Source organism: Physella acuta, unplaced genomic scaffold (genome assembly GCF_028476545.2).
Source record: "Physella acuta isolate Inbredline_101_S28 unplaced genomic scaffold, ASM2847654v3 ptg000605l, whole genome shotgun sequence".
Lineage (NCBI taxonomy): Eukaryota > Metazoa > Mollusca > Gastropoda > Physidae > Physella > Physella acuta.
The window spans coordinates 125,614-197,702 of NW_026732124.1; the positions used below are offsets into that span (position 1 = coordinate 125,614).

Below are 72,089 nucleotides of genomic sequence, written 5' to 3' on the forward strand. Positions count from 1 at the left end.
GTGAACTCAGGGACGTTCCATTGATTTGAACCCGGATTCAAACTTGTCTATTATATTTAAAACGTGTATAATAGAGCAGAAAATGAGTGCTTTACAAATGGGGTATTACGTTCCATTTCAGTTTTTTCAAAAGTTTCATAATTTTATATCATATTATCACTAAGCTTATTCCAATACATTCTCACTTTAATGTGTTTTCTGGAAAAACAAACAAACAAAAAACGATAAGTTTTGTCACAAACTTGTATACTTCTACAAGCTAATTGCACCGAAAGTGCCATCCCTCTTACTGTTTTGAAAGAACATACGAGAACGTTTAGGGAGATCACTCCCGCTTTATTTTAATCGATAATTTCATACCATGTCTAAACAGAACATAAGAGCATTTTCTGAAAGATACTTAGAAAAAAAATAAAGATGTGTTTTTATAATCTCAGATTTCAATTACAACGTTTATCAATCTGAATTTACATATAAAGATTCAAGTTAGTCAATATCAGAGGGGTCATCCATAAATGACGTCACGCTTTTTTGGGCGATTTTTACCTCCCCCCTTCCCTCCGTCACACATCGTCACAAAAAGCCAGACCCCCCCCCCCCTAAAATGAAATCACACATCAGCCTACAACCCCCCCCCCCCCCTCAAAATTACAGTTACATTTTTTTAAAACATCGATATTTTTCCAAAATATTGTCTGAACTCTCTCAACATAGAGTATTTTAATCAATTCCTATTACAAATTTATTAAAAAACATTTTTCTAAAACGCGAAATAATGTCTTAAATTCGTTTTCTAACATTGCTTTTTTATAATGCAAAAGTGTGACGTCCCACCATCTGAACCCCCCCCTCCACTTCATCACACACCGTCACAAAATTACGGACCCCCCCATCCCCCCTACGAGTGTGACGTCATTGTGGATTACCCCAGAAAACAATTTTAATAATTTTAAGTGTTTCACCTCTGTCCTTTTAGTTGCAATTTTTGTCTGTTAGAGAAGCTTTGATTTCGCTATGTTCAAACGGGTAACCGGAGAAGATGCACAACCGAAAACTGCGCACAAAAAAAAGTGCGCAAGAGCATTTTTGTTTTCTTAAATCTAGCATTTATACACATAAACAAAGAATGACCAAATGTACATTTTAGCATAATAAAACAGTTTTCCAGAAAGGAGTATTAGTAAATTACTTTATATTTGCGGATTTTTCAGTTTGTGTTTTTTTTTCCTGTGAATTGTTCAATAGATATGAAAAGCTGGTTCCAAATGGTTCCAAATTTTTCTTGCTAGAAAGCGAATTCTTTAACCAAAATTGAATATTTTATAACATTTGTGTAATAAGTAAAAAATTACTGCCAGTTTCATTAAGGCTAGAAATAGTCAAAGATATAATTACTAATTATATGGTAGTAATTTAGCAAACACTTTTATTTTTAATTTGGATTAGTAGAGTCAGGGTGTTGTGGTGATTGGGGATGTTATATTATTTAATATAAATACAATACTACGCTATACACCATAGATCACTATTGTGTATTTTTATCATGGAAAACAATTGTTCTGACTATTATTGTTTTACTCTCTCTGGCCATTCCGGTAGACTTCAAGGAAAGGTTGAGGACACTTTTTGAAAATATAAGAATTGATAAAATAATTCTAAACTGCTTTTCAACGGTTTATATTCAATACAAAATTATAAAGATGAGTATAATCGATGGTTCCCAAACGGTTTTAATTTATACAAATGTAACTTTAATTTTATCGCCTTCCATAATTAAAAAAAAATATTTAAAAAAAAAAGTAGGATGATTACATAATTTTTTTCTTTTCTATACAGCAGGGATCGGCAACCTTTTGAGACGGAAGAGCCAAAAGTTACAATTTTCAACATTTCCCAGTTTTTAAAGAGCCACATTTTTATTTCAATATTTTATTTTATATTAGGACTAAGTAAATAAATGTGATTTGTTATTTAAAATAAATTGTTCTTATTATGAAATAATATTTATTCCTATAAAACCATAGGCATGTTTCGCTAGAATAATAAACTTAGTTATCAAATAATATAACTATAGGACTATCCCAATATACTTAAGAAGCTGTTAACTTTTTTCTTTCTTTACGGACATCATCGGCTCAGGAGGTATCTGCCGCTAACCAGGTGAGCCTCAAGGCGGCTAACTTCGACTAACTGGCTTGAATATCGGTTTGATAACAATGTATCGGTCGCTTCTGTCCTTTGGTTCTCACCGGGCTTATCTCTCCCCCCCCCCCCCCCCCACTGAACACAGGTTGCTCGTACCCCACCGTCCAGTACCCGGCTCAGCAGTAGGAAGCTAATAGCTAAAATAAATACGTCACTCACGTCAAATTAATGTATACTGACAGACAGAGTAATGCATTAATAACATTCCCAATTTCAAAACATTCGAAAGGGTCGGCACTTGGGCAGTGGCAAGCATGGGATTGTTGCCACCGGACTGTGGGGCTGGGCCTGGTGCCCAAGCTGCTGTCAGCTGTCCGTATACTTTGTACTGCATATATTCTCATGTTCTCTACGTGTTTTAATTCTGTTTAAAGTTGTTTTTCTATGCAATATGATATTTGATATGAGTTTTGAAAATGAAATAATATAACTATTAATATATGTGCAAGGAGCTGGAGAGCCGCATCTTCACAGCAAGGGAGCCGCATGCGGCTCCGAGCCGGGGGTTGCCGACCCCTGCTATACAGACATTTTGACCTTATGTCCCTTTTATCAAGGGATCCAAAATTTTTAGTAAGTAGTTTATCGACTGCACAATTAATATTGTTACTATTCTTTCTATAAGAAATAGTGTTTGAAAAAGCTAAGGGGTTGTATTGTAGAACAAGTTTTACAATTATATTGTGTTTTTAAAAAAAATATAAAATTAAAACTTCAATAATTGCGATAAATCATTTTATTTTGTAATTAATGTCTAATTTAACAGATGACTTTTTTGTGTAGTTAATTCTTTTTTTCACAATTCTTTGCTTCTTTTGATAGCTTAACTTAAAATTGCCTCCCTTGGTTTGAATAGTTTTTACTTTCAGAGTATAGAGGAAGTATTGTAATCGTGCACAAAAATCACATGATATTTTGACAGTTTTCACCGTTTTACACCTGAGTACTTCATCATATACAGAGTATAGGGGACTTATTTTAATCGGGCAAAAATAATAAATCCAGATTCATAAAAATTTCGGCATTTTACGCGTAATTGATTCGGAAAAACTGGACTTTGTAATTCTGTCCGTGTGTGTGAGAATGTATGTATGTATGTGAACACGGTATCTTGAGTACCGTTAGAGCTAGGTTGATGAAATTTCATATATAAGCATTATATCAATTTGTAGATCCGTATTAACTTTTCAGCGATTTCTGGTAACCGGAAGCGGAACTCATTCTATTTTTAGTTTTTACAAAGCCTATGACTTAAGAGCTGTTTCAGATAGTCAGGGGTCTCCAAACTTTTCAACCCGAGGGCCGCATTAACTATCAAATATCAGTTCGGGGGCCAGAGTTTCTTCCAGGCATTTCTTCAGGGTGGCGAAGAACGTCACCCCCCCCCCCCTCCACCCCCAACGAAATATAATTTATGTAGAAATAAGTGCACCCCCCCCTGAAAAAAAGGCTGAAAGAAACACTGTCGGTGACCGACAACACACTCGAGGTCCAAGTTTGTTCTTAAATTGTTCTTCATCTCATTCATTCTTCAAAATGTTTGTACCCACTGATTTGTTGTTCCTAAATTTGAAAGGTACTCTGATGCAAAAGTTTTAATATCAGGAAAGTTTTCCATGGGCAAAAACGTATAGAAACCCACCCGACCTTCTTTGAACTTGTCTCTAAGGAGGTCATTTGCTTGCAATTCAACAGTGCCATACATGTTATATAGGGAAGCCAGTTCTTATGTTATGTTTATGTCTTCATCCACAATTCCAATGAACACAAGAAGTTGAGAGGTGGAACAACTTCTCGGCTACTCATCCCTTGCAATTGAACAATGGCCAAACTTGCAATTTTCGCTATTTGTATAACAATGTTTTCACCAATATCTGAAACACGGCGGGCTATGGTATTTGCACCCAAGGCTACATTTTTAAATTGAATTTTGAATTTTATGGGCAAAGTTCTTCAGCAACCTCCAACAAACATTTTTTTCAGTGGACAAAAAGATCTCCGCGGGCCGGATGAGAGGACCTCGGGGGCCGCATCCGGCCCGCGGGCCGCAGTTTGGAGACCCCTGAGATAGATAAACGAAATTTCACATATAAGTAAAATATCTATTTCTCTTCCTGCTGTCTTGAGTTACTTCTGTTGGTCGGAAGTAGTAATTTGTCTATACAATGCCTATATACTGATAACTATTATTTGCATTAAAAAATGTTTTCTGTAGTTGATGTCATAAATAATAAACTTCATTTCAGTTGCTTTAATAATTTTGTTTGACATATTTTTGCTAGTTTTAGAAAGCTAATGCAAAGTTTAGTTTATCTATCTGAAACAGTACTCAAGTTATAGGCTTTTTAAAAACCAAAAGTAGAATAAGTTCCACTTACGGTTACCGGAAATCGCTGAAAAATGATACAGAACTAAAAATTTGATATAATACTTATATAATTTTTTTATCAACCTAGCTGTAACGGTACTCAAGTTATCGTGTTCCTAGACATTCACACACACACATAGTAGTCACATACACACATACACACAAACACACATACACACATACACACATACACACACATGCGGTCAAAATGGCAAAACTATGTTTTTCCGACTAAGGGAGGTGTAAAACGTCGATTTCAATTTTTTGCACGATTACAATACTTCCTCTATACTTTATATACGAGAAAGTGAAAAATGACAAAATTCTAATGGTATGAGAATATGTCATGTGTCAAGGCTACAGCTAAATTTATAGTTAGTTTATTAATGATAATTTTAGCCTTATGTTGATTATGTATGTTTTTTTTTATAAAGATCCGGCATTGTAAATTTACAGAAAAAGGCTAGATAAACACTACTTTGCAGCTTGAATAGGCACGAACACTTTATAATTTGTCTTAGGGGAATTAACTTGTACAATAATTACAACAATTTTATTCAGGAGATAGCCTCCCCTGATTTGGTTTTACTTCTTTAATCAATATGCACACAACCTACTACAGTTGTTAGATTCTGTCAATGTACAGCTGGACGCTTGAAAAAAAATAAATGTACTATAATTTAATTTAATGTTGGTATTTTTCATTTGAGGACTATTTTTAACTTTCTCGTATACGGAGTATAGAGAAAGTATTGCAATCGTGCAAAATAATCACATGCAATTTTGACAGTTTCCACCGTTTTACTTCTCAGTACTTCATCATAAACGGAGTATAGGGAACTTATTTTAATCGGGTAAAAATTGTAAATCTATATTTATTAAAATTTCGGCGTTTTACGTGTAATCGAGTCGGAAAAAAATGGACTTTGCAATTCTGTCCATGTGTGTGTGTGTGTGTGTGTGTGTGTGTGTGTGTGTGGATATGTGTCTGTAAACACGATAACTTGAGTACCGTTACAGCTAGATTGATGAAATTTCATATATAAGTATTATATCAAATTTGTAGATCCGTACCAGCTTTTCAGCGATTTCCGCTAACCAGAAGTGGAACTTTTACTACTTTGAATTTTTCAAAAGCCTATAACTTGAGTACTATTTCAGATAGATACATGAAGTTTCACATATAAGTAAAAGATCTAATTCTTTACTTTCTTTCAAATTTTGAGTAACTTCCGTTTACAGGAAGTAGTAATTTAGGCTATTTCCGATTTCTCAAAAATACATGTGAATTTAAACATTTATAAAGTACTAATAATATTCCGCACTGTTTATTATACACAGATTTTATGGCGTTTATTTGGTGCGCAACTCTTTTATCTACGCAATTCTATTCTATTTTAAAAAGTGTAATTAAAAATGGATTAAAATATCATGTTTATATCCCGAGGTGCCATCCCCCGTAGTGTTATATAAGAATATTCGAGAAAGTTTAGGTTTATTATTTAAAGTATTTAAGTTTAATGGTATTTTAAGTCACGAATGGCCCGTTAAAAGAAGTGAAAATATTTCAATAATTCGATGTAACATACACATTAAAAAATAATTTATAAAAGAATTTTAGAATATTTTATACATCAGGTAATACGCAATGCACATTTGAAAACATAATTCAAAGTATTTTATTACTTTATTGTAAAAACTAAAAAAACAAACAATTTCTTAAAATTTAGATCCTGCTTTTGTTTGTTACAGAATAAATAGTGTCATAGAAATGTAAACTTTCGAAACTGACGGTCCATGTGGCAGGTGAAGTAGAGTTCACCTCATTCTATGGACTCATCAAATGAAGGGATAGTGAAGTCAGTACTAAACCACTTAACATGAGTAAGGAAATCATCAAAGTTAATTTGAAACGTAGATGGGATCCGAACTCGAGTCTTTAGGGTTAGCAGTCTTAAGCTACTACACCCGACCACGCCGACCCCAGGCAAGAAGTGAATTCGAATTAAAATCTATCACTTGGATTAGCCAATCAGATCCCACTATTGATCCGATGATCTCACACACCCGTTCACCAAGTCGTCATCGATTAGCCATCATCCTGTTGTTGGCGGAGCAATCGATGGTCGTGGTGTATCTAGGTGATTATAGGGTCAACACGAGAGATCACGTGACCCTTTCTATGATGACAGGCCAATAATCTGGTCATCAATTTTATATTATCTCCCTTATAAAAGACACGAAAGTAAGCGATAACTTCCCTTTTATAAACTCCACCCTCATCCCTTATAAAAACATTTTTATCATATGCAAAAATGGAACATTCATTTCATTTTAACTGAAGCTGTTATACATTAAAATGCCTTTAATGGAAAAAAGTGAAATTTGAAATCGGTGTAAAAAACGAATGCTAATACAACAATGCATCAGCAATATATATATATATATATATATATATATATATATATATATATATATATATATATATATATATATATAAATTATATATATATATATATAAAAGATCGTATTGAAAAAGAGGTGCCGTCTGGGGTAGTGCGCCCTTGCATTCAGTACCTTAACTACATCAGTGATTAGTTCCATCGAAATAGTCAAGTTCCTTTTCAAACCTGACGTTCTATGGGGAAAGTGAAGTAGAGTTCACTTGTTACTGTGACCTCGGCATATGAAGGCATAGTGTGGTCATCGAGATGGTGGCTTTTTGTATTACTTGTACCACCTCTTGTTTCTTTTGTCAGGTGCGTTGAACGAACCCCGGGTTCGCTGAACGATAACCCAACCACCTGATCTTCCACCTGACGAGTCGTCTTATAAATCAACATTCGTTACTGTTTATTGTTAAAAGTATCACTTTTTAAAATTTTTCTAGTGTCCGACACATTGTCCAGTATAAACGCTATCAACTTTCGTTACTCTATGTTGTTTAACATTGAGTAACGAAAGTTGATGATGAGTTTCCGATTAGTCCAGTGTTAACTTAATCATCTTTTGTTACTCTATGTTATTTAAAGTATCATTTTTTAGTTTGGTAGCGTCCGACACATTGTATTGGCTATTTTCATATTTAAAATTTTTAGCAAAAAAAGAATTATTTGTGAAAAATCTCAGTTTAAAACAAAACCATAGGTTAGACAGTGTATACATTAAGCAAACATAAATCCACCCTTTTGATAGTAGCCGTTAGCCATTTAAAAACTAATGATTGAGTATGGAGGTCTGGTGTAGTGTAAGCAAACAATGAACACACGAGTAAATATAATGAAGAGATGGGAGATCATCATTCGGTAACATATCATCAATCACAGATAATTAACCCCCCTGACCCGCCCCCCTCTCTACACTGACGACAAAGCTGAGGAGCTATTGTAGAGCATCTAATGGAGTAGGATCGCAGCACACAGATAGAGATAGCTCATCCAGATATAATTGAGGTAAATATATTTTTCTCGTTAATTAGATGAGAAAAAAATTGATTTAATTCTATATTCTATAATATGTTATTTTTATATATTTAAAAATTATATTATTTAATGTTTTCTTAAACATAATGTTCAATATAGGAATGAAACACACTTGAATTCTTATGTCATCAAAAGCGAATTTACATACTAGATTTTCGAAATTAAAATTTAAATGAAATAAAATATTTTATTTTAAAAAGATGTTAATTTAAGTACCCGTTTCCCTAAAAAATCCACTGAAATTATAAAAACTATCTAATTTACTCAGTTAATTACATAGCTAATTTTTTTTTTTCTTAACAATCTGTCAGAGTCATGAAAGGTTTCTTAATAGCTGCAGTGCTTATGTCAGGTAAGAGCATTAAGCTATCATAGTCGGCGTTTCTTTCAGACATTTTTCTCCGGGAGTGGCACATGGGACTTTCTTATGGGGTGGGGGTGGTGGACTTACATTTTTGTGGGGAAGACACTGGATAAAATATATTTAAATAAAAATTAAATCTTTTTTTACTTTTTCGTTTACAGAGTAGGCCTATAGAGAAAGTATAGTAAACGTGCAGAATAATTAACATATATTCTTTTTTTTTTTCCGCCTCAGACACGTAATTTATAGCGTCAGTTGTGTGTTCGCTTTAGTATTACAGTTTTCATCATCGGCTTGTGAGGACTGATACAGATTTACAATAGTAATATTTCTTTCTTACTTGTAGCCTGCTCTCATTCATTTAAGATGGTTTACTTTTACATAGATCTAATATAAAACGTCAAAATATAAAGAGAAAATAAAAATTAAAAACCAACCTGAAACTAAAAATGCAAATGTGTAATTAAATGATGATTCAAGGGATTTTTTTTTCTCGGCGTGGTGGTGGGCTGAGGGGACGGGGACGGGGACGGGGACGGGGGGGGGGGGGGGGGTAGAATTTGGGTTTTTAAATGGAGCTGAAAAAAAATGGGATTACCGAGAATTAAAATTATACAAATTTTAAGCAATCGGAAAAGTTATGTTATTACAACAAGACACATCAAAGCAAACATTCCTCCCTTTCAAACATCTATATCTATAGTCCTCAAACTGTTTATTTTTTTTTTTTTATTAATTCAATTGTTTTAAACATTTAAATCAGTAATAATAATATATTTGATAGATTTTACACAGCATCAAAGACATGAACAATGAACATCAATTGCATATATAATAATCAAAGGGAGAAAATAAAATGGCATAAGAACTAGATTAAAATAAGGTGTGCAAACTAGGTTTCTCTTGACTGCTTAGTTTACTGTGCTGCGGAGTCAAAAGTTCACATTGTAGCCACCCATGGACAGAAATAGAAACGACCGTGGGAGAAGTGTCTCTGTAATAAACATACTGATCTATCATTCCAAAACTTTCCATGACATAAAATTGACCCTTGGCAATGTGGGCACGCTACCTTGAAATATCCGCCAGTCCGGTTGAGTGGGGGGAAGTGTGTGTGTGTGTGTGGGGGGGGGGGGGTGGCGGGGTTGAGGTGTGTATCTCTTTCTACCATTCAGGTTGTGCATTTTAAAAACCTGGGAAACAGAAGAATGTTCTAATGTTAATTTACTTGGGGGCTGATCGAGTAATGTTTGGCTTGAGACTGTCTAAATTAAAATTAATACTTTATTTATTTCTTTCCTGTACATTTCTTTTTTCTCAGTTAAGTAAGAGTTCCCAGTCTATGTCTTAGCTTTGCTTGAAATATTTCTTTTAACTCGATGTCCGTGTATTTTGTGAAAAAATATCTGACTTTGTTCCTAATTTGCCATATAGTCGATCTAAAAATAGCCGTTGCTACAAGTCTGTTTTCGTCTTCTGTTCCTTGTCTAGTCGTGTTAATTAAATTAGGTGTGATTGCTTTATTTGTTGTGGCTGTTTGATTGGTGGTGTTTAATATTTTCGATATATTCTGACAATTTTAACCATTTAACATCTTAGGTATGTAGCGCTAAAATTTACAACCATTTAGAACTTCAAAAATTAATTATTTTATTTTGCTAACTGTCTTTTATTTTATGTATTTTAAATAAAAAAAACTAAAATTTAAGGAATGCGAAAAAAACGATGACACTTTTGGTAAGAATTTTAATATTTGTAATAACATCAATAAAACACAATACAAAATTGTGTATACTCTAATAAGAATTGAGTTACTTTGTTTTTTTTAAGGATTTCAGTAACAAATTTGTAAGTTGTTTCCCTTGGATACTTTAATTTTTAAAGATTTTAATGCAAAACAATACGTTTTCACATTTTCATATGAGAAAAATAGCATCCTCCTTGGGCGTCACCCTTGTGAAATTAAAAAAAAAAGATTTTTTTCGAAGAAACCTCCCAAAGTTTCATGGCGATCGGATAAACGGCGTCAATCCGCAATTGACTTATATTTTTATATTGACTATTCGCAACTTCTTCACTATTACATTTTGTGTCCTTACCCACCCCTAGCCCCACCCCAACCCATGGCGATCGGATGAACGGTGTCAATCCGCAATTGACTTTTATTTTTATATTCCGTATACAGAAAAAAATCGAATCGCACCCTACCGGGGCGCCACCCCTCCGAATTCGACTTTTTTTTTCTCGCAGATACCTCCCCAAGGTTATTCTCAACAACTTTCTACAGTTTCAAGGCCATAGGATGAACGGTGAATGAATAAAAACTAAACAGACACACACATAATTTGCGTTATATATATATATATATATATATATATATATATATATATATATATATTTATACATATATATGATCATTATCATCATAATATTGCAATAAAGATGTTAGGGGCTCTTTATAATCTGGGAAATTTTGTAAATTGTAACTTTTGGCTCTTCCGTCTCAAAAGGTTGCCGACCCCTGGCATAGGAGAAGTATTGTAATCATGCTAATTATCGAAATCGAGATATTGACCTAATCCCGAAGTTTTACACCTTCACGAATCGTATTCAAAAATTAGATTTTATACGTAGGCTTCTATAAACTTTTGATCGATTTTGAGTGTTCGAAAGCATAACTTTTTTTTTAGTTTCTCAAAAACAGTCAGAATTTTAAAATATTGTATTCATAAAACATTTTCGCCTTTACGTGTTTTCTCGAAAAAAACGAACGATTTTTCAACAAAATGTATCTTAAATTTCTTTATTTCGTTTCCATTGGAGTGTCATCACTAGCTTGCTGTTATATGCAATATACGAGAAAGTTGAGGGGAGCTCTTTCTCGTTGTATTAAAGCATTTTTTTTCAGATTTTTTGTTGAGGTATTTATTGTGTGGGATCTTTTATCTGAGAACATTTGTCCTGAGATAATTAGCCCTCAGATAATTTGCCCTAAGATAATTTGTCCTAAGATTTTTTGTTATGTAACCGTCTGAACTAATTAAACGTTGATGTAGTGCACTATGATGTTTTTTTTATTTTTATATATATCCCAACTGTAAAGTGTGAATTGATACGAAACAGTTCCATTAAAATTTTACAATATCGTTACAATGCTACAGTTCCATTAAAACTTTGCATTTTCATTAAAACTACAGTTTCGGTAAAATGTTACAAATTTTATTAAAATGTTACAACTCCATTAAAACTTTACAGTTCCATTAAATTGTTACAATTCCATTAAAAATTTACAGTCCCATACAACTCTTACAGTTACATTAAAATGTCACAGTTCCTTTAAAATGTTACAACGCCATTAACATGTTACAATGCCATGAATTTGTTACAGTTCCATGTAAATGTTACAGTTCCATGAAAATGTCACAGTTCCTTTAAAATGTTACAACGCCATTAACATGTTACAATGCCATGAAAATGTTACCGTTCCATAAAAATGTTATAGTTCCATGAAAATGTTACAGTTCATTGTAAAATGTTACAGTTCCATGTAAAATGTTGCAGTTAAATTAAAATGTTACAATGCCATTAAAAAGTTACCGCTCCATGTAAAATGTTACAGTTCCATGTCAAATGTTGCAGATAAATTAAAATGTTACAATGCCATTAACAAGTTACCGTTCCATGTAAAATGTTACAGTTCCATGAAAATGTTACAGTTCCATGAAAATGTTACAGTTCCATGAAAATGTTACAGTTCCATGAAAATGTTACAGTTCCATGAAAATGTTACAGGTCCATGAAAATTTTACAGTTCCATGAAAATGTTACAGTTCCATGTAAATGTTACAGTTCCATGAAAATGTTAAAGTTCCATGTAAATGTTACAGTTCCATGAAAATGTTACAGTTCCATGAAAATGTTACAGTTCCATGTAAATGTTACAGTTCCATGAAAATGTTACAGTTCCATGTAAATGTTACAGTTCCATGAAAATGTTACAGTTCCATGTAAATGTTACAGTTCCATGTAAATGCTACAGTTCCATGAAAATGTTACAGTTCCATGAAAATGTCACAGTTCAATGAAAATGTTACAGTTCCATGAAAATGTTATAGTTCCATGAAAATGTTACAGTTCCATGTAAAATGTTACAGTTCCATGAAAATGTAACAGTCCCATGAAAATGTTACAATGCCATTAAAAAGTTACCGTTCCATGAAAATGTTACAATGCCATTAAAATGTTACCGTTCCATGAAAATGTTACAATGCCATTAAAATGTTACAGTTCCATGAAAATGTTACAGTTCCATGAAAATGTTACAGTTCCATGAAAATGTTACAGTTCCATGAAAATGTTACAGTTCCATGTAAAATGTTACTGTTCCATGAAAATGTTACAGATCCATGAAAATGTTACAGTTCCATGAAAATGTTACAGTTCCATGTAAAATGTTACAGTTCCATGTAAAATGTTACAATGTCATGTAAATGTTCCAGGTCCCAGCTTATGTCTGGCCACATGTGACGGGGTTACTGGACCTATGACGTTGACAGGATGGACTGGTGCCATCCAGAGTCCAGGTCTGGAACTGGGCATGTACAACGATCACCAGGACTGCGTGTGGGTCATTAATGTGACGTCAGCAGCTCGGGTCAAGCTGACCTTCGTCGATTTCAAGTTACGGGGAAGACGTGTAGGAATGTGTGAGGACTTTATAATGGTAGGTTAGGACTTTATAATGGTAGGTTAGGACTTTATAATGGTAAGCTAGGACTTTATAATAGTAAGGTGAGACTTTATAATGGTAGGTTAGGACTTTATAATGGTAGGTTAGGACTTTATAATGGTAAGTTAGGACTTTATAATGGTAGGTTAGGACTTTATAATGGTAAGCTAAGACTTTATAATGGTAAGCTACGACTTTATAATGTAGGTTTAGACTTTATAATTGTAAGTTAGGACTTTATATTGGTAAGTTAGAACTTTATAATGGTAAATTAGGACCTTATATTGGTGGGTTAGGACTTAATAAGCGTATGTTAGGACTTTATAATGGTAGCTTTTGGCTGTATAAGGGTAAGTTATGACTTCATAGCGTTATGTTAGAGCTTTATTATGGTAGATTAGGACATAATAATTGTAGATTAGGGTTTTATAATAGTAGGTTAGGATTCAATTGTGTTAGGGTTTTTTGAGGTTGTTATTGTAAGTAAGAATTGTCACAATGGTTAGTTAAGACTACACAAATGACAGATAAGGATTTTTTTACTAGTCGTTACGGGCATCACAGAGGAAGGTAGAACTTACTAATGGTAACTGGAATTTGGATGTGTGTTTATACTTGTTGGGGGTGGGCTTGGGAACAGTGTTTGTTTCAGACTTTTTCTCCGTTGGGGGTGGGGCAAAAAAAATGTGTGGGTGTTTGGGGGGGGGGGGGGGGGAGGGAGACTACATTTTATGGGGGGTTGGGCAGGGTGGACACTTGTAAAAGTATATATTTTCAATGCCCAAAGAGATGCCTGAAACACTGCTTGGGAATGACGTTATGTTCGAGGGCACAAAACAATACGAGCAGATTGTATTGATAAATTTTGGCGTTATGGGAACACTCCTAGGTGTGGGCAGGTTCTGACCTAAGGCAGCACACGCTAGGCTCCTTACTGTGTTACACACCTGTACAACAATCTGTGTCTTTAGGTGAACGACACATCCGGCAGCATCTTCCACGACTGTGGCGCCATGGCCACGCCCCGCGACCTTGTGGCTGATGGTCAGTTGATGACCTTGACCTTCCACACCGACGAATCGGGCGCCTCGGTCGGATTCAGAGCGACGTACACAGGTAAGGCCAGGTGTTTTGTTCTTAAGGCGTTAGGGTGGGGCGGATGGGGTAGGGTGGATGGGGTAGGGCGGATGGGGTAGGGTGGATGGGGTAGGGTGGATGGGGTAGGGTGGATGGGGTAGGGTGGATGGGGTAGGGTGGATGGGGTAGGGTGGATGGGGTAGGGTGGATGGGGTAGGGTGGATGGTGTATGGTAGATGGGGTAGGGTGGATGGGGTAGGGTGGATGGGGTAGGGTGATGTGGTAGTTGGCATGTGAACGAGTTTCTCGACACTTGTTTTTGTGAATGTGGGTGTTGTGTTTGTGTGTGAGAGTGAGGTTTATATGAGTGTGAGAGTGAAGTGTTTGTGTGTATTTCTGAGAGAGAAAATCTGCGTGTAAACAACAGATTCCGGACAAAGATTATGCAGGCTACATTAATTTGTCTAGCACTAAACATTTGGGCAAAACAAAATCCCACCCCCCCCAACACTCCCGATACCCACATCAAAGTGCGTAGTAGTATGCAAAGAAAGTCTAAAGCATTCAAGCATTTTGTATGTTAGGATATTAAAAGAAAAAATTTAATCGGTTAATTAAAGAAATATTTAAAAAAAAAAATAACACAAAATAATTTTTAAATTAATTTAAGCTTTTAATTGCTAATATACAGAAATATCCACAGCGTGCTGATTTGAATTTTTTTTTCCAATTTCTAGGACTGTGCGGTGGGGATGTAACAGGAAACACGTCACTGGTGACACCCAACTACCCAGGTGACCCACCCGATGTGACCTGTGAGTGGTCACTAGGTCAGACCAACGTCCTTCATACTCTCGCCCTGGAGGGTCACGACAAAGACAGGCTACCCGCGTGCGGGAGCTCACCTTTCAAGGTCATTTGTTTTGTCCTGATTCAGAACGAGAGTATTATAATATCTTTATAATCATACGCGGGGGATATTTAGGCGAAATTGCTAAACGGCATATAACTTTGACACAAACAGATCTGTAGAGAACAATGACTGAAGCTTTTGTCTAGTGGAGGATGTCTGTCATTCATGAGCGAGACGCCAAGCCAAACTTTATTAAAAGACATAAATATTCTTTCTGCTCGACGTATGCCACGCATTTTAAAAACGTGCTAGTTAGCTTCAATCCTATACAAACAAGAATAAAATAGTTTGAGTAATGTAGATTGAGTACGTTACAAACAACATAAAATGTTTGTCTAATATAGATACAGTCTGCTACAAACAAACACGACGTGCTGTGCAAGAAAACCCATACCTATCGCGACAACATCACCCTGATTTACAGCGGCAACAAAAAACATACGTGGATTGGCAAAGTTATTGTTTCTACAGTCAGTTATCAGAGTGAGTATTAGTCTATTTTACACTAGGTACAAGTATAACAAGTAAAATTACAATGGATGGGTACAAAACAAAACATAAAGAATTTAAGTAGTATATGGATTCTACTATTTTTTTTTCAAATAACGAAATCAAATTTATTGTTACCTCTATAATCGAAACGGGATGTGCGATGTGTCGAATATTTTGAAAGTATAGTGTAGAGCAGGGGTCTCCAAACTACGGCCCGCGGGCCGGATGCGGCCCGCAAAGTCCTCTCATCCGGCACCACGGAGATCTTTTTGTCCAAGGAAAAATCGTTTGTCGGTGATTGCTGTGGAACTTTGCCCAGAAAAATCAAAGACATGTCTGGAAGAAACTGGCCCCCTAACTGAAATTTGATAGTTAATGCGGCCCTCGGACTGAAAAGTTTGGAGATCCCTGGTGTAGAGCGATGATATTCCTCTTTCTACCTGCCCACGTCCATTTTTTATAATATCTCACTTATAGAAGGTGCGGCCTTCTGTGGTCCAGAAACTGACCAGTATCTGGGTAGTGCCATCCACTGGTCCGACACTCTACCGAATGGTGCGGACGTTCAAGAATGCCCAGGAAATGTTTTAGGTTAGCACTGCTTGTTTGATCTCACAAAACTGTTTGTTTTTAAGCTATAGATGACACTTTATGGTTGATCCATGATGTTGAACCATGATGTTGTTTCATGATGTTGTTCCATGATGTTGTCCCATGATGTTGTGCCATGATGTTGTGCCATGATGATTTTTCATGATGCTGATCCAAGATGTTCTTACATAATGTTGTTCCATGATGTTGTTCCATGATGTTGTTCCATGATGTTGTTCCATGATGTTGTCCCATGATGTTGTTCAATGATGTTGTTCCATGATGTTGTTCCATGATGTTGTGCCATGATGATTTTCCATGATGTTGTTCCATGATGTTCTTACATGATGTTGTTCCATGATGTTGTTCCAAGTTGTCCCATGATATTGCCCCATGATGTTGTTATCCATGATGTTGATCTATAATGTTGTTCCATATTGTTGTTGTCCCATGATGTTGTTCCATGATGTTGTCCCATGATGTTGTTCCATGATGTAATCCATACAATGTTCCAGGACGGGCCAGCAGAAAATGCCTGCCTGGAGCCAACAAGGAGGCTGTCTGGACTCGCCCTGACCTCTCCTCGTGTGTCAGCCAAACTTTCGACGCCATCTCAAGACAGACCACAGCTGTAATCAACAACAACAATAAGTGAATATTTCATTTGCTTCATTCATTTACAACAATTAACTAACTGAACACACGAATTGAAACAAAAAGAGCTATTGCACCATCTTGTTATAAAAAAAATCAATAACTACTTGACATAACTAATTAACCACTAATTAATTGACGTCACACATTCAAACCACAAATTAATTCGACCACTAGCTAATTTAAAAAACTAAGAAATCTACTTAAATAATTCGTTTTTAAAAATTATTTTACATCACTAATAATAATTTAATAAAAAAAAATTGCACAAATAATTAAAAATCAATAAATAGTTTAAAAGTACATACTTAATTTTCATCACTAATATACATAAGAAATTAATAAAAAAAATAACCACTAATAATATATCAATTATTAAATTAAAATTCTGAATAAATTACATAACAAATTATTAACAATTACAACATTTCATTCATGGGAAAATTAAGGTTTTAAAAGAGGACATCAGAATCTAACTTAAACTTATCTACTTATTGGAACTAACACACCGTCTGTCACTTACAGCACTGACCTTGACCTACTGATGAACATCACGCGCCATCTTGTCCAGCTCACTGACCTAGTTCTGGAGTCTAACCACACGCCAGTGCCAGGAGACATCCTGGGTGCCGCGAGCCTCCTACAAGACATCACAGAGTCCCTGGACAATGTGCCGGACATCCAACTAGACAAGGCTTTAGACTTTATGCAGGTGTGTATAGGAAAGGTTCAGATAACTGGAAAATTACTCGAGTACAGCGATTTATATTAGAGTGATCTCCCTTTCGCTTAGGGTTAATATTTTGTCACTGGCGAATCATCACATCATCTTTTTCTTTTTGTGCCCAAGAAACATGGGGTCGCTACAGAAAGTTCAATCCACTTTTGTTGGTCTCCGGCAATATTCCTGGCAGTCCCCCATGACAATCCTGCCTCTGCCAGCTGCTTTCCCGTCTATCTTGACCTTTTCTGCTTTCTTTTTCCTTGAAGCGTACAGTTTAGTGCTGTTTCTGAGATATTTACTGTATTAATTCTTAGGACCTGTCCCATCCAGCACCATCCAGCACCATCTTTTTTTTCGATTATTTCGGAAACTACTTTCATTTCTATCTCCTTGTAGTCTATCATTGGAGATGATGTTAGGCCGGTGGATGCCTTTATACTTTGGAGGCATTTCGTTTAGCAAGAGTCCAGTGATCTGCTGGTGGCGGTTGTTACTTGCCATCACTATCCAATACTAACACTATAAATATCAAAATCAATAACAGATTTCAAACAGGCCCCGGGTCAAATCTGTATGAGGTGCCTGAGTTCACCCAGCTCTAATGTGTACATGACTCATGTTAGGGAAATTAAGGCGGCTGGGTATAGCGCAGAGTTTTTTTTTTATACCCCTGTATGCCGAGATAATTGAAATAGAGGAACTCTGCTTCACCTATAAAATGTGTCTTGGGCATGAACAGGAAAAGATGAATTGATAAAAAAATAAAAATATTTTAAAATTAATCTAATCCAGAAAAAACTAAAACCACATTCCTAAATTTGCGTGAAAAAATAATGTGTTTTTATTTTGTTACAGGACTTTATTGCAGTAGTGGACAACATCGTGGATCCAAAGACCGTGGACATACTGGACAACGCCAGGACGGTAGGTTGATCAGTTGCTCTTGTAGGGTACACGAACAGACTACACTTATAACCTAGTCCCTTCAACATAACAATACAACATTCATACATGATGATCTTATCCACACATCATGGCTACAATCACATCGTGGCCACCTTCGTCAACGTCACATATCGCCATTCACACAGTAAGATCACATTTACGCACTATTGATCCACACATAACCCCATCAACACATTAGACACCACATCCACACATCATCGCCACATCCACACATGTCTGCAGCCACACACCTTGGTTCAAACCACACATAATCGCCTCATCAACACAACTTGAGGGGATATGCGCGAAAAAAAATCACAAAATTTCTTGTTTTTCGTCATTATGGGTTTCTTGCACTTTTGGATACTTTGTCCATTTTTGTATAAAGAAAATAATAACTTTAAAGAGAAAAAAAATATTTTATGTGTTTGAATTACGATTTTTATGACCCTATTAATTAAAAAATAATCAATTTTTCCCAATCTTACAAGCTCTCTATGAAAAGTTTTATATCCGTCATTATATTGTATTTGACATCATTGGATAGCTGGATTTCTCATGTATCTAATAAACTTAATTTCCTAAATCTCGGAAACACCCAAAGCTTACAATCGGCTTTGCAGTTTACACAGATATGGTACTTTCCTGACCTAGTTTTCGTTACTTTTGGCTGTTTTTCTCAGTTCGCATGTTTTTAACACCAAAAAGCCTACTACTTTTTTATTTATTAAACAATGCCAACCATATTTTCAGAAGTTGTTCTTCGTGCAAAAATACAACTTTTGTCACGAGGGAATTGTGCTTGCTTTCTTAGAAAAAAAGTATTTGGTAATTAATATGCACATTTTGAAACTTTTGAATACTAAAAAGGGTACGATTTTTTAGACCTTGTAAAATTCTTACTAGTAATTATTTTAAAAAGTTGTCGTGACAAAAGTTTTAATATATATTGAAATATAAGCAGTTTAAATTTGATTGCTATAAGTGCATAAATAAAAAAGCCTTAGTATTTTTAAAAGTACCGAAAAATTCAAAATGGCGGAGGTTTTTTGGGTTTCCATGACAACCAAAAATGTTTTCGACCCCTTTTTTTGCTATTTAATACTTACTTTTATATGCCAAATATGATAAAAGTATTCAAAAGGCTTTAGATCTTAAACTGTAAAAAATAGAAAAAAACATAGCATATCCCCTTGAATAACGTTATAATAAACATACTCTTAGTTTTAACCCTATACATGTCTAATCTGAAACCTAACCACCACCTAAGTTTAATAAAAAGTATAGTTACGCTGGCAAAACGATGGTCTCTAGAGCATGTAAAATAGGGTTCACATGATTCTGTGACCTGGAATATGAAGGGATCGTGTGTTCAGTTATTTGCTCAGAGGCATTTACTTTTCCTAACGAAGGCCATAACCATCAGAGAAGGATAGAAACAAAGGCTCGAGATTATTCTGTGATTATAACACGCTACAATAAACTTTTGATTACTTGGTTTTACAAGCACCAATTAAAAATACTACTATTTCGTGTTCATTTTCAATTAAAAAAGAATAACAATTCCTCTATAGACCTAACAATTATACAAATGAAGTAGAGTACATATGTTTTGGCATATGAAATGATGGTGTGGTTAGCACTATGACCAGCCGCCTTTACTTTTCCCAACGTGGGTCTGTTACCCATCACAGCTGGGTAGATTCAGGGATGACCTACAGGACCAGGTCTGGACCGAGATCCGAACTCGATACCTTCGGGCTAGCAGTCAAACGCTCTACCATTCAACCACGTCGTGTTCATTTTCAATTCCTCAATAAAGATACCATATTATCCGATTACAACAACATTGCGATATTAACCATCACATTTTCTTGCAGGATCTAGTAGAAAATATGGCCAGCAAGGTGATACAAGCAACACAAAATTTTGTGGTCAAGGTGCACCGGAAGTGTCCAGATTTGGCACGACAGCTGTCCAGTCCGGCACCATACATGGATGACAAGATAATTTATTCCAGAACAGCGAGGAACTTAGGTCAGTTCTACCTTCTTAAAATACAATTAACGGTCATCTTTTTTTCTACATGCACTGTGAACATTTATAGTAAAGCTCCCCTTTCAGATCTAAATACCCATAGGACAGGTGAAGTAGAGTGCACGTTTCTTGACATCGGCATAGAATATTAGCGGACCTACAAGTAAAACTATTAAAATTGCGTAGCATCATACATACTTATGAAATATTAATGTAACATATTCAACATTTTGAATAGATACTTTAAAATTGTAATTTCTAAGACTTAAAAGATCATAATTAAATGTATGGTACGAGCCGTGAAGCAAGCAAAACATATTATGTATTACAATTTATAAACTATAAAATGAAAAAGGTGTGGGCGTATAAATAATGTATAAATAATTTATATTAAAAATGTCTTTCAAAATGGTAAATAAAGTATTATTCAAATTAAAAAATAGTTTGAACAAACATTTTTTTTAGTTTCAATACTAGATCAATATATAAGTAATGTTTAAAAGATGTCCTTAATGTAAGAAATACTTATTTTTTTTTCTCAAAGATGCCTAATCACAATTGAGGCATTCTGGTTATGATAAAACAACTTTTAAAAAAATCAAATAAACGATGTATAAAGAAATAACAGGAAATATTAACTTCTGATCACACGACTTATAGGTAATGAAGAAAACTTGTGCATTTTAAAAGATAATAAACCGGGAGTGATCTCCCCTAAACTTTCTCGAATAATCTATATATATAATTCACTTCTGCGAGCCGTTAGAAAACAAGCTGCAAGCGCCTCCTTACAGTCCCCTCTCTTTCTCTTTATCACTATCACTATCACTACCACCCTACCCCACCCCCACATGGTCTGCTGAGCTGTGGTCACGTTAATGTTTACAAACCGTACAGCCAGGTTTAGTGACGGCTATTAGGGGCAGATAATTAAGTTTGAACCGACTTTAAACTTACAGGAGGTAACTAAGAGGAGGCTGCTTTCACGGGGGGGGGGGGGGGGGGTGTAGGGTCGGGGTTAGGGGAAAGGAGGAGGGTTAGTGTTTTAAAGCAAATATTTTCAGTGGCAGCATTGGTACTGTCGAATTCACAAATTATGAATTACTGAAAGTAGAAAATAAATCAACTAAATAGCGGCGTATGATACGCCGCGGGTCGGCCCGTCTTATATAAAACAACAGGGGATGGGAACTCGGGATATAGTTATGATTTTTAATCCATTTTAAATACTTAAACTTTTTAAAATAAAATAGAATCTCATAGAAAAAAGTATTGCACACCAAGCGAACGCCGAATAAAGATGTTCATAATGGTGCGCAATATTATTAGTACTTTATAAATTTAGATGCGATTTTGAGAAATCGGAAATAGCGTAAATTAGTACTTCCCGTCAACGGAAATTGCTCAAAATTTGACAGAACGAAGAGAATTAGATTTTTTACTTACATGTGAAATTTCATTTATCTATCTGAAATAGTACTCAAGTTATAGGCTTTTGACAAATTCAAAGTAGAAAAAGTACCACTTCCGGTTATCGGAAATCGCTCAAAAGTTGATACGGATCTACGATTTTGATAAAATACTTATATATGAAATTTTTTCATCAACCTAGCTGTAACGGTACTCAAGTTATCGTGTTTACACACACACAGACACACAGACACACAGACACACACACACAGACATACGGACAAGATTGCAAAATTATGTTTTTCCGTATCAGTGAGGTGTAAAACGTCGAGATTTGTAAAAATCTCGATTTTTTTTTTGCACGATTACAAGACTTTCTCTATACTACGTATATACGAGAAAGTAAAAAATCAATGTATTGGTCATACAATACCGAGGTTACAAAATGTGTGTTAGTGCTGTCCAGCTTAGCTGGGATAATAAAAAAAAAACAATGTAGCGAACTCTGTAAATTAAATTTGTTGTGCCCAATTAAAACCATTACTTGATAACCAAAAAAAAATCCATTAAATCTTTATAGTGTAAGCACAACTAAACATTTTAAATCATACCTGAGTGTTGTTAGTCTTTCTGTTAGAGCTGTCCCGTTGGGCTGCAACTTAATAGAAATTGTTTTGTGTCCTACTACATCAGCAGCGCTGCCAAATCTTTGGCTTGCAAGATCTTTCTGCTAACAGAAAAATAACATTACTACAATATGTCAGCATAACTTTACACTCTAAATCATACCTGACTGTTTTTAGAGCTATCTCGTTGGGCTGCAACTTGATAGAAATTGTCTTGTGTCCTACTACATCAGCAGCGCTGTCAAATCTTGGGCATGTCAGATCCTGCAACTAAGAGAAAAATAACATTACTACAATATGTCAACATAACTTTACACTTTAAATCATACCTGACTGTTTTTTTTAATCTTTCGGCTGCAACTTGATATAAATTGTCTTGTGTCCTACTACATCAGCAGCGCTGTCAAATCTTGGGCTTGTCAGATCCTGCAACTAAGAGAAAAATAACATTACTACAATATGTCAACATAACTTTACACTATAAATCATACCTGACTGTTGTTTTTAGTCTTTCGGCTGCAACTTGATAGAAATTGTCTTGTGTCCTACTACATCAGCAGCGCTGTCAAATCTTGGGCTGATCAGATCTTTCAGTTAAAGGGGCGGACGAAATAGAGAGCATGTCTTGTTTCTGTTTTTAAAAAAAGCGTGTCATGTTTTGGTTTAAAACTGCAAAAAAAATTATGCATCGTGTTATTATAAATCATTAAGAAACCTTTGTAATTGGTCACTTTATACGGAGACAATTAACTACTTATGCCGGTGTGTAAGCATAGCCAATCACCTCAAATCATACCTGACTGTTTTTTTCAGTCTTTCAGGTAGAGCTGTCCAGTTGGGCTTAACAGACATTTTCTCTTCTTAAAAAAAAGACGAACGGATCATACAATTGAAACAATAAGTAAAGATTTTAGATCATATCTGACTGTTTTTTTTTATTCTCTCGGCTGCAACTTGATAGAAATTGTCTTGTGTCCTACTACATCAGCAGCGCTGTCAAATCTTGGGCTTGTCAGATCCTGCAACTAAGAGAAAAATAACATTACTACAATATGTCAACATAACTTTACACTTTAAATCATACCTGACTGTTTTTTTTTAATCTTTCGGCTGCAACTTGATATAAATTGTCTTGTGTCCTACTACATCAGCAGCGCTGTCAAATCTTGGGCTTGTCAGATCCTGCAACTAAGAGAAAAATAACACTACTACAATATGTCAACATAACTTTACACTTTAAATCATACCTGACTGTTGTTTTTAGTCTTTCGGCTGCAACTTGATAGAAATTGTCTTGTGTCCTACTACATCAGCAGCGCTGTCAAATCTTGGGCTGGTCAGATCTTTCAGTTAAAGGGGCGGACGAAATAGAGAGCATGTCTTGTTTCTGTTTTTAAAAAAAGCGTGTCATGTTTTGGTTTAAAACTGCAAAAAAAAATTATGCATCGTGTTATTATAAATCATTAAGAAACCTTTGTAATTGGTCACTTTATACGGAGACAATTAACTACTTATGCCGGTGTGTAAGCATAGCCAATCACCTCAAATCATACCTGACTGTTTTTTTCAGTCTTTCAGGTAGAGCTGTCCAGTTGGGCTTAACAGACATTTTCTCTTCTTAAAAAAAAGACGAACGGATCATACAATTGAAACAATAAGTAAAGATTTTAGATCATACCTGACTGTTTTTTTTTATTCTCTCGGCTGCAACTTGATAGAAATTGTCTTGTGTCCTACTACATCAGCAGCGCTGTCAAATCTTGGGCTTGTCAGATCCTGCAACTAAGAGAAAAATAACATTACTACAATATGTCAACATAACTTTAAACTTTAACACATACTTGACTTTTTTTGTCTTTCGGCTGCAACTTGATAGAAATTATCTTGTGTCCTACTACATCAGCAGTGCTGTCAAATCTTGGGCTTGTCAGATCCTGCAACTAAGAGAAAAATAAGATTACTACAATATGTCAACATAACTTTACACTTTAAATCATACTTGACTGTTTTTTTAGTGTTTCGGCTGCAACTTGATAGAAATTGTCTTGTGTCCTACTACATCAGCAGCGCTGTCAAATCTTGGGCTTGTCAGATCCTGCAACTAAGAGAAAAATAACATTACTACAATATGTCAACATAACTTTACACTTTAAATCATACCTGATTGTTTTTTTTAGTCTTTCGGCTGCAACTTGATAGAAATTGTCTTGTGTCCTACTACATCAGCAGCGCTGTCAAATCTTGGGTTGTCAGATCCTGCAACTAAGAGAAAAATAACATTACTACAATATGTCAACATAACTTTACACTTTAAATCATACCTGACTGTTTTTTTAGTGTTTCGGCTGCAACTTGATAGAAATTGTCTTGTGTCCTACTACATCAGCAGCGCTGTCAAATCTTGGGCTGGTCAAATCTTTCAGTTAAAGGGGCGGACGAAATAGAGAGCATGTCTTTTTTCTGTTTTTAAAAAAAGCGTGTCATGTTTTGGTTTAAAACTGCAAAAAAAAATTATGCATCGTGTTATTATAAATAATTAAGAAACCTTTGTAATTGGTCACTTTATACGGAGACAAGTAACTACTTATGCCGGATGTTGCTGTTTAATTATATCCACTGTAAGATACTATCTGTAAGATTAAACCGAAACAAAAAGTTTAGTGACTTATTCACTTTTTAAGAAAAAAAAAAGTAACAGAAACTGTAATGTGTAAGCATAGCCAATCACCTCAAATCATACCTGACTGTTTTTTCAGTCTTTCAGGTAGAGCTGTCCAGTTGGGCTTAACAGCCATTTTCTCTTCTTAAAAAAAAAGACGAACGGATCATACAATTGAAACAATAAGTAAAGATTTTAGATCATACCTGACTGTTTTTTTTAGTCTTTCGGCTGCAACTTGATAAAAATTATCTTGTGTCCTACTACATCAGCAGAACTGTCAAATCTTGGACTTGTCAGATCCTGCAACTAAGAGAAAAATAACATTACTACAATATGTCAACATAACTTTACACTTTAAATCATACCTGATTGTTTTTTTTAGTCTTTCGGCTGCAACTTGATATAAATTGTCTTGTGTCCTACTACATCAGCAGCGCTGTCAAATCTTGGGCTTGTCAGATCCTGCAACTAAGAGAAAAATAACATTACTACAATATGTCAACATAACTTTACACTTTAAATCATACCTGACTGTTTTTTTAGTCTTTCGGCTGCAACTTGATAGAAATTATCTTGTGTCCTACTACATCAGCAGCACTGTCAAATCTTGGGCTTGTAAGATCCTGCAACTAAGAGAAAAATAACATTACTACAATATGTCAACATAACTTTACACTTTAAATCATACCTGACTGTTTTTTTTAGTCTTTCGGCTGCAACTTGATATAAATTGTCTTGTGTCCTACTACATCAGCAGCGCTGTCAAATCTTGGGCTTGTCAGATCCTGCAACTAAGAGAAAAATAACATTACTACAATATGTCAACATAACTTTACACTTTAAATCATACCTGACTGTTTTTTTAGTCTTTCGGCTGCAACTTGATAGAAATTATCTTGTGTCCTACTACATCAGCAGCACTGTCAAATCTTGGGCTTGTAAGATCCTGCAACTAAGAGAAAAATAACATTACTACAATATGTCAACATAACTTTACACTTTAAATCATACCTGACTGTTTTTTTAGTCTTTCGGCTGCAACTTGATATAAATTGTCTTGTGTCCTACTACATCAGCAGCGCTGTCAAATCTTGGGCTTGTCAGATCCTGCAACTAAGAGAAAAATAACATTACTACAATATGTCAACATAACTTTACACTTTAAATCATACCTGACTGTTTTTTTAGTCTTTCGGCTGCAACTTGATAGAAATTATCTTGTGTCCTACTACATCAGCAGCACTGTCAAATCTTGGGCTTGTAAGATCCTGCAACTAAGAGAAAAATAACATTACTACAATATGTCAACATAACTTTACACTTTAAATCATACCTGACTGTTTTTTTAGTCTTTCGGCTGCAACTTGATATAAATTGTCGTGTCCTACAACATCAGCAGCGCTGTCAAATCTTGGGCTTGTCAGAACCTGCAACTAAGAGAAAAATAACATTACTACAATATGTCAACATAACTTTACACTTTAAATCATACCTGACTGTTTTTTTAGTGTTTCGGCTGCAACTTGATAGAAATTGTCTTGTGTCCTACTACATCAGCAGCGCTGTCAAATCTTGGGCTTGTCAGATCCTGCAACTAAGACAAAAATAACATTACTACAATATGTCAACATAACTTTACACTTTAAATCATACCTGACTGTTTTTTTTTTAGTCTTTCGGCTGCAACTTGATATAAATTGTCTTGTGTCCTACTACATCAGCAGCGCTGTCAAATCTTGGGCTTGTCAGATCCTGCAACTAAGAGAAAAATAACATTACTACAATATGTCAACATAACTTTACACTTTAAATCATACCTGACTGTTTTTTTTAGTCTTTCGGCTGCAACTTGATATAAATTGTCTTGTGTCCTACTACATCAGCAGCGCTGTCAAATCTTGGGCTTGTCAGATCCTGCAACTAAGAGAAAAATAACATTACTACAATATGTCAACATAACTTTACACTTTAAATCATACCTGACTGTTGTTTTTAGTCTTTCGGCTGCAACTTGATAGAAATTGTCTTGTGTCCTACTACATCAGCAGCGCTGTCAAATCTTGGGCTGGTCAGATCCTGCAACTAAGAGAAAAATAACATTACTACAATATGTCAACATAACTTTACACTTTAAATCATACCTGACTGTGGTTTTTGTGTTTCGGCTGCAACTTGATATAAATTGTCTTGTGTCCTACTACATCAGCAGCGCTGTCAAATCTTGGGCTGGTCAGATCCTGCAACTAAGAGAAAAATAACATTACTACAATATGTCAACATAACTTTACACTTTAAATCATACCTGATTGTTGTTTTTAGTGTTTCGGCTGCAACTTGATAGAAATTGTCTTGTGTCCTACTACATCAGCAGCGCTGTCAAATCTTGGGCTGGTCAGATCATGCAACTAAGAGAAAAATAACATTACTACAATATGTCAACATAACTTTACACTTTAAATCATACCTGACTGTTGTTTTTAGTCTTTCGGCTGCAACTTGATAGAAATTGTCTTGTGTCCTACTACATCAGCAGCGCTGTCAAATCTTGGGCTGGTCAGATCTTTCAGTTAAAGGGGCGGACGAAATAGAGAGCATGTCTTGTTTCTGTTTTTAAAAAAAGCGTGTCATGTTTTGGTTTAAAACTGCAAAAAAAATTATGCATCGTGTTATTATAAATAATTAAGAAACCTTTGTAATTGGTCACTTATACGGAGACAAGTAACTACTTATGCCGGATGTTGCTGTTTAATTATATCCACTGTAAGATACTATCTGTAAGATTAAACCGAAACAAAAAGTTTAGTGACTTATTCACTTTTTAAGAAAAAAAAAGTAACAGAAACTGTAATGTGTAAGCATAGCCAATCACCTCAAATCATACCTGACTGTTTTTTTCAGTCTTTCAGGTAGAGCTGTCCAGTTGGGCTCATTTTCTCTTCTTAAAAAAACAGACGAACGGATCATACAATTGAAACAATAAGTAAAGATTTTAGATCATACCTGACTGTTTTTTTTAGTCTTTCGGCTGCAACTTGATATAAATTGTCTTGTGTCCTACTACATCAGCAGCGCTGTCAAATCTTGGGCTTGTCAGATCCTGCAACTAAGAGAAAAATAACATTACTACAATATGTCAACATAACTTTACACTTTAAATCATACCTGACTGTTGTTTTTAGTCTTTCGGCTGCAACTTGATAGAAATTGTCTTGTGTCCTACTACATCAGCAGCGCTGTCAAATCTTGGGCTGGTCAGATCTTTCAGTTAAAGGGGCGGACGAAATAGAGAGCATGTCTAGTTTCTGTTTTTAAAAAAAAAATTATGCGTCTTGTCTTATAGAGACATTTAAAAATTTTCGGCATTGGACACTTAAATCTATGAGTGTCCAAACGGAGACCTTAGGTCGAAACAGTTACACGGTGTTCTATAGCCCTATTAAAAATCTCATCTAATGTCATTAATTTACTTGTCCATTGCAGATATTGTTATCAGTGTCCCATCTGACCGTGACGTCATCCAGTCCACTAGCCTGTCCAGCAGCATCGAGGTACCAAGAGAAAACCTCGTCACTTCCGGTAAGGTTTCTTGTCTTACGAGTTATCGGCCAACCAAGGTAGTCGTTTACATTTTCTGTGAGGTTTGGAGGAAACGGCGAGGAAAGGTGGTATTAACATGAGCAACGGAGATGCTGTGAAAGTATCAATACCTTAACAGCGCCTCATTACCTAAACAGTGCACCATTACCTAAACAGCGCATACATATGTAAAAAGCGCCTCTTTCAGTCGTGTAATCGCAGTAGCTGTAATCTAGTAAATCCATCCCACGGTAGTGCAAATAACATATAAAATGCCTCTAACCATTCTTAAATGTGTATATCTGCCAGGTGTGCTGTGTGTGTATGTGGCCAGATTTTTCAGCATCAACAAAATTTTCTCGCTCACTGAAACACGGGATGAAATGTGAGCAAACCAGGGGAAATAACCCAGGGGAAATAATCCAGGGGAAATAACCCAGGGGAAATAATCCAGGGGAAATAACCCAAGGGAAATAACCAATATTAAATTAACTCTTAAAATCTTTAACAGCTACAACACTTATTACACCGAAAGACGAGTTTTAAGTTTTAAAAATTATAAAATTACCACCGTATTTTTCCGCAGAAAACCGAAAAACAAAAATACCGTGGCGAGTGACGTCCTGACGTTCCATGTTATAGAAGGGGGCTCGCAGAAAAGAGAATTCAGGAAACATCAGGCTGGAGATTCGTTTCAGAGACCAATTGTCCTGACCTTCAGTCTTCCGGTATGTGTTTCTCTGGGGTCAGTTGTGTATCAGCTAGTTATCTAACCAGCAGCACTTATGTAACCAGCAGCACTTATGTAACCAGCAGAAGCTATGTAACCAGTTGGTTATGTAATCAGCTGGTTATGTAACCAGCAGTTATGTAACCAGCTGGTTATGTAACCAGCAGTTATGTAACCAGCTGGTTATGTAACCAGCAGTTATGTAACCAGCTGGCTATGTAACCAGCAGTTATGTAATCAGCAGTTATGTAAACGACAGTTATGTAACCGGCAGCAGTTATGTAACCAGTAGCAGTTATGTAACCGGCAGCAGTTATGTAACCAGCAGCAGTTATGTAATCAGCAGCAGTTATGTAACAAGCAGCGGTTAAGTAACCAGTAACAGTTATGCAACCATCAGATATCGCTGTTTTAACTACACTACATCGCCACCTGTAAAAATTTCCATTTTATCCCCAATTAGATGTATGAATTCACTAATTTTACTTTCGACCTCTCTGCTCGCCTCACAGATATCTGACACTAACAGATCGGGACCTGGCAACAATATGGCGCATGCCGGCGTGGCCTGTGTGTTTCTCAACACATTCTCTAAGTATAGCCGTTTTTTTTTACTCGATTTATTAGTCTATTTTTATTTCAATGAATGTTTAAAAAAAATTAAAATACAATTCTATAGTGTCTATTTAAGAATATTTATATTCATTTTCTACACACAGGGATATTTAAATCATTAAAAAAATGCCATACAATTATAAACTAATACAATTTACATTTTTTTTTGTAGAAAGTAAATCATTCCGCTTAAATTAAAACTAAAAACTGAATTGTTTCCCTTTGACAAACGTTATAATATATTACATGAATTATGTCCCTTAGCTCTGCATCTACACGATGGCCCACCAAGGGCTGTTACCTAACACAGACCAACGGTTCTCACGTTGTTTGCTACTGTTTTCATCTGACCAGCTTTGCCGTCCTGTTTGATGTCTACAATAAGATGGTACAAAAATTTTATTGGTTTTTAACTTCTTTTTTTTTCAGTTTCCTTTAAAACTATACATCGTTTGCTATTACCACAAAAAAAAAAGAAGAAAAAATAAACCGGTAGTGATCTCCCCTAAACTTTCTCGAATATTCTTATATAAAACAACAGGGGATGGTAACTGGGGATATAGTTATGATTTTTAATCCATTTTAAATACTAAAACTTTTAAAAATAGAATAGAATCTCAGTAAAAAACAATTGCGCACCAAGCGAACGCCTAATAAAGGTGTGTATAATAGTGCGCAATATTATTAGTACTTTTAAAATTTACATTAGTTTTTTGAGAAATCGGAAGTAGCGTAAATTACTACTTCCTGTCAACGGAAATTACTCAAAATTTAACAGAAGGTAGAGAATTAGATCTTTTACTTACATGTGAAATTTCATTTATCTATCTGAAATAGTACTCAAGTTATAGGCTTTTGAAAAATTCAAAGTAGGAAAAGTACCACTTCCGGTTATCGGAAATCGCTCAAAAGTTGATACGGATCTACGATTTTGATAAAATACTTATATATGAAATTTCATCAACCTAGCTGTAACGGTACTCAAGTTATCGTGTTTACACACGGACAGACAGACAGACAGACAGACACACACACACACAGACATACGGACAAGATTGCAAAATTATGTTTTTCCGTATCAGTGAGGTGTAAAACGTCGAGATTTGTAAAAATCTCGATTTTTTTTTTTTGCACGATTACAATACTTTCTCTATACTACGTATATACGAGAAAGTAAAAAACAAAAACAAAACATGTTAATATAAAACAACGTATTTACCATGTATGAAACTAGTTATAAATCTGGCTTGCTAACAGCATACTATTTCAAGAGTCACTTTTCTATTTTTGTTTACCATTTCGCCATTTCCTAAAACGCCTTTTCTTGTGAACGTCTCCGAACTCGAAAGTCCACCCAGCTCTAACGGGTACCCGACACACTTTAGGTAAAGTAAAAGCAGCTGGGCATATTGCTGACCACATTATCGCTTCACATGCCGATGTCACCGAAACAATTAAACTCTGCAAGCTCGTAAGGTTTGATTGTGTACTTTTTCATTTCTTCGGTGTGACCCATTTACTAGCAATGAAAGGTTAATCACTGTAACAATCGCAGTCTAGCCGTGCCATTAAAACATACCAGTCACGTTAGGGGTGGGTAGCCAGCCCCTCCTTACGTCTTTAACCTGATATCACTTCTGGCACCAAATCAAATTGTTGTGAACATTTCAGGGGAATTTGGACACTGACCACGAAGAGAGTTTGACTTACATTTCTTACATCGGCGCCACGCTGTCCATCATTGCATGCCTCGTTTTGATAGGGACCATTATTCATTTCAGGTTATAAACTAACAATTCTTAAATATTATTCCAACAGTATGTTATATAATGATAAACATTTTTTACTTTTTGTGTTGAGGAATAGAGGAAGGACATAATTATAATTTGGTAATTATAGTTTATAATGAAAATAGATTAAATATTTTGAACCACTACATCAGATAATTAGTTAATTTTACGTAAAGTAACATGACGTTATCTATACTAGGTTAAACAGTGACCGGTTTCGAATCCACCAACAGCTAGCGGCGGCCATGATTCTTGTCCAGGTGTTCTTCCTGTGTGTGAGCAACGTTGACGTCAGTGGCGGAACTGTGGTGGGTCGACATTTGAAATCTTTGTTTAGTTTGTTAAACGTCATCAGACATACTTCTGTTCGTTCAAGTCTGTACATATACATATAATCCATGCATCTACACTTACATTTCTCTCTGACTCTCTGTCTCTCTCTCTCCCCCTATATGCACATATATATATATATATATATATATATATATATATATATATATATATATATATATATATATATATATATATATGTGTATATATATATATATATATATATATATATATATATATATATATATATATATATATATATATATATATATACACATATATAAATATATATAAGCATTTGTGCCTGAAATCAAGAGATAAAGAGACTGATTTCACGCAGATGTGCTGGATCGTTGCCTCTCTATGCCACTACAGTGTTACGTCACTGTTCTGTTGGATGCTGGCCGAGGGGATACATCTCTACGTCATCCTGGTGAAGGTCTTCAACACGGGTTCACATCTCGCCAAGTACAGTGCCTTGGGATGGGGTGAGGCGTTACTAGATGTCACATGGGCTATCGAGTACCATTGATAGAAGGGTGGGGGGGGGGGGTAAATAAATGTGTGTACTAAAGGTAGGGGTGATAAAGTTGTAGATGGTTTGTTTGGTAGTCTAGAGAATGTGTGTGTGTGTGTGGGGGGGGATATTTTACACTCTTTTGAGTTCAGTGGGATAAGGACGACTTTTACATATAGGATATAGGATCAATGGAGTAGATAGGATGTTACATACGTTGTAGACACATTTTAGTAAGGTATTAGTGGCGCTATTTGTGGCTTTTGGGGAAAGTAGGTGGGGAATATATTGCATACGTATTGGTGGTCATGGGAAGATGAGTTGTGAAATTTTTGAGTTTTTTGGTCAATTGTTGGGACAACTGAATAGTCGTGGTCGTGGTTAGGGTAAAGGTTTCGTGTAAGGTGTTATGTAGGAAACATTTTACTACACTAGGTAAGTAAAAGTGTTTCCAAAATAGATTTTAAAAAATCCTTTAAACAAAACGTTAACTATGTTATATATATATATATATATATATATATATATATATATATATATATATATATATATATATATATATATATATATATATATATTTATATATTATACCCGCAGGACTTCCGGTTCTAATTGTTGGCGCATCGGCCGGCGCATACCGGAAGTTGTATATACACGATAAGCTGTAAGTATACAAAGTATTCAAAAGTATTTTCCATAACAGAAATAATTTTACCTAAAGACAGAACAAAGATAGTTTCTAGTTTGGAATACATGACATTCATGATCTCATAAAGGTCAAATGGATTTCATGTTTACTTCAGTGGAACCTAGCCCTAGGGTGTATTCATTCAATTTGTCACAACCTCTTTAATCAGATAAACTCTACCGTATCAATCCTGAACGCTAGAAAACACTTTATAGCTCATTTAATCTATAAGCTCTTATCTTCATATAACCTTTTCTATTTTCCGATTTGACCAACTGCCGAAAGACCCGTGTCTTAAACTTTTTTGACAATGGGCACGGTACTGCAGACGAGCATGCAATGAGTATTTTATAATCAAGTTTCTGTTACTTGCAGGTGCTGGATTTCTCATGACGTCATTCTCACCTGTTTGGTTCCAACGGTTGGTCTTATTGTTCTGGTGAGTTGACTACCTAGGTGTGCATATACAGGTGTGTGTGTGTGTGAGTATGTGTGCTTATGTCAGTGTATCCGTGTGAGTGCTTGTGTCACTTTGTGAGTGTGCATGTGAGTGTTTGTGTCTCTATGTTGTGGGTGTATGTGGGTATGTGTGTGAGCTTGTGTGTATGTGATTGCATTCATGTAGAAACGTGCATATTAGTGTATGAATAGATATTTTTTGTGAACGTGTCGGATAGTCAAGTAGTAATTTCCATGATTACTAGTCAGCCTAAAGTCGTATATAAACATTGTTTTTACCGAATGTGGGTTGCTGGTAGCGCCTCTAGAAATTGTGGCCAGGTAAACTGTGGCGTGGTGTTTGTAAACATGTATTGGTGACGTCATGCAGGTGAACTGTAGCATTGATTGTAAAGATGTATTGGTGACGTCATGCAGGTAAACTGTGACATTGATTGTAAACATGTATTCGTGGCGTCATATAGGTGAACTCGTGTGTTCTCGTCATCGTCATCCGACTCATCATCAAGTCCAAATGTTCCACGGTCAAGACCAGGGCTCCAGACACAAATTTGGTCAGGTCAGTTTGGTGGTAAGGTAATACAGGTAGGGAGGTGATACAGGTAGGTAGGTAATGCAGGCAGTTAGATAATTTAGGTAGTTAGGTAATTCAGGTAGTTAGTAACTGTTGGCATGCTTTTTTTATCCTTAATGTATGCTGTTTAGTTTCAGGTACATATACATTATTTATTTGTGAAACTTTTTATGTCTCATTATTTGTGTTACATTTATATTTAAAATAAATCTATGAGGCCTAGCATCAGCATTTATGTGGAGACTAAAATATCGTTATTGACTTTTTTAGTACATGCTAATTTCAATTAATGGACTCTCAAGATACATGTATAAAATCGTATGAATTGTATTATAAATTTAAATGAAATAACAGTTTCTAATTTCTATTTTAAAATCTGTATATTATGGTTAACCCCTCTCTGTGGTCAAAGTCCCACCGTGGTCAAACCCCCTATGGTAAACCCCCTATGGCCAAACCCCCTATGGTCAAACCCCCTATGGTCAGACCCCCTATGGTCAAAGCACCTGTGGTCCAAGCACCTGTGGTCAAACCCCCTATGGTCCAACCCCCTATGGTCAAAGCACCTGTGGTCCAAGCACCTGTGGTCAAACCCCCTATGGTCAAACCCCTTATGGTCAAAGCACCTGTGGTCAAACCATCTATGGTCAAACCCCCTATGGTCAAACCCCCTATGGTCAAAGAACCTGTGGTCAAACCCCCTATGGTCAAACCCCCTATGGTCAAACCCCCTATGGTCAAACCCCCTATGGTTAAACCCTCTATGGTCAAACCCCCTATGGTTAAACCCCCTATGGTCAAACCACCTATGGTCAAACCCCCTATGGTCAAAGCACCTAAGACCCTGTAGACTCTAACAAATACACGAGTCGTATGTTCCCACAGGACGAGTTTAAAAGCGTCCCTGGTGTTGTTACCGTTGCTGGGTCTAACCTGGGCTTTTGCCTTCCTGGCCGTGGACAACTGGTTTGGTCACGTGTTCTCCTACCTGTTTACAATCTGCAACAGTTTCCAGGGCCTGTGTTTCTTCGTCTTCCACGGTCTGTTGAACAATGACGTAAGCCTTTGTTTTTCTTTTACTAATTTATCTTTACTTTTACATTATATCTGGGTTTTTTTTTGTAAAGCTTTAAAAACATGAATTTCTCATTTCATGATTACTTTGCTTTTTGTAGTTAATTATGCAATTAAGCCCTATTCGTCGTGTCTGATGGTAGGTTCTTTTTGGGATGTATTTAAAGACAGTTGTGTACATACTGTTGGGATGTGTTGGACAGTGTGTACATACTGTTGGGATGTGTTGGACAGTGTGTACATACTGTTGGGATGTTATTAAAGACAGAGTACATACTGTTTGGATGTTGTTGAAGACAGTGTGTACATGCTGTTGGGATGTTGTTAAAGACAGTGTGTACATACTGTTAAGATGTTGTTGAAGACAGTGTGTACATGCTGTTGGGATGTCGTTTGACAGTGTGTACATACTGTTGGGATGTTGTTCAAAACAATGTTTACATACTGTTGGGATGTATTTAAAGACAGCGTGTACATACTTTCGGGATGTTGTTGAAGACAGTGTGTACATACTGTTGGGATAACCGTAACAGGACGTTAATTTTACTAGTATTATGAATACACAAGCACAGCTAAAAATCCTTAAACTATAATCCTAAATCAAAACTTCATCCTAACGATAGCGATAAGCGTAATGCCTGCGACAGCCAAAAAATTAACTCCTTAATCGGATCATGACTTTACTTTGGTACCAAGCCCTTATCAAAGTGATGTGGTACGGCTAATCCAATAGAGCATAAAACCCGTCTAAAGCAAACAACTCATGTGTTGTATCACTAGATCCAAGCCGCCTTCAAGAAGAGGTACCGGCGACAGCGACGGTTCTCATACTACGACACCATCACCTCCAGAGGTCGGGCCCAGTCGCAGGCTGAGCTGGGTAAAGAGGATTTTAACGCTGTAAGTCAACTTTATGACTGCATGCCTGAAAAAGTTCTCACTTGACTTTTAAAAAAAAATGTAAATGGAAGTACAAATTTCTGCAATAGCTCAAGGTGTCTAAACAAGCACATATACATGATATGATATACCAAACTAGCACATGTATATGATATACTAAACTAGCATACACACACATATATATATATATATATATATATATATATATATATATATATATATATATATATATATATATATATATATATATATATATATATATATATATATATATATATAATAAACTAGTGCAATTCGGTGTCACCTTTTCTTTAAACTTGTATATAAAATGATATATAACAAAACGCGATTCTAAATTTTTGGTTAACAATTGACAGTAAAAATCAGATATCTTTATTAAAGTTGGTAATGTTTAGTTTTGGTGCCACCGCCGTGAAGTGTTTAGAATCCCCTACCCCCCCCCCCCCCCCTCCCACACCCATAACGGATCAAGCCTTCTGAGGCAACTAAGCTTTCCAGTTTTTTTCTATTTCACGTCAAATTTTATTTTAAAAATCCAAATACAAGAAATCATGAGACCCACGGCATTAAGCCGTTCACACGGCTCATATGTAAGACCAAAATATTATAATTTATGCAATCAGTTGTTTTATTGATAAATGAACATGACATAGATAATCCTAATTAATAATTATTATGACGTACTTTCAAGACTGTTGCAGACGATGAGAATGTGGACCAGATGAATTGGACGACAATGTGTGGGCGTGAAAACATGAACGGGAATCTCCTAACATTCAGGTCAATTATTTTTAGATTTTAAAAAAGGGAGAGAAGACGTTTTGTTTGCGAGTAGTGATGTGATGAGTTATCAAACGTCTTTATAAAAGATTCTAAAAGGAAGACAAATGACAGTACATGGTTACGATGAGAAGTGTAGTAAAATTTTGTATAAAATGCTCATAATTTTTAAAAACCACAATGTTGGAGTTTAAGAGTGTAATAACTATAGCTTTTAATTTCTACGTAATCATTTTAAACTAGCGAAATAGAAAATAGTAGCCTATTGGGTGTTATTGAGAGAGTGATGTGGTTTTATAAAAGGGGATACAATCCATTATTTGTATAAGTAAAAAACATGACAAAAGTTATCTCTCTTAGAGTAAAAAAAAACCATCACAATTATTTTAGTCGACTTATAAAGTTTTAGGATTTAATTTGTTTAGATAAGCTTCTGTAGTACTAAGACAACGTAATGAATTTAACATAAACTGAGTGTTACAGGCAAGTTATATGTGCAGTTCCATATACAATTATGGTAGGAGGGGAAATTTGGGTGGCGAAATGTTGAGGGCGCCAGGCCCAATAAGGCCCCCCCCCCCCACTGCTACCACCACTTTCCCTTCGAACGAAAAATAATTCGTATAGAAAATATGAATTTTAACCACTGTCCGTCTTCACCCCCTAGAAAATTTAGTTCGCTCTCCCCCACCCCCGAAAGTTTATAATGTACCCCCCCCCCTCCGAGAAAAATGTCTGAAAGAAACGCTGCTAGTAATATGTCGAGTCGATATCAGAGTATCGCCTCCTTCTCCCACATACCATTCCTATTACAGAGATCCAGATTACTAGCTTGGTAGACATTAATTTAAAAAAAATAAAAAAAATGAGAGAACAAAAACAAATTAAAAGTTATGTTTATTTTTTAGCATTCTACTACCAACAGAATAAGAAAAATGATGACGTCACAATAATTCGACCCTAATTAATTAATTTTTTCTCTTCAGGTCGGAGATGGCGAAAACCCCAGCAAACTCTCGCCGTAATAACGAACTGACCAAATTTTAGCTAGGACTAATTTCTGCAGCAATGGAAAATCTCTGGCTAGCTGCAGCTAGTAATTTTGTTTAGTCGTAAACATGGAGTCAGTATATTTTTAATGTTTATGCTAAAATTATATTTAAACATCAATATAGACACATTTTTCATTGTGTAGTTTTATTTACATTATTATTTCTCTGCCAAAAGCTCATAAAAACTGTTACAAAAGAGTAATGGAGAAATAAAACGAAATTCTAAAGTCTCAGATGGATATATTGCTGTATAAATGTATTTGATTTAGCATCACATACTTATGATGTGTGCTTACTTTGATACTATGGATATAAACAATTCATACAACATACAGCTTTGTTAAGTTATTAAGCAATAAATACATACAGTAACATTATATACACATGTACATAAAAATTTACAACTTTTATTTACAAATGACCGACTTTGTAAAAACTGTCCGCCGAAAATGACTAAGCATTGTTTTATAAAAACCGTCAATATTTTTTTTTTCTCTGAACACTTTAGGGATACGAATCTAATTATATTTTAAAACAATCGGTGTTACACTAAACTTGTGATGTTTATTTGTCCTAATTTTTTTGTTGTTGTATATTGGAGAGGTAGATCGCTTAAAGTGTTTAAACTTTTTTTTAAAGACATCGATAGACAGAGGCAAGCATGTCTTTAAAAAATTAATTGTGTTTCCGCATGAAAACATTTAAATTAAAAAAAAAGTCTTTTTAAAATTAAATAGTTTTTTTTATTTTATTTTTTATTTTTTATTGCTTCCGATTTACATTGATGATGAAATTCTTTACAAATTAAAGCGAATTTTTTTTTATCATTGTTTTAACTTTTTAAGAATAAATTTAAAATCTCATGCTAACCCTACTGTAAGAATATTTTACATCTAAGTAAAAAAGACGATTAAATAAAACCTTGCTTGAGGCTCACTAATTAGTTATTTCCAGAAATGTAAAAAAAATGATATTCATTAGGATTTGACTTGGGTTGTTACTATGGAAACGTACAATGAAAGGCTAAAAAAAGGCAATAAGAAAAAATACAACCGGGTACTTCATTTTGCTGAGTCATGAACTCAGTTAACCGAGGCAGCCTATACAATGGTTTTATTTGGACTAAAAGTTAATTAAATAACCCTTGGTATAATAAGGTGAACTAACCATCAGACACTTCTTCATTCGAGAAAATGTTAGATAAATAATCGGGTAAAGTATTTACAAGAGATGCTTTTACGTGAGATAAAAATATTCGTGTTTATCATGATGTTTGGGTAATTTGTGATATTTGTACATCCTTTGTCTTCAGATCTCATGGTACATCAAATATGAGGGAAAAAAATGATATTTCCACGTCATGGGTTACACGATGTCAAATGTCATTTTGACAGTGTTATATGTTGATAACCCATAACCGTATCAGACAGATGTCATGTGTCTATGCCATACTATCATGTAATATCATAGTAATATGGATCATCACATTACGTTGATGTGTCATATGTGTCAGATTAATTTTTTTCATTTTATATTTTCAATGTCACTATTTCGGGATTTTGTACACCACGTCACATAAACATCCTAATGTCAGGTGACATTATAATTTACATGTCATCGTCAACGTTTCTTATAATTAGCAGAACATGTCATATTAATATGACATAATACATTACAAAATCATACAGTACAATATAGCACATTACATCTTGATATTTTTCTATTAGTCATTAGACTTCCTACATTTACATTATAAGCTAATTTATACAATATTTTACACATTAAATTTACAGTCATATTTCTCTATTCACACCCGTTTCACAAAAAAATGACACATGTCAAATTTTTTTTTTTGTCAGGTGTCAAAGATCAATTTCTTTCCATTTGTAATATCTATCACATTTCAAATTTTCATGCTCAGGATAATCAAGACAGTCTTAAGGCTTGTTAATTAATTAAACAGTGGGTTTTTTCTTCAATATCACCGTAAAAGGCATTAAGCCAGTGGCTGTATGTCTTGTTCAGTAAAACGTTCAGGAGCTGACTATGTTTTCGGTAAAGTTAAATCGTTTCTGAAAAACATTGCATCGTCTTCAAACCAAATAGCGTTTCCTTATGTGCGTGCGATGGGGCTTGGCCGGTGCATCGTTTGGGATCCTCTCCAGAAGATTCTTCTCCTGAAGTGCCTTCTGCCTCAGCTTGCGCAACTTCCGCTTTCGTTTCTTCTCGACAGACAACTTCCGGCCGGGTTTTAAGTTTTTGTTTTTTTTCTTCAGAAACTTGCCAGGTTTCCCGATATGGTTGGACAAATTCGTGGCCTGTTTGGGTTTGTGTTTCTGCTTTTTGCTCAGCTTCGCGTGAGGCCCGTTTTGGCATCGCTTGCCGTTCCGTTTCTCGCAGTTTTTCGCGTTCTGCAGCGCGGCGCCCCCTGTCGGAAGTTCCGCCTCGTTCTTTTGGCGTCAGCTGTCGAAGAGCCAGGAATGGCTGACGGTTTCCACGGAGAAGTTGACCTGGAGACACGCGAGATCTCGTCCTTCGTCCTCCACAATTTTTATCTCAAACTGATAGTCTCCCTTAGCGGATAGAAGAAAAAATATAGGCATTAAGTTTAAATTAAAAAGTTCAAATATGTCTTAGTCATTTTCTGTTAGAAGTATACGATCCACTGTTCACATAAAATATACAAAGATAGGACACCAATTGTATATAGCTTTGCTAAATCTTATATCATAAAGGCAATTGTTTTCTGTTGGCTTTTTTTTCTGGATTTATATATAATTAAAATTAAATTAAAGCTCGATTTCCACAGAAATAAGAAGGTCCACTGATATTAATACAAATTTTAACGGAGGCCCATATTTCTATGAAGTCCCAGAGCCCATTTTATTGTTAAGGCCCTTGGTCAAAATAACCTTTCCAGGCAAAGCCGCTTTAACTCTTCAGACCCTAAAACAGTACAACTGATATGACCGGGTTTAGGAAATTAACCACACCCCCGCCCCCGTCAATTAAACCCCGGACATTTCCGCCCGACATTACCTCCCGGGGCAATTACCCCTCTGTCAATTACCCCCCCCTTCCCTGTAAATTACTTACCCTCCCCCAAGCTGAAGACTCCTGACTCTAACTCCAACCCTATATCTTACCTTAATCCTAAACGTAAGAAAAAGCTCGCACCTAAACATTAACCTCAGCCTAAAACTAAACCCAAACCCAACCCCAACCATAGACATTGGTTTAAGGGTTTAAGCCTAAGCCTAAGCCTAACCCTAAACCCAAACCCTAACCCTAACTGTACCTTAATCTATGACTGGGGGGGGGGTGGAATGTCTTACTGGGAGGGAGAGGGGGGGGGAATTACTCCTGGGATGATATCGGTTGGAAATGTTCCAGGGGGGGGGGGGGGTGTAATGCCCTTTATGACAACAGGTCTATATTACTAATGTCCATGGACCCAGTTCTGGTTTGTCCTTTTGTTAAACTATTAAACATAAACATTCTTCTAAAATATGTATCCCCCCCCCCCGCCATATAACAAAATAAACCTTTTTCTACTTTCTAAAATTCAAGTTCCACAACTCCAAATTCTTCAAGCCAAGAAGCAGTAGATGACTTGTTAACTCCCCTTTTAAAAAAAAAAACAAGAACAAACTCGACAGGTTGCCGTAAGCCCGTACACACATGTTCCACTCACTGTACCCATATGGCTCGACCTTGACTCACGCACGAAAATACCTAACCGTCTAGGTACGAACATACTCAGCATAAGGCTGGCAGGCTGTGGTCAACTGGTTCTTGTTGGGGGAATTAATCACGTGCATGACCATCGGCTTAACACCAGGCATCGCTTTGTTATTATATGGTTGTCTTATGATAGCCGTACCATGTTAATAGAATCGCCGGTGTCATATTAAGGTTAGAGCTATATTTAGGGGTGTAACACGAGTGTACGGTTTTGAACCCTATATATATATATATATATATATATATATACATATATATATACACATACACATACGTACACGTACACGTACACGTACACGTACACGTACACGTACACGTACACGTACACGTACACGTACACGTACACGTACACGTACACGTACACGTACACGTACACGTACACGTACACGTACACGTACACGTACACGTACACGTACACGTACACGTACACGTACACGTACACGTACACGTACACTACACGTACACGTACACGTACACGTACACGCACACGCACACGTACACGTACACGTAGACGTACACGTACACGTAGACGTACACGTACACGTACACGTACATATATATATATATATATATATATATATATATATATATATATATATATATATATATATGTGTGTGTGTGTGTGTGTGTTTGTGTTTGTGTATGTGTGCGTGGGATGTGTATCTGAGTATTGCTAATCGAGTAAAATGAAACGGGCAACGGCTATGTAGATGTAAAGAGAAGTAAAATACCCTTTCTATCAGAGTCTTAGTTCAATGATCAGAGTTCATCTGTTTCTCTTACTTGGGTGTATGAACGGACAGTATGGTCAGTACTATGTCCAATCATCTTTACGTACCCCGATAAATGTCACTCACCCACCAGAGATGGGAGGACTTTAGATGTCATGTGACCTGGAACTTTACAACCGAACGCGGATTTTGGGGTTAGTAATCTCACACTCTCAAAAACCGAATCACAAACGACATTTTTGTGTTAAATCTTCCTGTGTAGTTGTTGGCCCTGTATAATAAAATGGCCCATGTAGAGTAGGCGTTGGCCAAGTAATACGAAATGGCCTGCATAGATATTGGCCATGTAAAATGAAATGGCCCATGCAGTTTCGCTGTCAGCCAAGAAAAACAAAATGACCCGTGAAGATGTTGGCCATATATAATGAAATGGCCCATGTAGTGTAGTTGTTGTCCAATTTACATGAAATGCCCTAAGTAGATGTTGGCCCTGTATAATAAAATGGCCAATTTAGTGTAGGTGTTGGCAATGTGACATGAAACGGCCTATTTAGATATTGCCCCTGTATAATGAATTCTCATATGTAGATATTGGGCGACAACATATACCAACGAATATATCAAGTCAAACAACTAAAACACTTACAGTTAAAAACGTGGCAGCAATGCTGGCAGTTCGGGCAGAGTAATGGGCAGTTCCGTCAGGTTAAAGTAGCTGGCCTCAAAAGGGGCAGTGGCAGTTGAGTCCGAAGTCCTGGAACGTGTCCGGACATCCGGTCAGCTCGTAGGCTTCTAGCATGGCACAGATGTTTTCATAGGAGCTGCAAGAGTTATGGGGAATCGATTGAGGAAGGATAATCTCTACGGGACAAAGAAATCGAAAGTAAAGTACCATTTCAAAACTTAAGGTCTAAGAAATAGGTAAAATAGAGTTCACATTTTTAGTGAGCTAGGTATATGTAAAAAGTTCCATTTTCAAACCTGACGGTCTATAGGGCAAGTGAAGTAGAGCTCACTTGTTTCTGTGACATCGGTATATGAAGAGATAGTGTGGTCAGCACTATGCCCAGCCGCTTTTACTTTCCCTAACGTGAGTTAGGTACCCATCAGAGTTGGGTGGACTCAGGGACGGTCTACTGACTTGAACCCGGATTCGAACTCGAGACTTACGGGTTAGCAGCCCAGCTCTCTACCGCTAGGCCTCTCCGTCCCATTAGGTATATGTGGTCAGCACTAAACCCAGCCGTTTTTTTTTGTCTCTGAGTCAGATACTCATTAGAACTGGCTGTGTGGACTCCAGGTCGTCCTACTAATAGTATCCAACTCTAGACATTTTAGTTTGAAGTCGTGCGCTTTACTATCCGACCACGCCGCCCCATACCCCTTACATAAACTCATTCCAACATAATGACGAATATAAAAACTGCAATCATACCGAACTACAACAAAAGGAAAAAAAATAAGCAACTATCAAAAAGTTAAACACAAACAACTATCTAGGCAACACGGTCTCACCAGGATCCGATCCCCCGACTCATGCAAGGCACGTTGAAGAAGAACCCCAGGAAGTACTTGCGCAGGGACAAGTAGACATTCACTCGTCGGGGGAGATCAGAGGTCACGTTGACCGACATGGACAGGAACATGGTTCCAGGAACCTGAATCGGCAGGGGGGAGACTTGGACGTGGTCAAATTGGATGAGTTTATCTGCTGGACCTAGTGGTTAAAGTGGATAAGTTTATCTGCTGGACCTAGTGGATAAAATGGATAAGTTTATCTGCTGGACCTAGTGGATAAAATGGATAAGTTTATCTGCTGGACCTAGAGTGGATAAAGTGGTTGAGTTCATCTGCTGGACCTAGTGGATAAAGTGGAAAAGTTTATCTGCTGGACCTAGTGGATAAAGTGGATAAGTTTATCTGCTGGACCTAGTGGATAAAGTGGATAAGTTTATCTGCTGGACCTAGTGGATAAGTTTATCTGCTGGACCTAGTGGATAAAGTGGATAAGTTTATCTGCTGGACCTAGTGGATAAAGTGGATGAGTTTATCTGCTGGACCTAGTGGATAAAGTGGATAAGTTTATCTGCTGGACCTAGTGGATAAAGTGGATGAGTTTATCTGCTGGACCTAGTGGATAAAGTGGATAAGTTTATCTGCTGGACCTAGTGGATAAAGTGGATAAGTTTATCTGCTGGACCTAGTGGATAAAGTGGATGAGTTTATCTGCTGGACATAGTGGATAAGTTTATCTGCTGGACCTAGTGGATAAAGTGGATATGTTTATCTGCTGGACCTAGTGGATAAAGTGGATGAGTTTATCTGCTGGACCTAGAGTAGATAAAGTGGATAAGTTTATCTGCTGGACCTAGTGGATAAAGTGGATGAGTTTATCTGCTGGACCTAGTGGATAAAGTGGATACGTTTATCTGCTGGACCTAGTTGATAAAGTGGATAAGTTTATCTGCTGGACCTAGTGGATAAAGTGGATGAGTTTATCTGCTGGACATAGTGGATAAGTTTATCTGCCGGACCAAGTGGATAAAGTTTAGTGGACATGGGATTCATTGGTACAGAAATCATCAGTTTTTGAATGAATAAACAAACACAAACGCGTAGACACTTGTATAGATACACACATAAACTCACACTCAGGCTCACACACTATGGCACGTGTTCATTAGGATTACAATTACAATCACTTTTTTTAAAATAAACTAAGAATACAAAGTAGCTATCATTTCTATTCAAACTCGATAACCCAAGTATACTATTACAATACAATTAAACCACCCAGGGGAAGTAAGCGCTTCTACGAGTGAGTGAGAAAACCCGAGTTATCTATAGTACACCCCACCTGACATAGACCACACCATCCATTCCTCCACCACCTGTTATTTGACACCAACCCCTAAAACTTTAATCAAAGCTGGATCATCTCATGCTACCACCCCCTAATTAACATAAAACATGGTTGTTCCCATTTCCCACTTTCGTTTCAAGATAACCTAAGTAACTCCAAAAAAAACTGAAAAGGAATTTCAAACAGTAACCTAAGCTTCCACCCCTTTGAAATGGATCGTCCCCATTAAAAACAAGACTAACATAATAAATGATCAATGAAGTCTAAGACCTACCACAGTCAACGTAATGGAGGCTACTTGTATCGGGAATCTCCGTTGCAATGGATGAAATGCAGGCCGACACCGTGAAATAAATGACTATTGTCAAGCGAGGCAGCGTCAGTTGGAGACCCGGATATCCTGCGGGCGCCGACATTGTTGCTGGAGTCAGGGGGGGTGGCAGCTTGGTAAGACGATACCACCAGTTATGGCGTGGGGGGAGTTCTTGAAGCGGGGATAATTTCCAACGGGGACAATGTTTTTGGTGGATGATGGGAGGGGGGGGGGGGGATTTCTTGAAGCCGGGATAATGTCCTGTTAGGACAATATTTTTAGAAGATGATAGGCTAGGACGATGTAGTCGAGCGTGGATATCTGGTTTTTTGTTCAACAAATGTCTCGAAGGCAAGCAACGTTAACAATCTAAAAAAAAAAAAAAAATTGAAACTCCCATATAAAAACATACATTAAAATATTCGTATACCAATGCTCCTGAGAATATTAGTATATTCTAGATGTTGGTGGTTTAAAAAAAATAAAAGAAACGACCCGGATCTGACCGCCCACCAAGAATAATTCCTTTAAACATTTGATGAAACCAGAGTTTCAGCCAGGCACTTTTTCGGGGGGGGGGGGGGGGGGGGGGTTGCTTCGCCGAACGAAATGGAATTTATTTAGAAAACATACTTTTACCACACACCCCAGGAAAATGTAGTCCGCTCCCCCACCCCCGAAAATATGAAAATATCAAGTGCCCCCCTCCGGAGAAAAAAAGTCTGAAAGAAACACTGGATGAGACGGCGTGGTCGTGTGGTAGGGCTATTACAAGCGAGCCCGAGGGTCTCGAGTTCGAATCTCGGATCGCATTTGTGACGGTGGGACGTCCATGTGTCCACCCAGCTCTGATGGGTACCTGACTTGAAAGGTTAAGGCAGCTGAGCATAGTGCTGACCTAACCATCCCTTCATATGCCAATGTCAAGAAACACATGAACTCTACTTCATCTGAAAGGGGACTTTACTATTTTACTTTAAATATTCACCTCACCGCAGTCAACAAACCATAAGCATTTCGTTTAAATCATTTTCAAATTTAAAATTATTATTGGAATGCATCCTATAGTCAATCGCAAAGATGATTTGATCATAATTTGTCGGCCGATTTCTTAACAACAGCGATGTTTTAACATTAATTTTTTTTAAAGTTTTATTTTTGATAATAAGAATTGAAATGATACGGTACAAAATATTGGTGAAATACATCAATACTGTCAATACTTAAGAAAAAACAGTCTCTTTCGAGACATACAAAACAAGGTTTTAAACTATTCTTTTCGGTTGAATAAAGTTGAATTGAAGAACAAAAGTACACTATTAGTTTAAAGATTTATTTTAAGAGGCCTCCTTCACTTGGAGATTACAAAACCATTAATTTTGATGCTTTACTTCGGGAAAAATCAAGTTGGGGGAAGGTGAAAAAAAATTTAGATTCGTTTCTTTTTGTGCTGAAGTTCAGTTTTTTATCATACCTGTCAATTGTTTTTCTGTCCTCGCCACGTGACCGCTTCACGTGAGGTCAAAGGGCACGCCACAGATTGTTATTTTTTTTTCTCTTTCTCTCGCGGGGAAAGTTAAAACAATGGGAGAATGTGCGAGAGAAGTTTTTCTATCAACAAGTTGTTTTGGCTTTTTTTTTGTTCTTTTTTTTTCTATCAATGGTCGCTTCTGTTTGTCTTTTTATACGCTTAACAGAACTTACAAAATTATTTATAAAATAGCCGCTAGTTATAGAAAGATATTACAGTATATGTTACATTTTTTCCTCTTTATTTTATGCATCAACTCAAACATAATATTAAAAAATCGAATATTTCAAAAAGAAAATGGTCATTTTAAAATGCTTCAAGGGTTATCAAATTAAATATGATTTAAAATTTGATTAAAATTTTTAATTAATTTTTTCTTAATATATTTTTAAAAATTCAATAAAACGAATGAATAAATTTTCTAAGACAAACTTCTGCTAGAGTAAAATAAACAAGTTTCCCTTACCAAACTCCGAGAGGACGATACGAGCACGTGACCAGGAGGCGACCACCAGGAGTCAGGTCTGAGACATGATCCCCCAGATAAAGGCAGGTCTGTAGCGCGTGCAACAAGTGGCTGCTGGCATCAGGTACGTTCACCGGCTGGCGGGGAGAGGGGGAGCGGAATGGAGGGGGGTTTAGGCTGGGTGGGATTTTGGTAGTCAACCTGTGGCCTCATCAAGCACTACATATATATATATATATATATATATATATAATATATATATATATATATATATATATATATATATATATATATAGATATATAATATAATAATATATATATATATATATATATATATATATATATAAATATATATATATATATATATATATATATATATATATGTGTGTGTGTGTGTGTGTGTGTGTGTGTAATGTATTAAATAATGAATATGTTTATGTATGAAAAATAATTCATAAATACATTTTTTATGTATTTAAACATACACATATAAAGAAAGCCTACAAAATAAAATTATTCTCATTTTTAAAAAATCATTGCAATTAATGTTTGCACTAGAAGCTCGAAATTAATTTGTAGAAAAACTATAAAGTTTTAAAAGTTTTACTGCAAAGAAAAAAAAATTACAATGAGTCAGAAAATGTGACAAGTTCCAATTTCATTTTCCATAACAATAAGCAAGAATTGAGAGAGTGGTGTAGCTATTGTTAGAGAAGGGAATTCCCCTTTTTACCCCCCCCCCCCCTCCCGCTCCCCCTAGTTATGCGTAACAAAACAAAGCAATTAGACTAATTAGTTGTCTCTGTATCCTGTACACTAGCGCTTATATTCAACGTAGCTAGATAAATATTTGTAAGGTTGATAAATTATACACATTACAGTAATTACTTGCATGAAACTGTAGTGCAAGAAATTGCAATCAAATTGTTTCTACAATTAATTCACTGCTAAATTATTACTTATCGATTTATAATTTGGGTGGACAAAAGGAATATACGTAAAGACAGGCAACGCCACATTGAACACGAGAACATTTGGGGCGTCCATCTATTTGTATATTTGGGACTATTTATTTACACTTCAGGGAAATCGAAATCAATCCACTAAATCCGAGACAGTTATTGTTAGGAAATACTTGTCGAAAACAGAGACGAACGTTAGTCGAAGAAAATGATAATCCTGGTTTTAATTATTTTAAATTAATTGTTTTTTTTTTATTTGTTCACAAATACATATTTATGATTTCGGCCTCAGTTTCTAATCGGTCGGGAAACTATCGGCGATATATCCCAAAAATATGTTTCTTAGCTGAAAGTTTACTTATAAATATATTTTTTGGGTTATATTTATGTAAGACAAATAAAGAAAAAAAAGGAGACTACTGTTTACTGCCATCTTTAAAATAATACATAACGGCCCTACGCCGTAATATTAAATTTAATTGAACTCTACTTCACCTGTACCAGTGCCGCTACGGCATGGGACTAAACCTGACCTGACATCGTGAGGTGACCTGTCCAGGTGACGAGCGTGAAGACCATGTGAAAGGTGAAAGGTGAACTAGTGAGTGTCACACAACAGGGCTGGTCACTCACGGTTCAATGGGTTTTTTTAATGCGGGGGGGGGGGGGGGGGGGCGGGGGGGGGGGGGTGGAAGGGGGGGGATTTTTTTAAACAGGTTCTAGGGGGAAATGTGTCACGTTAACAGTATAGCAACGACAAGGCAGGGGGACGGGTATGGTTAGAAGGGGAGGGGGGTTCAGTGAAAGTTTTTTTTTCTTAATATAGCTCATTTAAGGAGAATTTCACGCGCGGTCATTTTTTAACCCTCATCGAGGGCTTTGAGTCCAACCGACGATTTTTCTCGTACGGCCTAGTCATCTATAGAGGTGCCGCAAAAAATTAGTCTGATGTACAGAGAGTAAGTACCCTAACATCTTTGTTGAAATTACCCTCTGTTTTTCAATTAAAGAACAAAGATTATATAGGGAAAAACGACTGGTCAGTTTTGATCCATTTCTAGATTTTTTCCCGGATAAGGCGAGTTTTTTTTCTGATACCCCTAGGTATTTTTCTACCATCTCACAAAATATCAAGGGAGGTCGTTCGGCCAAAGTTTTTTTTCGTAATATAACTAATATAAGGCGCCGGTCAGTCGAGATCAGTTTTGACCCCCTCTTCGTGGACTTTGCGGCCAACCGGCACCAGCCCCGTGTGTTCTATTGCCCCAGGGCATCATCCTGCCAAATTTGAACGCCTGTGGCGCCGGGAAGTGCACTATCGGGCACCCGACAACTTTGCTTTATATATATATATATATATATATATATATATATATATATATATATATATATATATATATATATATATATATATATATATATATATATAGATAGATAGTCGTTAGTGGAGGGGGGGGGCAGACAGGGAAAACAGCTGCTGGTGTCACTCGGCATAATGACGCCATTGTATAAGTCTTAGATGAGAAATATTGTTATACCTTGTAAGTTATGAACGGGATTATTCCATTATAATATTCAAATATGTCGTTAATCGCAGAAATAGTAACTGTCCTTCAGGGGTTTACTTACTTAACTTAGTCCTCTTTACACCTTGTGGAGCATAGGGCCTCAACCGTAACCTTCCATTTTGTCCTGTCCCCGGCTGTTGATTTTGCAACGTCCCAAGACACGCTGTTGTCTTCATTTCGTCAAGAAGACTGTCTTGGGCGCCCTCTCTTTCACTTTCTCTGGGGGTCCCACTCAAGCGCCTGGCGTGAGCCTTTTGTAGTGTGTGCTGTGGCGTAGCGAGGTCGGGTGTCACCCGGTGCGGCACTTAATGGTGTCACCCCCCCAGAGGCGTAGCGACCCTTCCCGGGGACAAACTTTCAAGTTTTCGATTTGCACCCCCCACCCCCCTCAAACTTTCGATTGCAACCCCCCCCCCACTCAAGTTTTTCTCTATATATTTTGCTATTTTTTGCCATTTTTTGCCTTGGTGTCACCCCCCTAAATGGTGTCACCCGGTGCGGTCCGCACCCCACGCCCCCCCCCCCCCCCCCTCGCTACGCCCCTGAGTGTGTATCCGACCCAGCGCCACTTCCTACTCTTTATTTTCACTGCCATCGACTCATGCTTTGTCTTTCTCCATAATTCTATATTCAGCACTTTGTCCTGCCACCAACTTCAGAATCTGCTTGACTTGTTTGACGCATACAGTTACATCATTGTTGAGTCTGTCCTATTTCGTCATTAGAAGTAAGAGACTAGGCAGAGAGTTGCTGAATCACTAACGCTTTAATTCAAGTTCACATACTTACTAAATAAGGGTCATCCATAAATGACGTAACGCTTTTTTGGACGACTTTTACCTCCCCCCCTCCTCTCCATCAAACCTCGTCACCCCCCCCCCCCCCCTAAAAGAAAGTCACATCTCAGCCTACAACCCCCCTCAAAATTGCAGCATTTTCATTAAAACATCGATATTATTCCAAAATCTTGTCTGAACTCTTTCAACATAGAGTATTTTAGTCAATTCCCTTTACAATTTATTTAAATTTTTTTAAAATGCGAAATAACGGTTAAAATTCGTTTTCTAAACCGGCTTTTCTTATAATGCAAAAGTGTGATGGCACACCGTCTGAACCCCCCCCCCCCCCCCACCCTCACCCACATCACACATTGTCACAAAATTACAGACCCCCCCTTCCACCTACGAGTGTGACGTCATTATGGACTACCCCCCATATACTAAATACACTCTTAACCTAGTGTATTGAGGATTGGTCTGGAGAGTTAGAGCACCCTGTAGAGATTTAGCTAAACCATCCTTTATTAATCTCAGCTCAATGACAGAGCACTGTTTTCTATTGAAGAACCAATCAATCCCGGGTTGCTAATAGCGCACATAATATTCCTTGCTTAGCCTGCACCCAAAACATTGACCCCCTAACCGTGTGGAGTTCTTGTTGACAAGCTAGGGACCCGGGCATGTGGACGTCTGGGCGTCTCACCTGGGCACCGTCCGGCCTTCAGGTGGTGCCTCAGATGGTGCCTACCTGCCCGCCACACGGGCAGACGATATTAGCACCTATGGTACCCAGAAGGTGATCTAGTTTCCCAAATGAGTAGCTTACAAACGTAATTCGATCCAATGTAATGGCGTAAATCACCTGGTACCGCACCGACCTTCTCCCTCCCTTTCAGTGTAAACCTCGTCTGCATCCTGAACGTATGTGTAAAAAAAGTAGTTACCTTTTCGAACCAGACTGTCCACAGGGTGAGTGAAGTAGAGTTCACCTGTTTCAGTGACCTCGAGTTATGAAGAGAGAGTGTGGTCAACACTAGTCCAGCTGCTTTTACTTTCCTATATATTTATATTTTCTATATAACTTCTATTTCTTTCGGGGGGGGGGGGGCGGTAGAGATGCCTGGAAGAAACTGATCAGCACCGTGTGGACTCCGGGACGTTATACTGACTTGAACCCGGATTCGAACTCGAAACTTTCGGGTTAGCAGTCTAGCGCTCTACCTCTATATATAGGTGCATAATACACGAAGAAGATTATTGTAAAGTATTTATGAATTTTTAAGCGCTTTCTCTTTTGGCAACATTGGCAGTCAACTTTAAATTTTGTCACCCCTTATTATTTCCATTCAACCTCTGATATTGTTCTTACTCTAACCGTATAAATATTACATGCTATGGCAGACAGAGATACATGCTATGACAGGCAGTTTCTTCGGGGGGGGGGGGGGGGCTAAGTTTACTGCCCTACCCCCCCCCCCCCCTTTCTGAACGAAATGGAATTTATATAGAAAATATTATTATACCTTTATCAGTGTCCGCCCCTCCTCCCGAAAATATCAAGTGCCCCCCCCCAACCCCCGGAGAAAAAAGTCTGGAAGAAATACTGATTCATGATTAGTAACCGCACATGAACAGCAGTTAGTACGTAGCCTACAGCAATGATTTGACGAGTACAACCGCTAAATATATCGCATTCGAGTTCACATTTCGTCTTTGGATGCCTAAAATTTTTCTTAAAAAAAAAAGTAAAGTTCCCATTGTAGGACTTGACGATCCAGAGGACAGATGAAGTAGAGTGCATCTAATTCTTGACCAAGGCATACGAAGGAATGGTGTAGTCCCAGCAGGATATACTTTCTCTAAGATGGGTCAGGTACTTTTAAAAGCTGGGTCAACTCAGGTACGACCAACAGACTCGAGTCCGAAAACCGAACTCGACAATAAATGCTCTACCACTTTACCACTCGATCACGCCATCCTAAACGCAGTCGCTGTAACATTTCTTCTATTTCTATTAAAATAGATTTCTTACCTGTGCATTTTGTCTGTCAACCATTTATTAAGCAGATGAATATAAGACGTCCTGATGCGTTCATCACTAATAGTGTGCTTTATGAAACGTAAACACAAATCACGTGATCTATAACCATTGTCATCTTCAACCCATACTCATATATAACCCATATCATCAACAATGCATGTCACCTACAACCCACATAAACTACAACTTGAGTAATCAAAAACCCATGTCATCAAAAACCCATGTCATCTACAACCTTTTTCATGTACAACCCGAGTCATTAACACCTGGTATCATCTACAAAATCGCCTCATAGACAACCTGTTATCTAAATCCCGTGTCATCTACAACCCGTTTTATCTACAACCCATGTTATCAATCATCTACAACCCATGTCATCATCTACAACCCATGTCATCATCTACAACCCATGTAATCTACAACCCACGTTATCTACAACCCATGTTATCATCTACAACCCATGTCATCATCTACAACCCATGTCATCATCTACAACCCACGTAATCTACAACTCATGTCATCTACAACCCACATCATCTACAACCCACGTCATCATCTACAACCCATGTCATCATCTACAACCCATGTAATCTACAACCCACGTTATCTACAACCCATGTCATCATCTACAATCCATGTCATCATCTACGACCCATGTCATCTACAACCCATGTCATCTACAACCCTTGTCATCTACAACCCATGTCATCTACCACCCATGTCATATACCACCTTGGTCATCTACAACTCATGTCATCTACAACCCGTGTCATCAACAACCCATGTCATCCACAACCCATGTCATCTACAACCCATGTCATCTACAACCCATGTCATCTACAACCCGTGTCATCAACAACCCGTGTCATCAACAACCCATGTCATCTACAACCCGTGTCATCAACAACCCGTGTCATCAACAACCCGTGTCATCAACAACCCGTGTCATCAACAACCCATGTCATCTACAACCCATGTCATCTACAACCCGTGTCATCAACAACCCATGTCATCTACCACCCATGTCATATACCACCTTGGTCATCTACAACTCATGTCATCTACAACCCGTGTCATCTACAACCCATGTCATCTACAACCCTTGTCATCTACAACCCATGTCATCTATAACCCGCACTCATCTACAACCCGTTTTATCTACAACCCGTGTCATCAACAACCCATGTCATCTACCACCCATGTCATATACCACCTTGGTCATCTACAACCCATGTCATATACAACCCGTGTCATCTACAACCCGTGTCATCTACAACCCATGTCATCTACAACCCATGTCATCTACAACCCATGTCATCCACAACCCATGTCATCTACAACCCATGTCATCCACAACCCATGTCATCCACAACCCATGTCATCTACAACCCATGTCATCCACAACCCATGTCATCTACAACCCATGTCATCCACAACCCATGTCATCCACAACCCATGTCATCTACAACCCATGTCATCCACAACCCATGTCATCCACAACCCATGTCATCTACAACCCATGTCATCCACAAACCATGTCATCTACAACCCATGTCTTCTACCACCCATGTCATCTACAACCCGTGTCACCTACAACCCATGTCATCTACAACCCACGTCATCTACAACCCTTGACGTCCACAACCCCTTGCATAAAAGCATGTTTAAATACTTTGTCACTACTTATCAACCCGCCACTTCCGCGAATCGCTCTACGGAAAGTAGCGGAAAGAAAATTCGAATATGCGGATCCTTATTCGCGAACTTGCGACCTTACGAACGAGTGAGGCTCAATGTTAATGGATTTATTTGTTAAATCAATGATTTTTTTTTTATCTACATAAAAACAATTTTTTACTTTCTCGTATATACGAAGTATAGAGAAAGTATTGTAATCGTGCACAAAAATCATTTGAAATTTTAACAAGTTTCACCGTATTACACCTCAGTCCTTCATCACATCCGAAGTATAGAGGACTTATTTTAATCGGGCAAAAATTATCAATCCAGATTTATCAAAATTAAGAGGTTTTATGCGTAATCCAGTCTGAAAAACTGGGCATGGCAATTCTGTCCGTATGTCTGTGTGTCTGTGTGTCTGTCTGTCTGTCTGTCCGTGTGTAAACACGATAACTTGAGTACCGTTACAGCTAGGTTGATGAAATTTCATATATAAGTATTTTATCAAAATCGTAGATCCGTATCAACTTTTGAGCGATTTCCGATAACCGGAAGTGGTATTTTTTCTACTTTGAATTTTTCAAAAGCCTATAACTTGAGTACTATTTCAGATAGATAAATGAAATTTCACACGTAAGTAAAAGATCTAATTCTCTACCTTCTATTAAATTTTGAGTAATTTCCGTTGACCGGAAGTAGTAATTTACGCTACTTCCGATTTCTCAAAAAACTAGTGTAAATTTTTAAAGTACTAATAATATTGCGCACTATTATGCACTTTTTTATTAGGCATTAACTTGGTGTGCAATTCTTTTGTCTACTAGATTTTATTCTATTTTTAAAACTTTAAGTATTCAAAATGGATTAAAAATCATGTCTATAGCCCGAGTTCCCATCCCCTGTTGTTTTATATAAGAATATTAGAGAAAGTTTAGGGGAGATCACTCCCGGTTTATTTTTTGTTGTAAACAAAAACATTTTTTTGGTACCATCCTAGTGGGTGGCAAGTGCACTCCTCCCCCCGCCACCCCCGGGGCACCCCATCTGCTGCGCTTTCAGTTCTCTACTCAAGGCGAGCGATGCCAACTTGTGTGTTCTGCCACATAGATTAACTGTATTGTAGACCCCGAGCTAAATCTCAATTAAAATACTTAACCCGGGCACCCGCCCAATCGTGTGCCCCGGCAGGGCCTATCGAGAAAATCTCCAATCTTTGTTTTGTAACGCGGTTTTAAGGCAACGATGGCACTTTTAAGTTTGGAAAGTAATATTTAACATCTTACAACTTCAAAATAACTTTAAAATATTTTCAACCAAGCTGTGTAAAAGAATCGCTTTGCTTTAATTGAATATTAGAATAGACCAGGGGTCACCAAACTACGGCCCGCGGGCCGTTTGCGGCCCGCGAGGTCCTCTCATCCGGCCCGCGGAGATCTTTCTGTCCACGGAAAAAAAAAATGTTTGTAGGAGGTGGCTGAGTAACTTTGCCCAGAAAATTCAAAGTAGTTTGAAAAAGTAACTTTGGGTGCATATACCAGATAGGATTATATTCAATGAGTAAAAAAAAACATTAATTTGCTGATTTAAACTTTGACTGGACTATCTTCAGTTACCTAACTTTTGATGGTCGAAAGTACATGAGTGGCATAAAGAAAGGCTATGTTGGACAAGTGAATGAGAAAAACATTCTACAACCAATGTTCCTGTACTGTATTATTCCCCAGCAAGCTAAGTATGTGGACATTAGCAGTGTACTGAATCATGTAGTGAAGTTGGTGAATTTAATAAGGTCACATGGGCTTAACCATAGATAGTTCAGAGACTTGTTGTAAAATACAAACACAGAATCGAGAAAGGAAATAGGTTATTTTCTGGAAAGTAAATCCAAGCTACAGCCAACAATGTGTGATGAAGAGTGGATATAGAAATTGGCCTCTGCTGAAGACATAACCAGTCATTTTAATTTTCGGAACCTAAATCTACAAGAGAAGGAAATCCAGTTTTTGATCTATGCACTCACCTAAAAGCCTTCACATATAAACTTGTCATGTTTTTGGGACAAGTACAGGCCAACAACTTGACGCACTTTCAGCTAAACAACAGTTGATTTCCCCACGTCATTTGCATGCGAGATCATCAAAGTTTCAGCAGCAGTTTTCTAACTTGGATTCAAAGGCAGAAGAAGAGAGATGGTTTCAAAACCCATTTGAAGCAGATGTGGCCAGTTGCCCAGATGAACTGCAGCTGGAGGTCATTGAATTGCAAGCAAATGACCTCCTTAGAGACAAGTTCAAAGAAGGGCGTGTGGGTTTTTATAAGTTTTTGCCCAAGGAAGACTTTCATAATATTAAAACTTTTGCATCAAAGTACCTTTCAAATTTTGGACCAACATACATGTGTGAATACAAATGTTCAAGAATGAAATACGTAAAGAACAATTTGAGAGCAAACTTGGACCTCGAGTGTGTTGGCGGCCCTCGACAGTGTTTCTTTCAGACTTTTTTCTCCGTTGGGTGGGGGGAGGGTCTTGAAAGTTGTATATATTTATATACTAGTTGTATTTCGTTGGGGGGGGGGGGGGGGAGGGGGCTCAGACACCCAGAAGAGATGCCTGGAAGAAACTCTGGCCCCCGAACTGATATTTGATAGTTAATGCGGCCATCGGGCTGAAAAGTTTGGAGACCCCTCGAATAGACTTTTGTCGTTATCAATGAAAGTTTAACATTTTTTTTTACTTTTTTCCCTATTTAAAAATAAAAACACTATTGTAATTCCATTTTTACCTATTTATAACACTATTGTAATTCAATTTATGCTATCTACAACACTATTGTAATTCATCATCTTTTTTATTTTTGTTCCCAATACAAATGGAGCCTCTACGTCATTATTTGCATCATACGCTGATATATATTGAACAAATAAATGAAGTTTTAGTCATTTTTTGCTTTGTTTTTTTGTGTATGGTTTACTGTATAATCATATAGTCTTGGGTCCCATCTGGACAATCATATTATCATGCGATCCTAAATATTCAATCATTTTGTAATTTGAGTATTCATTATACAATCATTTGTATGGGATCCCTACTGTTCAATAAATGTGTCATAAGGCGTGTAATGATATTGTGCACATTTTGACAAAGCTTGAATCTACTCCCCAATCCACCCCACCCCCACCCACCCCCACCCCCATCGCCTCTGGTCACGACACTGAAGTCTCCCGTCTAGATCACCATTTCCCGAGCTATCAGTTTAAATCCGTCTCTCGGTCTTCACGCAAATCAGAAACAAAATCACTTCTCCGCGCGATACATAAAACAATGCGTGAACATTAGCTCTAAGCCTGATTTAATTAACCCTTGACCCCCCCCCCCCCCTGCCCTTCCCTACAAGCCTTGGATTAAGGCTTAACTAGCTAGTTTTGTTTCCGTGTCTGTGTTAATCCCGCGGCAAATTAAAAAAGAAAAAAAAAAGAAAAAAAGAAAAGGGAAATAATTTGACTGCTTAATTCAACAAAAGGAGGGCAAGAATCAACCTAAGAAATAAAATACAAGTCACTAACGTCACGTCACGGGGGCGGGAGTCACGTGGCTAAGCAACTCCCCGCCTGTAAACAATGTTATTGTTGTGGCAACGCGTGTGGGCCGCCAGGTGAGAAGACCGCGCGAGTTAATGAGTTGTGTACCAGCGCGAGGTGGGTGGTCTCGGCATGGAGATCGACCAATTTCACTCGCCGATCTAAGGGAGCGAACTCGCTGGATCTAACTAAAGGGGGCGAACTCTGTCGCGTAGATTTTTTTTTTTTTTTTTTTTTTTTACATAGCCCTATGCATGTATTTTATTTTTTTTATTTTTTTTTTTTATATCTTTTTGGTAGCTATTGCGTAGAAAATGAAATAAATTGAAGGCCCTCACATACTCAAGTCCTTCACTAATAAACCTGTATGATGCCGCTTCGATTGATCGGTCCTAAAGTTGAAAAAGTATACATTCTGGTTTTTTTTTTATCTTTTAAAAATAAATTAACACTACCTTGTTTTTAAATGCGGAATTTTATTTTATGATCTTTTGAAAAGGAATGAAAGAAAACTTCAAAGGAAAAAAAATCCAGCCTTGGTGAAGTTAAGGTTAAAGTTAGGGTTATAAATATTTTCCAACCAATGCAGCTCTCGTGGGCGTATTATTTCAACGGTACTTGGGTGTGCGGATACCAATAGCACTTAGTATACCCCCATGACGTCATTGATTACCGATTACTGTTCGGTGAAGTATTTCAAATATTTGCAAGGTGGGATAGTTGTTTATAAATTAGAAAAATGTAAAAAAAAATATTTAAAAATTAAAATAATATTTCCGTTTCGTTTTCGTTTTGTCGATATTTTTTTTTCGCACCGTAAAACCTTAATGAAAAGACTACTGCAATTTAATAATCTTTTAATTTTAAAAAGAAATTGAAAATAAAAACAATTAATAATTTGAAATTACTACTTTTTTGATTTTGTTTGTTTCTTGTTTCTTTATACTTAGGGCCTATTTTAAATTAATTAAAACTAGAAAGTATTACAATATTAATCAAGATCATAAAAGCTTTTACAAACAAAACTAACACAGTTTTACTTCCGCATCGGTAGTTTGGGGGTGTGGGTGGGGGGAGGGGGAGTAAATGTTGTACCTGCTCAGCTGACCGCGCCCTATCAGTCGCCCTCAGACCTGCCCTTTGGTCAGAACTTGGATCTGGGTTTCTAGTAACGTTTGCCAGGCGGTGCTCACCATAGCCATCAATCAGAGGCGGGCCAAATGGCAATTAAAAGGAGAATGAGAACTGAACGCGGCCAATAGAAATAAAACAAATGTACATAACGAGATTAAGAAACAAAATTGACGAAATTATAGAAATCAATATAAATCAATATATATATATATATATATATATATATATATATATATATATATATATATATATATATATATATATATATATATATATATATATATGTATATATATATATATATATATATATATGTATATATATATATATATATATATATATATATATATATATATATATATATATATATATATATATATATGTATATATATATATATATGTATATATATATATATATATATATATATATATATATATATATATATATATATATATATATATATATATATATATATATATATATATATATATATATATATATATATATATATATATATATATATATATATATATATATATATATATATATATATATGTCTGTGTGTGCGATGATAGATTAAGTTGAAGGAGAAAAGGCGCGCTGAGTTAAGGACAGATTTATTGCAAGGTTTTGGATCATTTAATTATTTTATTCGCTGAAACAGAGAAACTTTGATAAACCCACACACAGCGAGTTCTCTGTTTAATTTTTTTTTGTACGTAGACTTTTTGTTGCCTACGCGTCTTGCCACTTAGCTGTTAGAATTTATTTGTTTTTGAAAAGATTCAAATGAAAATATTTAAGATAGTGTATTAGCTAGTCGCATTGTTTGTTTATTTAAATAACAATTTAGTAACGTGGGTGGCTAGTCTGTGGTAGATTCTAATTACTCTTGGTCAGCTTTTCGTAGCCCGGGTCATTAATTATTGTCAAACGGTAATTCGTGTCCAGCAGTCACTGTCCAGACCCCCTGGACACTGGTCAGACGTGGACATTGGTCACTCTTAAATGTTACGTCACCGTAAATATAAAGACATAGCGTTGTTAATGTTTACGGTTTTTATGGAAGTTAGTCACTCCCAAAGATAATTATGTGCTAAAAGTGAGTTTCGGTAACTAGCCCTTTTTTCATAATGAGCGGTAAATATTTTTTTTTAAAAACTAGGATTGACACTTGGGTTCAATGTTTAAAAAAACAATACTTGGATTCGCATTTTTTTTTATATAAAAAAAAATTAACAAGGTCGAATTCGTTAGAATCTTTGGTAGATTCCAGTCAAGTTGATGACTTGGACCCACCACTCCGTCTAATAAAGTCATCTGTCTCGCCAATCTTTCTGAGTCATTTAACTGACTTACGAGCCATCCCTGTTCGACGTCCCACGTGGCGCGGGGGCCTCAACATTTTTACGACATGCACGCTCCACGCGGCTCAACCTATGAACACTTTTACGACATGCAGCCCAACTCAAATAAACCTAATTTCGGCAATTGATGGCCTTTTTTATACTGACTCTCTCACGCGTTTATGCGCGGTTTATTCAGTGGAATAAAAACAAACATTAACTGAATTAACGGAGTAGGGGTTCTTTTTGTTCGCGGACAGTTTGTAAGGCTCAGTGGGGTGGTCAAGGCAGAAATTACGTATAATATCCAAGCCGGGTATAAAGGTCACTTGATAGAGAATTAATTGTGAGGCTAATAGTTTGGAGATATTATTCAAAGATACAACAGGTGTTTAAAATTAAATAAATTTTGAGGTTGAAATTTAACTATAATATAAGAAAAAGGACATTTTTAGGTTGGAATATAACTATTTTTTTTTTGGGAATTAAAATTATAGTGGCATTTCTAAACTGATAGTCAAGGTAGTTTTGAGTTCGAAATAAAACGGTCGGTACGTCAGAAAAAAAAATAATTAAAAATCAAGATGTCACCGATTTCGGAATGTATTTAGATCTAGTAGTTGAAATAACAGGTATTTATTTATTAACTAGCCGTGCCCGCATAATTCCAAATACGAATCTCCAAAAGGTATTTTCACAATTAGGGTTAGGATTAGGTTTAAGATATTTAATTGATGGGGTTGGGTTTGAGGGCTAAAGTATCACTTAACCCCAGGTAAAATAATTGTAGGAATCTGTAGAGGTGAGTAATCGATACTAATCAACAAAAGCCACATGTTAACGCTAAAGAAAAGACACTTTATAATAGGATCAGAATGGCTGGTATAACTAGCAATATTGTGAGCATTTGAGAATACGTAATGCAATCAGCGTGGTCGAATGGTAGAGCTTACGACTGCTAATCCGAAAGTCTCGAGTTCGAATACCAAGCTCATCCCCGAGTCCACTCAGCTTTGATGAGTACCTGACTAACGTTGGGGAAACCAATGTGGCTGGGCATAATGCTGATCACACTATCCTCCCACCCCCTAACAGTATGCACTGGTAATTAAACAAGTGAACTCTACTCCATCTTCACCGTGTGTCTTAGGCCCAACGAGAAAAGATGACGATGAATACAATAGGAATACGATATGCCTAGCTAGATAGATAGAAACAGATTCACAACATAAGGTATCGCCAGTTTATCATCTGGCACTTAATCCAAAAACCTAAAAATAAACTTCACGCGCCTAAGAATTTGTGCTATGCTTTTGTGTTTACTATCGCAGTTAATATATGCATTAAAATCTACCGCCAGAATATTTTATCCAAATAATTTGTAACACCATGTTCTCAACCTTCTCACGTCATTACGGTGAGTGTGTTGATTATATATCGCTTGATTTAAATAATGCGTAAAGTACCTTTTCATAGCAGATGAGGTAGATTTTATCTACTTTATTTTATCAGAAAGAAGAAGTGATTGAAGTTTTAAAATTAAACATTACACATTTAGCCTTAGGATTAGCACCGAAGTACTTTACGGAATCGACCACCCAGTTCGAATAATTTACCCATTTTATTTTGTTTACTTTAAAAAACTAATTTGAAAAATATTTTGAAAAATAACTCGGTCAGATGCTGAAGCATATTTTTTTCTAGTTCTTTTAAAGCTTAACATCATATTTATAATATACTTAATTTTATTAATTAACTATTCAAACTTGCGCTTTTAAAATATTTTTTAAACCTACTGTTGAAGTTTTTACCTCACAGTATAATTACGTCACAACGTTAGTGTAAACTGTGATAGGAATACCGTAAATCAGTGGCGTAGGCGGGGGGGGGGGGGGGTTAGGGGGGGTCATATCGCCCCCCCCCCCCATAGACCCCTAGGTATATATATATATATATATATATATATATATATATATATATATATATATATATATAAAGTATGAGGAGGGGTGCAAATCGAAAGTTTGAGGGGGGTGCAAATCGAAAGTTTGAGGGGGGTGCAAATCGAAAGTTTGTCCCCGAGTAAAAATTGGACCCCCCCCCCCCCCCTTGAGACGTTCCTGGCTACCCCACTGCCGTAAATGTTTTTACATGTTTTTTTTAAAAATTATTGCTTTTTGTCGACACACGGACTACTAGTTGTGGAAAGCTAACACCCGTGCTACGGTCGGGTCTACGGGCTAGTTTTTGATGTAACTGAAATCACCTACAACCTGAGCGTATCGCACGCGCACTGGAATTTATTCTTCCTTGGTCTCGCGACGACCCGGGGTGCACAGGGCAACCGATAGGGTCAAAGTTCAGAAAACCGCGGTGTTGCGCCTCGTTGTGATCGAGGCGTGGTTTACACCGATTGTAGGAAAGACAACTCAAACATAATGGATTCTGATTGAGGCGTAGTTTACACTGGCCGACGAAAGACAACTCAAATAGAATGGATGCTGATTAAGGCATTGTTTACACCGATTGTGTGTACGGAAGACAACTTAGAATCGATGCTGATTGAGGCGTAGTTTACACTGACCGACGAAAGACTGAGGCCCTTCATCAGGCAGCCGAATGACAGGATTATGGTACCTGGGTTTTAATGGCGGTTCTCAAACATGACTTTAAGGAAGTTAGTGTTTCTTTCAGAATTTTTTCTAGTGTAGGGGAGAAAAGCACTTAAATTTTTGGGAAGATCGATAAAATATACATTTTTTATGTAAACTACTAGCGAACCCGTCCAATGTGTTACTGCGAATTTCATCATTGCTTTACCAATGGTGTATTTAAGACGCATTGCATTGTTTTCGAAAGCTGATTTATTTAGAGGTAAACAAAGCAAGCGGATATATTTCTTGGATCATATGTGATGGGGCGCCAAGAACTCACCCGACCGAAACGCTCTCCGGAGTCACTGGTTACACTACTGCAGGGGCGTAGGATACGACCCCTGACTCGCTTAAATCGTCAAATATACTGTGCAACCGTATCCCTATTGTAGGGTGCTCTTTCAAACAAATGTAGGCGCCATATTGCTCACATGGGAGCCAGGGCGCCAAATCTTACCCTGCCCGGCAACGGTGGAAGCGCATGATTCGACTTAGTCATGGATTATAGTAGCCCGTTGTATCCATAGTGTGTCGCACTGTTTAAACGAATGTAGGCGCTATTAGTTTTCATGGGAGAGCCCAGGGAGTCAAATTGCACTGTGCCGAACGGCAGATGATGCGTCTTATTTGATTTTGAAAAAATATAGTAGCCCATTGTATACATAGTGTGTCGCCCTCTTTCAAACGAACGTAGGCGACATAGCTTTAACAGGAAAGCCCGGGGCGCCTAATCGCATCATGCTGACGCGTCCATATACATGGGCACATATATATATATATATATATATATATATATATATATATATATATATATATATATATATATAAGGTGTAGGCTATACATTTTGTGAGACACTGTTCGAAGAACTCTAGTATTAACTATTTAAGAACCGCAGTTTCATGTTGGTAGTATATTTAAGTGTCGGAATAATATTTAAGAACCGTCCTTTTAATGTTGATTTATTTTAATAACATTCGATAAAATTTAAGAACATGAACAGGAAGTATGCAACCGTCTCGGCATTGTAATACACTTTATTGAATTGCGCAAAGCAGCACGTTCGTGTCCATGCTTTTCCTGCTTGCCTTTAGCTTAAAAAAAAACTTATAAACTAAAAAAAAAATGTGTAATCTCCCACGAGAGTTTCAATATTCTAATTCACATTTCTATGTTATTCAAGAACATGTTTTCTTTTTACACATACAAGATTTTTGGCGTTATTGATAATACAGACATATTGTTAGCAAAATTTAACAATAAGCTTATAAAAAAAAACAACTTGTGTATAGTCATCACTATATAGCTACGAAACAATTTTTATCGTACTGTCGATTAATGCACGCTAAAGTTTTACTTTTTATACAAAAATTAATTAAAAACATTACTAATAAACCGGGAGTGATCTCCCCTAAACTTTCTCGAATATTCTAATATAAAACTACGAGGGATGGCAACTCAGGACATAGACAATATTTGTAATCCATTTTTAATTACTTAAATTTTTTATAATAGAATGGAATCTTGTAAAAAAAAAAGAATTGCACACCAAGTAAACGCCTAATAAAATGTGCATAATAGTGCGCAATATTATGAGTACTTTATAAATGTATATGCGTTTTCTGAGAAATCGGAAATAGCGTAAATTAGTTCTTCCGGTCAACGGAAATTACTCAAAATTTGACAGAAGGTAGAAAATTAGATTTTTTACTTACATGTGACATTTCATTTATCTATCTAAAATAGTACTCAAGTTATAGGCTTTTGAAAAATTCAAAGTAGAAAAAGTACCACTTCCGGTTATTGTAAATCGCTCAAAAACTGATACGGATCTACGATTTTGATAAAATACTTATATGTGAAATTTCATCAACCTCGCTGTAACGGTACTCAAGTAATCGTGTTTACACACAGACACACACACAGACATACGGACAAGATTGCAAAATTATGTTTTTCCGTATCAGCGAGGTGTAAAACGTCGAGATTTGTAAAAATCTCGATTTTTTTTTACACGATTACAATACTTTCTCTATACTTCGTATATACGAGAAAGTAAAAAGGGGATGCCGCGATATGGCAGGAGAATGTATGACTGCCATCTCCAAAGGTCCCAAATATGAACCTACTGTTTGATGAGGCTCTTTTGTTGGGGACAGCAACCCATCTAGGGAGGAAATTCCTAAATTAAAAATTAAAACTCTACTGCCACCCTGCAGATAGTTTTTTATTGAACAAATGACTATAGAAGCTAATCGAATAAAGAAAAGCAGGCTCAAGTCGAAGTCAACTGATTGACATGTAATACTTAATTGTGTTGGACGAAATCCGTTCCATTACTTCCAGGGGGTCGGCGTGGTCGAGTCGGTAAAGCTCATGGTTGCTAAACCGAAAAGTCTCGAGTTCGAACCCTCGGGCAGATGAGGCTCGTTAGCTGGGGACAGCCACTCTTCTAGGAGAGACAACTCCAAAATCAAACAACTGCTGCCTTGTAGTTTGTTCTTGGTTGGACAAAGGCTATGGAAGCAAATCCAAAAAGAAAAGCAGGCTGAAATCGGAGTCAATGGCCTCAATGGCGCATAACCAGTTGGCACGTAACGCTTAATTGTGATGGAAGCGTGGTCGAGTCGCAAAGCTCATGGTTGATAAATTCGAAAAAAAGTCTCGAGTTCAAACCCTCTGGCAGATAAGGCTCGATCCCTCCCAACACTAAAAATTAAGAACGAAGAAGAAGAATTGACATACTGAATACTGGAGAAGCTCATTATTCCGTCGTTTTAAGTCCAATAGGTTCTTTGATTGAGAGTTGGAGTTTAGAACGTCTTAGCCACACTGTGACGATATCAGTGGCGTAACTAGGTCGGGTGTCACCCACTAACTGATAGTCACCCCTCTCCCCTATTAGTTTGTAATCTATCTTGATAAAACATTGACTTCACAATAAATCTTGCATTTTTTTCATCATGGTGTCGCCCAGTGTGGACCACACCCCGCGCCCCCCGCCTTGTGACGCCACTGGATGAGATGTAGACTGCTTGGACTGGAATATTTGAGAAGGAAGAAAAAGAAGACAGTACCGAAGAAAGAGATGACCAAATTTCTAAAAATAAGAAATATTTTTAAAGTTCTCATGTTAATATTTTAACCCTGAATACGAAATGCACTGTAACATGTTTTTCGTCCATGCCAACAATAATGTTCGGGGATGCGGTGGTGAAGCGGTAGAGTACACAACACCTTCCTGGAAAATCTCCAGTTCGGTCCAGAACATCACAGAATCTACTGAAACCGTGACGGACAGCTGAGTTTAGATAAAGAAATACAGCTGTGTCATAAAGTGGGTGGGGGGGGGGGGGGTTGGTGCGATTCGCACCGGGTGACAACATCTAACAATAGATGACACATAGAAAAAGAAAATCGTACGAATTGCACGTCACAATGTTTTAATCAGTTAAAATAGATGTTGAAAGATAAGGGTGACACCAAATCGAAAATGCAAAACGTTGGAAGGAGTGGGGGTGACACCTTCAGTTAACGCACCGGATGATTTACATCCGGTTTTTTTTTTTTTTTAGAATACGTATTATGAGAAAGTTAAAATTATCAAATTATTCTTTTCTTTTAGAGTTGAATAACACTTTAAAAAGCATTATTTTCCCGCTCTCTTATGCAAAAAATAAATTATAATTAGACGTTTTGTATTAGATCTATGTATAAGTACACCATCTTAAATGCATGAAAGTAGGCTACATGTAAGAAAGAAGTACTACTATTGTAAATCTGTATCAGTCCTCTCATGTCGGTGATGAAAACTATAATACTAAAGCGAACACGGCAAAGTATTCTGACGCTGTAAATTAAATGTCTGAGGCAAAAAAAAAGGTAATAAATCGTACTCAGTTCTGAAGTTACAGGCTTTTGAAAAACCAAAAGTAGAATAAGTCCCAATTCCGGTTACCGGGAATCGCTGAAAAGCTGATACAGAACTACACATTTAATATAATAATTATATATGAAATTTTATCAATCTAGCTGTAACAGTACTCAAGTTATCATGGTCACAGACATACATACACACATACATACGCACACTCACACAGATATACGGACGAAATTACAAAACTATGTTTTTCCGACTCAGGGAGATGTAAACAGTCGAGATTTGTGAAAACATCGATTTTCAATTTTTTGCACGATTACAATACTTCCTCTTTACTTCGTATACGAGAAAGTAAAAAAGAGTTGCGCACCAAGAGTGATAAGAAAACTATCAAATTTGTATGTTTTTTGAGAAATCAGAAATGGTTTTAAATACTATTTCTGGTCGCCGGAAATCATTCACATTTCAAATGTTTAATAATAATCTGAAATGAAGTCTCAATATCTCAGCATTTTATGATGTACATTCTTTAAACGCTCTTACCTTGATAGTTTTTAAAACTGTAACGCTATTCAAAGGATAACAAAAACGTGATCGCGTTACTATCATCGTATCTGGCGGATGCCATTTAGAACTTTACATTATAGGTAGTTGTAGGCTTGAAATTTTAGAAAGAAGTGAATGGAGATCCCGAAAAAATGTTACATTTACTTTTTTACAACTACTGCCCATATCAGCTTCCGTCAGTGAGATACCATCTGTCTACACATCATATACTGTCAATAAGATCCGATGTCTACACATCATCTACTGTCAATAAGATCCCATATCTACACATCATCTACTGTCAATAAGATCCCATGTCTACACATCATCTACTGTCAATAAGATCCGATGTCTACACATCATCTACTGTCAATAAGATCCCATGTCTACACATCATCTACTGTCAATAAGATCCGATGTCTACACATCATCTACTGTCAATAAGATCCCATGTCTACACATCATCTACTGTCAATAAGATCCGATGTCTACACATCATCTACTGTCAATAAGATCCCATATCTACACATCATCTACTGTCAATAAGATCCCATGTCTACACATCATCTACTATCAATAAGATCCCATGTCTACCCATCATCTACTGTCAATAAGATCCCATATCTACACATCATCTACTGTCAATAAGATCCCATCTGTCTACCCATCATCTACTATCAATAAGATCCCATGTCTACACATCATCTACTGTCAGTAAGATCTCATGTCCACACATCATCTACTGTCAATAAGATCCCATGTCTACACATCATCTACTGTCAAAAAGATCCCATCTGTCTACCCATCATCTACATTCAAAAAGATCCCAGCTGTCTACACATCATCTACTGTCAATAAGCTCCCATGTCCACACATCATCTACTGTCAATAAGATCCCATGGCTACACATCATCTACTGTCAATAAGATCCCATCTTTCTACACATCATCTACTGTCAATAAGATCCCATGTCCACACATCATGTACTGTCAATTTCCTATGTTCACACATCATCTACTGTCAATAAGATCCCATGTCTACACATCATCTACTGTCAATAAGATCCCATGTGTTCACATAATCTACTGTCAATAAGATCCCATGTCTACACATCATCTACTGTCAATAAGATCCCATCTTTCTACACATCATCTACTGTCAATAAGATCCCATCTTTCTACACATCATCTACTGTCAATAAGATCCGATGTCTACACATCATCTACTGTCAATAAGATCCCATCTTTCTACACATCATCTACTGTCAATAAGATCCCATGTCTACCCATCATCTACTGTCAATAAGATCCCATGTCTACCCATCATCTACTATCAATAAGATCCCATGTCTACACATCATCTACTGTCAATAAGACCCCATGTCTACACATCATCTACTGTCAATAAGATCCCATGTCTACCCATCATCTACTGTCTATAAGATCCCATGTCTACCCATCATCTACTGTCAATAAGATCCCATGTCTACCCATCATCTACTGTCAATAAGATCCCATCTTTCTACACATCATCTACTGTCAATAAGAACTGTCAATAAGATCCCATGTCTACACATCATCTACTGTCAATAAGATCCCATCTTTCTACACATCATCTACTGTCAATAAGATCCCATGTCTACACATCATCTACTGTCAATAAGATCCCATGTCTACACATCATCTACTGTCAATAAGATCCCATGTCCACACATCATGTACTGTCAATTTCCTATGTTCACACATCATCTACTGTCAATAAGATCCCATGTCTACACATCATCTACTGTCAATAAGATCCCATGTCTTCACATAATCTACTGTCAATAAGATCCCATGTCTACACATCATCTACTGTCAATAAGATCCCATCTTTCTACACATCATCTACTGTCAATAAGATCCCATGTCTACACATCATCTACTGTCAATAAGATCCCATGTCTACCCATCATCTACTGTCAATAAGATTCCCATGTCTACACTCAATCACTTTCTACAATATCTACTGTCAATAAGATCCCAATGTCCACACATCATCTACTGTTCAATAAGATCCCATCTGTCTGCATATCATCTATTGTCTATAAGATCCCATGTCTACACATCATCTACTGTCAATAAGATCCCATTTCTGCCACATCATCTACTGTCAATAAGGATCCCATGTCCACACATCATCTATTGTCTATAAGATCCCATGTCTACACATCATCTACTGTCAATAAGATCCCATGTCTACACATTATCTACTGTCAATAAGAATCCCATGTCCACACATCATCTACTGTCAATAAGATCCCATCTTTCTATACATCATCTACTGTCAATAAGATCCCATGTCTACACTTCATTTACTGTCTTCACCTACAATGAGACAAATATGCTTAAAATGTCAATGTACAATATCACTAAGGGGATAATGTGATCTGTTGCTAGGCACCCATCACTGGTGGATGGACTCAAGGACATTCTGCTGATTTAAACCCGGTTTCGAACTCGAGATTGTGGGGTTAGTAGTCTAGCACTCTACAGCTAGGCCAGGGTCGCCCCTTCTTTCTTGACATTACTTACACCTTCAGCAGAATATCTTAAAAAACTCTCTTTGGTTTTTAATCTTTAGTACTGTTAAAACATCAGCTAGAACTCATGCCTTGCAACCATTCACATTTTCTTTTCTCTAAATCGTCATCATCATCATCAACATAGAGGATATTGCGTCATCAGGATTTTTTTTTTAAAATAAATTTTATTTCAGTTCATTGTTTATAGAAGAATATAGCTGCTCAGTTCAATATTTATGTTTGCTTTCAAATAACATTGGTAGGTATCTGATCCACGGCGAATTGTACAATTATAAAGTAATTGGCCCACATAAGTTTTTAGCATACATCTAATCCAGGGGTCTCCAAACTTTTCAGCCCGAATGCCGCATTAACTATCAAATATCAGTTCGGGGGCCAGTTTCATCAGGATATCTCTTCGGGGGTGACAGCGCCCTCCCCCCCCCCCCCCCCCCCCCCCCCCCCCCCGAAGAACGTGTACCGTATCCCCCCTTAACGAAATATAATTTATTTAGGAAAATATATACAAATTTGAAGTGTCGTGTGTCCATCCCCTCGAAGGAAAAAGTCTGAAAGAAACACTGTCGGTGGCCAAAATCACACTCGAGGTCCAAGTTTGCTTTAAAATTGTTCTTCACGTATTTCAATCTTGAAAATATTTGTTCACACAGGTATCTTGTTCCAAAATTTGAAAGGTACTTTGATGCAAAAGTTTTAATATTAGGAAAATCTTCCTTTTGCGAAAACTTATAGAAACCCACCCGCCCTTCTTTGAACGTGTCTCTAATGACCTCCAGCTGCAGTTCACCTTCGCAACTGGCCGCATTTGCTTCAAATGGGTTCTGAAACAGTCTCACTTTTTTCTGCCTTTGAATCAAAGTCAAAAAACCGCTACTGAAACTGCAGCTTGAAGTCTTTGATGATCTCGTATGCAAATGACGTGAGGAACTCAGTGGTTGCTTCAGCCTAAAGACCTCGCAATACTAAGAGTGCGTAAGTTGTTTGCTTGTACTTGTTCCAAAAACATGACAAGTTTGGATCTGAAAGCCTTTAGAAACTAAATTTCCATCTCTTGTAGTTTTAGGTTCAGAAAATTTAAATGACTAGTTATGTTTGCAGCAGAGGCCAATTTCTATACCCACTCTTCATCAGACAGTAAGTACATCAGCTTGTGGCTTGCCTTTACTTTCAAGGAAGTCACCTATTTCCTTTCTTAACGTAAATACTATTTATATTCTCTCCGGTAACAGTGTCATACATTCTATGTATGGAAGCCAGCTCTTGTGTTATGTTTATGTCTTCATCCACACCTCTAATGAACATAAG

At 36.9% G+C, this 72,089-nt stretch overlaps 3 protein-coding genes and 2 long non-coding RNA genes across 5 annotated transcripts; 4 read left to right on the plus strand and 1 right to left on the minus strand.

Moving 5' to 3' along the window:
* The first annotated feature begins 7,954 nt into the window (after positions 1 to 7,954).
* LOC131947734 (uncharacterized) lies at positions 7,955 to 13,130 on the plus strand. Its single transcript, XR_009387915.1, has 3 exons — positions 7,955 to 8,025; positions 8,367 to 8,407; positions 12,919 to 13,130. It is a non-coding gene; the product is annotated as an uncharacterized LOC131947734 (long non-coding RNA).
* Positions 13,131 to 13,474: 344 nt separating this feature from the next.
* On the plus strand, positions 13,475 to 15,189 carry LOC131947737 (CUB domain-containing protein 2). The gene is made up of 3 exons (XM_059309019.1): positions 13,475 to 13,498; positions 14,120 to 14,264; positions 14,963 to 15,189. The coding sequence occupies exons 1-3, from the start codon at positions 13,475 to 13,477 to the stop codon at positions 15,187 to 15,189; spliced, it is 396 nt and encodes a 131-aa protein (XP_059165002.1).
* A 1,629-nt stretch (positions 15,190 to 16,818) lies between these two features.
* LOC131947738 (uncharacterized) lies at positions 16,819 to 31,988 on the plus strand. Its single transcript, XM_059309020.1, has 8 exons — positions 16,819 to 16,872; positions 17,401 to 17,587; positions 18,455 to 18,523; positions 20,425 to 20,581; positions 28,760 to 28,855; positions 29,165 to 29,240; positions 29,442 to 29,583; positions 31,872 to 31,988. Exons 2-8 carry the CDS (start codon positions 17,420 to 17,422, stop codon positions 31,986 to 31,988), a joined length of 825 nt encoding a protein of 274 aa, XP_059165003.1. The 5' UTR covers positions 16,819 to 16,872; positions 17,401 to 17,419.
* A 5,256-nt stretch (positions 31,989 to 37,244) lies between these two features.
* On the plus strand, positions 37,245 to 38,614 carry LOC131947735 (uncharacterized). Its single transcript, XR_009387916.1, has 2 exons — positions 37,245 to 37,333; positions 38,320 to 38,614. It is a non-coding gene; the product is annotated as an uncharacterized LOC131947735 (long non-coding RNA).
* Positions 38,615 to 40,840: 2,226 nt separating this feature from the next.
* Positions 40,841 to 46,140, minus strand: LOC131947739 (ganglioside GM2 activator). The gene is made up of 5 exons (XM_059309021.1): positions 45,999 to 46,140; positions 44,377 to 44,578; positions 43,594 to 43,682; positions 42,141 to 42,232; positions 40,841 to 40,958 (listed from the first exon to the last, which is right to left on the minus strand). Exons 1-5 carry the CDS (start codon positions 46,138 to 46,140, stop codon positions 40,845 to 40,847), a joined length of 639 nt encoding a protein of 212 aa, XP_059165004.1. The 3' UTR covers positions 40,841 to 40,844.
* Positions 46,141 to 72,089: the final 25,949 nt, after the last annotated feature.

Bases quoted from the DNA above. Each gene is read 5' to 3' on its own strand.
- LOC131947739 (XM_059309021.1), bottom strand. From the start codon at position 46,140: ATGTCGGCGCCCGCAGGATATCCGGGTCTCCAACTGACGCTGCCTCGC. The intron at 43,683-44,376 runs GTGAGACCGTGT...TAACTCTTGCAG, and splicing joins AGTCGGGGGATCGGATCCTG to CTCCTATGAAAACATCTGTG. The intron at 42,233-43,593 runs GCCCCTTTTGAG...ATAATAACAAAG, and splicing joins CTTCGGACTCAACTGCCACT to CGATGCCTGGTGTTAAGCCG.
- LOC131947738 (XM_059309020.1), top strand. From the start codon at position 17,420: ATGAACATCACGCGCCATCTTGTCCAGCTCACTGACCTAGTTCTGGAG. The intron at 18,524-20,424 runs GTAGGTTGATCA...ATTTTCTTGCAG, and splicing joins TACTGGACAACGCCAGGACG to GATCTAGTAGAAAATATGGC. The intron at 29,241-29,441 runs GTGAGCAAACCA...ATTTTTCCGCAG, and splicing joins ACTGAAACACGGGATGAAAT to AAAACCGAAAAACAAAAATA.
- LOC131947737 (XM_059309019.1), top strand. From the start codon at position 13,475: ATGGTAGCTTTTGGCTGTATAAGG. The intron at 13,499-14,119 runs GTAAGTTATGAC...CTGTGTCTTTAG, and splicing joins TAGCTTTTGGCTGTATAAGG to GTGAACGACACATCCGGCAG. The intron at 14,265-14,962 runs GTAAGGCCAGGT...TCCAATTTCTAG, and splicing joins ATTCAGAGCGACGTACACAG to GACTGTGCGGTGGGGATGTA.